This window comes from Triticum urartu, chromosome 5 (assembly GCF_003073215.2).
Source record: "Triticum urartu cultivar G1812 chromosome 5, Tu2.1, whole genome shotgun sequence".
NCBI classification, from domain to species: domain Eukaryota; kingdom Viridiplantae; phylum Streptophyta; class Magnoliopsida; order Poales; family Poaceae; genus Triticum; species Triticum urartu.
In genome coordinates, this window is record NC_053026.1 from 33,185,412 (window position 1) to 33,257,500 (window position 72,089).

Consider the following 72,089-nt stretch of genomic DNA (forward strand, 5'->3'; position numbering starts at 1 on the left):
GGCCTACCGGAAGTTTAGACAATCTGAGTGTGCCCTGAGAATGAGATATGTGCAGCTCCTATCGGGATTTGTCGGCACATTCAGACGGTGTTGCTGGATTTGTTTTAACTTGTCGAAGTTGTCTTGTAGAACCGGGACCGAGTCTGATCGGAATATCTCGGGAGAAGGTATATCCTTCGTTGACCGTGAGAGCTTGTCATGGGCTAAGTTGGGACTCCCCTGCAGGGATTTGAACTTTCGAAAGCCGTGCCCACGGTTATGGGCAGATGGGAATTTGTTAATGTCCGGTTGTAGATAACTTGAACCTTAACTTAATTAAAATGAATCAATTGTGTGTGTAACCGTGATGGTCTCTTCTCGGCAGAGTCCGGGAAGTGAACACGGTGTTGGACTAATGTTTGCTGTAGGTTGTTCTTTAGTTCTTCGTTCGCGCTTTGCCTTCTCTTCTCGCTCTCTTTTGCGAACAGGTTAGCCACCATATATGCTAGTCGCTTGCTGCAGCTCCACATATTACATTGCTTTACCTATAAGCTTAAATAGTGTTGATCGCGAGGGTGCGAGATTGCTGAGTCCCCGTGGCTCACAGATTACTTCCAAACCAGATGCACACTAGTAGAAAAAGGGTCAAATGTGAAGCACATTAGTGCCGGTTTGAATTTGAGCCGGCACTAATGTGACCATTAGTGCCGGTTCCAACGGCTAGGCGGGCGGGTATCATTAGTACCGGTTCGTGGGTAACCTTTAGTACCGGTTCATGCCACGAACCGGTACTAATGAGGCTGTGTCAGGCTATGGTCAGTCTGGGGCCCCCACGAAGACCTTTAGTACCGGTTCATGCCATGAACCGGTACTAGAGTTTCTTTGTAAGCTGATTTTTAGTCCCACCTCGCCAAGAGAGAGGCAGTATGAGCGGTTTATAAGCCGTGAGTGCACAGACAATGACGAAGAGTTGCAATGCTCACCTACATGTTGATTAGCTTCAAGCCTTGCGGAATAGCATAGATTGCACTGAGCTATGTGCAGTGCAGTCTACACTATTCCGAATGGCTTGAAGCAAATTAACCAGCATTGCACCTCTTTTTTATTTTTAATAACTTATTTGAACTCCGAACTTCTTTTGTGTTCAGTATGCAGCATTCAAAGCGATGTCATCAATTTCCAACATGTTCTGACATCATTTGTTGTTTTTCGGTCATTTACCTAATTGTTCAGTATGTAGCATTCAATTTCCAGAAGAAAATAAATAGAACAAAAGAAATAATGCAGAAAATAAAAAAACTATACAAAAAAATTACTCAAAAATAAATAATGCAGAAAAGAAAAAACTATATAAAAAACTACTCAAAAATAAATAGAAGAAAATAAATAATGCAGAAAAGAAAAAACTATATAAAAAATTTGTTGGTGCGCTGCCCAGTGGGCCTGCCAGACCTAGGGTGTGCAAATGCAGGCCCAGAAGGGCCAGCAGGCTCACAGGGCAACGCGCCCTAATTAATTAGGCCCAGAAGCCTGCTATATAGGGGAGTTCGAAGAGGTAGCCGCGACTGGGTTTATAAACCAGTGCGGCTGCCCTTCGCCCAGCGAGGTGGGACTAAACTTTGGGGTGGCAGCGCGAGGCATTTAGTACCGGTTGGTGGCTCCAACCGGTACTAAAGACCACCCTTTAGTACCGGTTGGAACCATCAACCGGTACTAAAGGCCTGCTCTTCCCACCTCTTGGCCTGGCTAAAGTTGGCCTTTAGTACCGGTTGGTGGCTCCAACTGGTACTAAAGGCCTCTCCTATATATACAACACTTACGAAAATTCAGTTAGATCTCCTCACTTCTTTCGTCTCCAACCTCTCGCGCGCCGCTCGAACCCGTCCTCGCCGCCCGTCGCCCGTCGTCCGTCGTCGTCGTCGCTGTCCCCGCCGCCGCCTGTCGTTGTCGCCGTCTCGCGCCGCCGCCCCGAACGCCGCGCGCCGCCGTCCGTCGTCGTCCCGCCACGGTCCCGTACGTCTCTCTCTCTCTCGCGTATACCCGCCGCGCCGCCGTCTGTCGTCGTCGCACCCGGCCCATACGACGGCGCCCCCGCCCGTACGTACGCCGCCGCCCCCGCCCCGTACGCCGGCGCCCCCGCTCGTACGTACGGGGCGGCGGCGTACGGGGCCGCACACATACACACATACACACACATGGATATATACGTACACACTACACACACATACACACACACACATTTTTTTTACTTATTTTCTACTTTTTTAGAAAAGTTAATTAGATGATCGAATGTTTGATTAATGTCGAATGTTAGATGAATTAGCTAGATAGAAAATTGTCGAACTAGAGATTTGAACTAGTTGAATAATTAATATAACTAGTTTATTTTTAGTAAGAAAATTATCGAACTAGTTTATTTAGGTATATGAGATTTGAACTAGTTCAATAATTAATATAACTAGTTTATTTTTAGTAAGAAAATTGTCGAACTAGTTTATTTAGGTATATGAGATTTGAACTAGTTCAATAATTAATATAACTAGTTTATTTAGGTATATGAGATTTGAACTAGTTCAATAATTAATATAACTAGTTTATTTTTAGTAAGAAAATTTAGGTATCTGAGATTTGATGATCTAATTAAAATATTATTTGTTAATGAGTTTTTCTGTTTATTTAATTTTTTATATATTTTGAGTTTATATAAATGTTAGATTAATGTCGAATGTTAGATGAATTAGATAGAAAAGTTTAATATATAGTAATGTCAATTGTTAGAGATGAATATAGTTAGATATATTAATGTCAAATGTTAGATGAATATATATTTGGCTAGATATTAATTAATGTTAGATAGTAATAGGTGTTTAATGTTTCACCTATATGAACATAGGAAATGTCATCTGACGACGAAAAAGATTTCATTATGTGCGAACACTGTGAAGACCAGCACGGCCTGTGCGACGGAAATTTCCTTGTTGATGGTAGGCGCTTCAACATCAAGCTGGATGAGACATTCGAAGTTGATACAGTAAGTCACTTTGTCAATTATTATTTGAATGCAAAACTTATGCTTTATTTGCTTCAACTTATAATTTTAAATTTTCACTATTCTACTAGCGCATCCCCTGCCATGCAAGAATTTTTGTCTTGGATAAGATAGGTTTTAGTGCTATAGATGATATGGAGGTAAAGAGAGTTTACTTGAAGACGGAGCATGGGTATACTTTCAACGTCAAATTATATAATGGAGACACATACACCCATTTTGAATGCAAAACTTGGCAAGGACTATGCAAGGCTTATGCATTTGAGCCTGCTATGGTTGTCACCTTTGATATTCGTCCGGAAGATGACATTGAAGGTAATATAGACATCTGGGTCGATGTGCAAACGCCTCCAGTTCTACCATTATGTGAGTTTTTCTCAACCATGCATGCATATGTTTATGTCTTTGATACAGTTTATTCAAAAATAGTTGACAACTAATTTGTATTGTCAGCTTATTTCAGTTCAAGCAAACATGTCCGACGCTTGGTAGACAGGACCAAATACTGCCCCGGGGCTCAACTAAACTGCGAGGAGATAAGTCATTATGTTTCATGGCTTGAGGATCTTAATACTGTCAAGACAAATTTTTTTTCCTGAACTTAGAAATGTTAGTACTCAAAACGTGCGACCAATGGTGATCGTATTGAACTACGGTCACATCTATAATCGAAAGATGGTAAGATTTTAACTATTTGTCCTTAATTAGTGCATCTTTTGCATACATTATTTTTTAAGCTAAACTTTCATTGCTTAGTATATTAATTACTATACGATGTTCTTCAACAGGGACTTCCGATGACAGTTGTGCCTCAGTGGATCGAGACTAAAGGTGACATGTCAATGGTTAGCTTACGACCAAGATATCCTACATTGCACATGAGTGCATTCAGGATTTCTGAAAGCGAAGAATGTTTAATAGTGAATGATTGGAGCAAAATTGTTAACGATCGCAGAGAAGTACTAGGGGGCAGCAAGGAGAAGCGCAACCCAAGATTAGGAGACAGATTCATCTGCATGCTCCAGTATGATGAATCAAGAGAGCTATACATGTTCTATGCTATTCTACCTGAGAGGGAGCAGCACTAGTTCATGCTCTTAATTAGTGTCTCATGTCCGTGTCCTGAACTTCGATGTTGGTGATGATTATGTTGAACTCGATGATATCTTTGCTTCTGTTACAAAGTGAATGTTTCCTCTTTAAGCTAGCAAGTGTTGGTGATGATTAGATAGCTAGCGGTAATGACTATGATGATTAAATAGTGGTAATTAGACGACTACGATGATTTTTAGCTAGCTAGAGTTTATTTATTTATTAATATGCGATGATGATGATGATGATGACGACTACAACTCATTATAACGTAAAACAATACTAAATTAAATTGATAACACAAATTTAATTGAAAAATACAAAATAAAACAAAAACCCACAAACATTTAGTACCGGTTGGTGTTACCAACCGGTACTAAAGGGCTCCCGGCCCCCGGAGCTGGCTCGTGCCACGTGGTTTCCCTTTAGCACCGGTTCGTGCTGAACCGGTACTAAAGGGGGGGCTTTAGTGCCCACAATTTAGTGCCGGTTATGGAACCGGCACTAAAGGGCCTTACGAACCGGTGCTATTGCCCGGTTCTGCACTAGTGGCAGGGCCCGATGACTCCGTTCCAGATGATGCGCTTGAGCTCAAGTGGGAGTTCGGCGAAGAATCACGCCGTTACTATGTGTCTTTCCCTGATGATCAGTAGTGGTGCCCAGTTGGGGCGATCGGGACCATGTCGCATGTTGGGGTTGATCTTTTATTTTGGTACCGTAGTCGGACCATGAGTGTATTGGTTGATGTAATGCTATTTATGTACTTTGTGTGACGTGGCGAGTGTAAGCCAACTATGTACCTTTCCCCTTATTATTTATCTATTTACATGGGTTGTTGTGAAGATTACCTTGCTTGCGACATTGCTTTCAATGCGGTTATGCCTCTAAGTCGTGCTTCGACACGTAGGAGATATAGCCGCATCGAGGGCGTTACAACCTGCTCCTGGAAACCTTTGTCAGATTGATGGGGATCTGTGTCCACTTGAAGAAAATATTTCCTCTGAAGACAATGAGGAACTGACTAAACCTTTTTGTATTGAAGAAATTAAAAAAGCTCTATTTGATATGAAATCTAATCGGGCACCTGGGCCTGATAATATCCCGGTTGAGTTTTATCAACATTGCTGGGAGGTCATAGCTCCAGATTTATTTGCTATGTTTGAATGATTCTATGAGGGAAAACTAGATGTACAAAGGCTGAACTATGGCATTATTACCCTACTGCCCAAATCAAATGATGCTAGTAGGATACAACAATATAGACCCATTTGTTTACTACACTGTCCATACAAACTTATTACCAAGGTCATGGACCTCAAGGCTGGAAAATATGCACATAAACTGTTTAGCATACAGCAAAATGCTTTTATCAAAGGGAGGCATATAGTAAACAACATTTTATCCTTGCATGAGATTATGCATTATACTCATGTCAAAAAACAAAAAGGGGTGATACTCAAACTTGACTTTGAGAAGGCATATGACAAAGTCAGTTGGGACTTCTTAGTAGAATGTCATGTTAAACGTGGTTTTAACCAAAAGTGGTGTGGTTGGGTAAACCAGATCCTGAGAAATGGGACGGTCAGTGTGAAAATCAACGACGAGATGGGACCTTATATACAAAGTGCTAAAGGGGTAAGGCAAGGCGATCCACATTCTCCGTTCCTGTTTAATCTTGCGGCAGAATGCCTAGCTAAGATGATGACCTCGGCCCAGAAAAATGGCCTCATCAAAGGGTTGGCGTCTGATCTTATAAAGGACGGAGTTGGGGTCTTGCAATATGCAGATGATACTGTCATTTGTTTCGAGCATGATATTGATAAAGCAGTTAATGTGAAACTACTGCTTTATTTGTTTGAACTCATGTCCGGATTGAAAATCAATTTCGACAAGAGCGAAATTATTATTATAGGAGGGGATAATGAGACTGATATAGCATATGCTGACATGTTTGGGTGTCAGGTGGGTTCTTTTGTTGGGGAACGTAGTAATTTCAAAAAAATTCCTACGCACACGCAAGATCATGGTGATGCATAGCAACGAGAGGGGAGAGTGTTGTCTACGTACCCTCGTAGACCGAAGCGGAAGCGTTGACACAACATAGAGGAAGTAGTCGTACGTCTTCCCGGTCCAACCGATCCAAGCACCGTTACTCCGGCACCTCCGAGTTCTTGACACACGTACAGCTCGATGACGCACCCCGGGCTCCGATCCAGCAAAGCTTCGGGGAGGATTTTCGTCAGCACGATGGCGTGGTGACGATCTTGATGTTCAACTGTCGCAGGGCTTCGCCTAAGCACCACTACAATATGATTGAGGTGTAATATCGTGGAGGGGGGCACCGTACACGGCTAAGGAACGATCACGAAGATCAACTTGTGTGTTCTAGGGTGCCCCCTGCCCCCGTATATAAAGGAGCAAGGGGGAGGCCGGCCGGCCCTTGGGTGCGCCAAGGAGAGGGGGGGAGTCCTTCTCCTAGTGGGAGTAGGACTCCCCTTTCCTAGTCGAACTAGGAATAGGGAGGGGGAAGGAAAGAGAGGGAGAGGGAAAGGGGGCCGCGCCCCCCTTCCTAGTCCTATTCGGAATCCCCATGAGGGGGAGGGGGGCGCCACCTCCTGGGCTGCTGCCCTCTCTCTCCCCTCAGGCCCAATAAGGCCCATTACTTCCCCGGGGGGTTCCGGTAACCCCTCCGGCACTCCGGTTTTATTCGAAATCACCCGGAACAATTCCGGTGTCTGAATATAGTCGTCCAATATATCGATCTTTATGTCTCGACCATTTTGAGACTCCTCGTCATGTCCGTGATCACATCCGGGACTCCGAACAACCTTCGGTACATCAAAATGCATAAACTCATAATGAAACTGTCATCGTAACTTTAAGCGTGCGGACCCTACGGTTCGAGAACAATGTAGACATGACCGAGACACGTCTCCGGTCAATAACCAATAGCGGGACCTGGATGCCCATATTGGCTCCTACATATTCTACGAAGATCTTTATCGGTCAGACTGCATAACTACATACGTTGTTCACTTTGTCATCGGTATGTTACTTGCCCGAGATTCGATCGTTGGTATCCAATACCTAGTTCAATCTCGTTATCGGCAAGTCTCTTTACTCGTTCCGTAATACATCATCTCACAACTAACACATTAGTTGCAATGCTTGCAAGGCTTATGTGATGTGTATTACCGAGAGGGCCTAGAGATACCTCTCCGTCAAACGGAGTGACAAATCCTAATCTCGAAATACGCCAACCCAACATGTACCTTTGGAGACACCTGTAGAGCTCCTTTATAATCAGCCAGTTACGTTGTGATGTTTGGTAGCACACAAAGTGTTCCTCCGGCAAACGGGAGTTGCATAATCTCATAGTCATAGGAACATGTATAAGTCATGAAGAAAGCAATAGCAACATACTAAACGATCGGGTGCTAAGCTAATGGAATGGGTCATGTCAATCACATCATTCAACTAATGATGTGATCCCGTTAATCAAATAACAACTCTTTGTCCATGGTTAGGAAACATAACCATCTTTGATTAACGAGCTAGTCAAGTAGAGGCATACTAGTGACACGCTGTTTGTCTATATATTCACACATGTATTATGTTTCCGGTTAATACAATTCTAGCATGAATAATAAACATTTATCATGATATAAGGAAATAAATAATAACTTTATTATTGCCTCTAGGGCATATTTCCTTCAGTCTCCCACTTGCACTAGAGTCAATAATCTAGTTCACATCGCCATGTGATTTAATAGCAATAGTTCACATCACCATGTGATTAACACCCATAATTCACATCGTCATGTGACCAACACTCAAAGGGTTTACTAGAGTCAGTAATCTAGTTCACATATCTATGTGATTAACACCCAAAGAGTACTAAGGTGTGATCATGTTTTGCTTGTGAGATAATTTTAGTCAACAGGTCTGTCACATTCAGATCCGTAAGTATTTTGCAAGTTCTATGTCTACAATGCTCTACACGAAGCTACTCTAGCTAATTGCTCCCACTTTCAATATGTATCCAGATTGAGACTTAGAATCATCTGGATCAGTGTCAAAACTTGCATCGACGTAACCCTTTACGATGAACCTTTTGTCACCTCCGTAATCGAGAAACATATCCTTATTCCACTAAGGATAATTTTGACCGCTGTCCAGTGATCTACTCCTAGATCACTATTGTACTCCCTTGCCAAACTTAGTGGTAGGGTATACAATAGATCTGGTACACAACATGACATACTTTATAGAACCTATGGCCAAGGCATAGGGAATGACATTCATTCGCTTTCTATCTTCTACCGTGGTCGGGCTTTGAGTCTTACTCAATTTCACACCTTGTAACATAGGCAAGAAACTCTTTCTTTGACTGTTCCATTTTGAACTACTTCAAAATCTTGTCAAGGTATGTATTTATTGAAAAAACTTATCAAGCGTCTTGATCTATCTCTATAGATCTTGATGCTCAATATGTAAGCAACTTCACCGAGGTCTTTCTTTGAAAAACTCCTTTCAAACACTCCTTTATGCTTTGCAGAATAATTCTACATTATTTCCGATCAACAATATGTCATACACATATACTTATCAGAAATGCTGTAGTGCTCCCACTCACTTTCTTGTAAATACAGGCTTCACCACAAGTCTGTATAAAACTATATGCTTTAATCAACTTATCAAAGCGTATATTCCAACTCTGAGATTCTTGCACCAGTCCATAGATGGATCGCTGGAGCTTGCATATTTTGTTAACACCTTTAGGATCGACAAAACCTTCTAGTTGCATCGTATACAACTCTTCTTTAGTAAATCCATTAAGGAATGCAGTTTTGTTTATCCATTTGCCAGATTTCATAAAATGCTGCAATTGCTAACATGATTCGGACAGACTTTAAGCATAGATACGAGTGAGAAAATCTCATCGTAGTCAACACCTTGAACTTGTCGAAAACCTTTTGTGACAATTCCAGCTTTGTAGATAGTAACACTACTATCAGCGTCCGTCTTCCTCTTGAAGATCCATTTATTTTCTATGGCTTGCCGATCATCGGGAAAATCCATCAAAGTCCATACTTTGTTCTCATACATGGATCAGATCTCAGATTTCATGGCCTCAAACCATTTCGCGGAATCTGGGCTCATCATCGCTTCCTCATAGTTCGCAAGTTCGTCATGGTCTAGTAACATGACTTCCAGAATAGGATTACCGTACCACTCTGGTGCGGATCTCACTCTGGTCTACCTACGAGATTTGGTAGTAACTTGATCTGAAGTTACATGATCATCATCATTAGCTTCCTCACTAATTGGTGTAGTAGTCACAGGAACAGATTTCTGTGACGAACTACTTTCCAATAAGGGAGCAGGTACAGTTACCTCATCAAGTTCTACTTTCCTCCCACTCACTTCTTTCGAGAGAAACTCCTTCTCTAGAAAAACTCCGAATTTAGCAACAAAAGTCTTGCCTTCGGATTTATGATAGAAGGTGTACCCAACAATCTCCTTTGGGTATCCTATGAAGACATATTTCTCCGATTTGGGTTTGAGCTTATTAGGATGAAACTTTTTCATATAAGCATCACAACCCCAAACTTTAAGAAACGACAACTTTGGTTTCTTGCCAAACCACAATTCAGATTGTGTCGTCTCAATGGACTTAGATGGTGCCCTATTTTACGTGAATGCAGCTGTCTCTAATGCATATCCCCAAAACGATAGTGGTAGATCGGTAAGAGACATCATAGATCGCACCATATCTAATAAAGTACGGTTATGACATTCGGACACACGATTATGCTGTGGTGTTCCAGGTGGCATGAGTTTGTGAAACTATTCCACATTGTTTTAATTGAAGACCAAACTCGTAACTCAAATATTTGTCTCCGCGATCAGATCGTAGAAACTTTATTTTCTTGTCACGATGATTTTCCACTTCACTCTGAAATTCTTTGAACTTTTCAAATGTTTCAGACTTATGTTTCATCAAGTAGATATACCCATATCTGCTCAAATCATCTGTGAAGTTCAGAAAATAACGATACTTGCCGTGAGCCTTAACACTCATCGGACCGCATACATCAGTATGTATTATTTCCAATAAGTCAGTTGCTCGCTCCGGAGAACGGAGTCTTAGTCATCTTGCCCATGAGGCATGGTTCGCAAGCATCAAGTGATTCATAATCAAGTGATTCCAAAATCCCATCAGCATGGAGTTTCTTCATGCGCTTTACACCAATATGACCTAAATGGCAGTGCCACAAATAAGTTGCACTATCATTATTAACTTTGCATCTTTTGGTTCAATATTATGATTATGTGTATCACTACGATCGAGATCCAATGAACTATTTTCATTGGGTGTGTAACCATATAAGGTTTTATTCATGTAAATAGAACAACAATTTATTCTCTTACTTAAATGAGTAACCGTATTACAATAAACATGATCAAATCATATTCATGCTCAACGCAAACACCAAATAACACTTATTTAGGTTCAACACTAATCCCGAAATTATAGGGAGTGTGCGATGATGATCATATCAATCTTGGAACCACTTCCAACACACATCGTCACTTCACCCTTAACTAGTCTCTGTTTATTCTGCAACTCCTGTTTCGAGTTACTAATCTTAGCAACTGAACTAGTAGCAAATGCCGAGGGGTTGCTATAAACACTAGTAAAGTACACATCAATAACACGTATATCCAATATACCTTTGTTTACCTTGCCATCCTTCTTATCTGCCAAATACTTGGGGCAGTTCCACTTCCAGTGACCAGTCCCTTTGCAGTAGAAGCACTTAGTCTCAGGCTTAGGACCAGACTTGGGCTTCTTCACTTGAGCAGCAACTTGCTTGCCGTTCTTCTTGAAGTTCCCCTTCTTCCCTTTGCCCTTTTTTGAAACTAGTGGTCTTGTTAACCATCAACACTTGATGTTTTTCTTGATTTCTACCTTCGTCGATTTCAGCATCACGAAGAGCTTGGGAATTACTTTCGTTATCCCTTGCATATTATAGTTCATCACGAAATTCTACTAACTTGGTGATGGTGACTAGAGAATTCTGTCAATCACTATTTTATCTGGAAGATTAACTCCCACTTGATTCAAGCGATTGTAGTACCCAGACAATCTAAGCACATGCTCACTAGTTGAGCGATTCTCCTCCATCTTTTAGCTATAGAACTTGTTGGAGACTCCATATCTCTCAACTCGGGTATTTGCTTGAAATATTAACTTCAACTCCTGGAACATCTCATATGGTCCATGATGTTCAAAACGTCTTTGAAGTCCCGATTCTAAGCCATTAAGCATGGTGCACTAAACTATCAAGTAGTCATCATATTGAGCTAGCCAAACGTTCATAACGTCTGCATCTGCTCCTGCAATAGGTCTGTCACCTAGCGGTGCATCAAGGACATAATTCTTCTGTGCAGCAATGAGGATAAACCTCAGATCACGGATCCAATCCGCATCATTGCTACTAACATCTTTCAACACAATTTTCTCTAGGAACATATCAAAATAAACACAGGGAAGCAACAACGCGAGCTATTGATCTACAACCTAATTTGCAAAATACTACCAGGACTAAGTTCATGATATATTTAAGTTCAATTAATCATATTACTTAAGAACTCCCACTTAGATAGACATCCCTCTAATCCTCTAAGTGATTACGTGATCCAAATCAACTAAACCATGTCCGATCATCACGTGAGATGGAGTAGTTTCATTGGTGAACATCGCTATGTTGATCATATCTACTATATGATTCACGCTCGACCTTTCGGTCTCCGTGTTCCGAGACCATATCTGTATATGCTTGGCTCGTCAAGTATAACCTGAGTATTCCGCGTGTGCAACTGTTTTGCACCTGTTGTATTTGAACGTAGAGCCTATCACACCCGATCATAACGTGGTGTCTCAGCATGAAGAACTTTCGCAACGGTGCATACTCAGGGAGAACACTTCTTGATAATTAGTGAGAGATCATCTTAAAATGCTACCGTCAATCAAAGCAAGATAATATGCATAAAAGATAAACATCACATGCAATCAATATAAGTGATATGATATGGCCATCATCATCTTGTGCCTGTGACCTCCATCTCCGAAGCACCGTCATGATCACCATCGTCACCGGCGCGACACCTTGATCTCCATCGTAGCATCGTTGTCGTCTCGCCAATCTTATGATTCCACGACTATCGCTACCGCTTAGTGATAAAGTAAAGCATTACAGCGCGATTGCATTGCATACAATAAAGCAACAACCATATGGCTCCTGCCAGTTGCCGATAACTTGGTTACAAAACATGATCATCTCATACAATAAAATTCAGCATCATGTCTTGACCATATCACATCACAACATGCCCTGCAAAAACAAGTTAGACGTCCTCTACTTTGTTGTTGCAAGTTTTACGTGGCTGCTACGGGCTTAAGCAAGAACCAATCTTACCTACGCATCAAAACCACAATGATAGTTTGTCAAGTTGGTGCTGTTTTAACCTTCGCAAGGACCGGGCGTAGCCACACTCAGTTCAACTAAAGTTGGAGAAACTGTCACCCGCAAACCACCTATGTGCAAAGCACGTCGGGAGAACCGGTCTCGCGTAAGCGTACGCGTAATGTCGGTCTGGGCCGCTTCGTCCAACAATACCGCCGAACCAAAGTATGACATGCTGGTAAGCAGCATCATTGAAGGAAATATGCCCTAGAGGCAATAATAAAGTTATTATTTATTTCCTTATATCATGATAAATGTTTATTATTCATGCTAGAGTTGTATTAACCGGAAACATAATACATGTGTGAATACATAGACAAACAGAGTGTCACTACTATGCCTCTACTTGACTAGCTCGTTAATCAAAGATGGTTATGTTTCCTAACCATGAACAAAGAGTTGTTATTTGATTAACGGGTCACATCACTAGTGAATGATCTGATTGACATGACCCATTCCATTAGCTTAGCACCTGATGTTTAGTATGTTGCTATTGCTTTCTTCATGACTTATACATGTTCCTATGACTATGAGATTATGCAACTCCCGTTTGCCGGAGGAACACTTTGTGTGCTACACCAAATGTCACAACGTAACTGGGTGATTATAAAGGAGCTCTACAGGTGTCTCCAATGGTAGATGTTGGGTTGGCGTATTTCGAGATTAGGATTTGTCACTCCGATTGTCGGAGAGGTATCTCTGGGCCCTCTCGGTAATGCACATCACATAAGCCTTGCAAGCAATGCAACTAATGAGTTAGTTGCGGGATGATGTATTACAGAACGAGTAAAGAGACTTGCCAGTAACGAGATTGAACTAGGTATTGGATACCGACGATCGAATCTCGGGCAAGTAACATACCGATGACAAAGGGAAAAACGTATGTTATTATGCGGTCTGACCGATAAAGATCTTCGTAGAATATGTAGGAGCCAATATGGGCATCCAGGTCCCGCTATTGGTTATTGACCGGAGATGTGTCTCAGTCATGTCTACATTGTTCTCGAACCGTAGGGTCCGCATGCTTAACGTTACGATGACAGTTATTATGAGTTTATGCATTTTGATGTACCGAAGGTTGTTCGGAGTCCCGGATGTGATCACGGACATGACGAGGAGTCTCGAAATGGTCGAGACATAAAGATTGATATATTGGAAGCCTATGTTTGGATATCGGAAGTGTTCCGGGTGAAATCAGGATTTTACCGGAGTACCGGGAGGTTACCGGAACCCCCCGGGAACCATATGGGCCTTAGTGGGCTTTAGTGGAAAGATGAAAGGGGCAGCACAAGGTGGGCTATGCGCCTCCCCCCTCCCCTAGTCCTATTAGGACTAGGAGAGTTGGCTGGCCCCCCTTCTCTCTCTCCCCACTCGAGGATTCCTATTCCAACTAGGATTGGGGGGGGAGTCCTACTCCTGGTAGGAGTAGGACTCCTCCTGCGCCTCCATAGGGCTGGCCGCACCCCTCCCCCTTGGCTCCTTTATATACTGAGGCAGGGGACACCCCTAAACACACAAGTTGATCCTTGAGATCGTTCCTTAGCCGTGTGCGGTGCCCCCTGCCACCATATTCCACCTCGATCATATTGTAGCGGTGCTTAGGCGAAGCCCTGCGACGGCATGTAGGATCGAAAGTATGTCTAGAGGGGGGGGGTGATTAGACTACTTGACCAAATAAAAACTTAGCCTTTTCCCAATTTTAGTTCTTGGCAGATTTTAGCTATCTTAGGACAAGTCAAGCAATCATCACACAATTCAAGCAAGCATGCAAAGAGTTTATTGGCAGCGGAAAGTAAAGCATGCAACTTGCAAGAATGTAAAGGGAAGGGTTTGGAGGATTCAAACGCAATTGGAGACACGGATGTTTTTCCCGTGGTTCGGATAGGTGGTGCTATCCTACATCCACGTTGATGGAGACTTCAACCCACGAAGGGTAACGGTTGCGCGAGTCCACGGAGGGCTCCACCCACGAAGGGTCCACGAAGAAGCAACCTTGTCTATCCCACCATGGCCATCGCCCACGAAGGACTTGCCTCACTAGCGGTAGATCTTCATGAAGTAGGCGATCTCCTTGCCCTTACAAACTCCTTGGTTCAACTCCACAATCTTGTCGGAGGCTCCCAAGTGACACCTAGCCAATCTAGGAGACACCACTCTCCAAGAAGTAACAAATGGTGTGTAGGTAATGAACTCCTTGCTCTTGTGCTTCAAATGATAGTCTCCCCAACACTCAACTCTCTCTCATAGGATTTGGATCTGATGGAAAGAAGATTTGAGTGGAAAGCAACTTGGGGAAGGCTAGAGATCAAGATTCATATGGTAGGAATGGAATGTCTTGGTCTCAACACACGAGTAGGTGGTTCTCTCTCAGAACATATGAGTTGGAATGATGTATGTGTTCTGATGGCTCTCTCCACGAACGAAGAGGAGGTGGAGGGGTATTTATAGCCTCCACACAAAATCCAACCGTTACACACAATCTACCAATCTCGGTGGGACCGAATCAGAAAACTCGGTCTGACTGAAATAGTAAACCTAGTGACCGTTAGGAATTTCGGTGGGACTGACATGCAACTCGGTAGGACCGATTCGGTTAGGGTTTGGGCATAACGTAATCTCGGTGAGACCGATTGCACAAACTCGGTGAGACCGAGTTTGGCAATTAGCTAACCAGAGAGTTGGTCAGGTAAACTCGGTGGGACCGACTCGCTCTTTCGGTGAGACCGAAAAGTTACAAGAAGGAAACAAAGAGTTTACATTGCAAACTCGGTGGGACCGATTTGCTCTTTCGGTGAGACCGAAAAGTTACGAAAGGGAAACAGAGAGTTTGCAACCCCATCTCGGTGAGACCGAGATCCTTATCGGTAGGACCGAATTGCTAGGGTTTGGCAGTGGCAAATGACAAGTGAAACTCGGTGGCGCCGGATTGGCAGAATCGGTATGACCGAGTTTGGCTTAGGGTTTAGGTCATTTGTGGCTATGGAAAAGTGGTTGAGGATTTTGGAGCATATCACTAAGCACATAAAGCAAGAGGCTCATTAAGCAACACCTCATCCCTCCTTGATAGTATTGGCTTTTCCTAAAGACTCAATGTGATCTTGGATCACTAAAATATAAAATGAAGAGTCTTGAACTTTTGAGCTTGAGCCAATTCTTTGTCCTTAGCATTTTGAGGGTTCCACTTTCACATCCATGCCATGCCAATCATTGAGCTTTCCTGAAATAATCATCTTGGAATAGCATTAGCTCAGTGAGCTATATGTTGTTATGAATTACCAAAACCACCTAGGGATAGTTGCACTTTCAATCTCCCCCTTTTTGGTAATTGATGACAACATATAGATCAAAGCTTCGACAAATTATAATAATCATGAAGTACATCGTCGCTTTGAGAAGTATGTGACAAGTAAGAGCTCCCCCTAAATTTGTGCATATTTAAAATTTGCTTTGGACTGCAAATGCACAAGGAGTTAGAATTATGGGTTACTCTTCCATGTCACATACATCTTGGTGGAGCGCTTAAAATGATAAGAATGAAATACATGCACCCATCACCAAGAATAGTGAATGATCACAAGAGATAGATGGAATGATAACATTAAGCAAGCATTAAGCAAACATTAAGTGTAGCTTATGATCAAACACATGATCATCGATGTCTCACAGGCATAAGGACGTAGTATCTCACAAACAAGCAAACAAAGTTCGAAGAACCACCAAATAAAACAAGAGAGAAAAAAAACAACACTCTCTCTCGAAGCCTATGATCTATACATTTTCTCCCCCTTTGGCAACAAGTTACCAAAAAGTTCCTAGAAAATGCATAGTGCTAAGTCGACGCTCAGGCTTGATCTTCAGGTGGTGGTGGAGTCCGGAGCACGCCAAGGACGAAGCCTTCAATAGATGTGGTAGGAGTTGAGGCTGAAGTGGATGCTGGAGCTGGTGGAACTGAGGCTGTAGCTGGTGCAGACGTTGTAGCTTTGGTGTCAGCAACTGGCAGTGCAGACGACCTCGGACCTCATGGCACCCTGGCAAAAGCATCAGTCGTGGTCCTGCCTCTCCTCTCGTTCATGTCATCCTGGAGCTGCTCCACGGCAGTCTGTATCTCAGTCACCTTGATGTCCAAGTCATAGAACCTCTGTTCCATGATTCTCTCCAAGCTTGCCTGGTTCTGAGTCAGGGTGGCTAGTCCTTGCTCAATCCGCAGGGTGGACGCAATCAGGTAACCAAGCTGCTCTTGTTTGGTTTTCAGAAAATATTCAGATGCCTCCTCTTGAGTAGGCATCCTGGCAGCTTTCTCCTTCTTCGCCTTCTCCTTCTTAGCTTGTGCATGGGCAGATGAGGGCTCATTCTCAGTCATAACCACTTGGTTATCTTCAAAATCTGGACGGATGGGCATGTGTTCCTTATCCAATAAATATACGCCCATGCCCATCTTTGAGTTGATGAGCTCCTGAATCTGAGGTGCATATCCACAGCTCCTCTTCTGGTCTGCTGCAGTCCTCTTGATTGTTTCCACTATAAGGCTCATGACCTTAAATTTCCGAGGCACGTCAAAGACATGAAGCAAGTTGATCGCGTGACCTCTGATCATCTTGTGATCTCCAGACTTAGGCAACAGAGTGTGCCTTAGTATCCAATTGATAGTGGGCAGTCCTGAGAGAAGGTAATGCACTAAGCCAAACTTGAACGTGTCGAGCACTTCATTCGGGATCTCCTTGTACATGTTGGACATTGAGTTATGATCCATCTTCTTCTTGGCATAAATTTCCAAGTCATCTGCTTGTTCCTCTGGGGCATTGATCAACTTCGCCCATTCCTCAACAGTGGATTGGTACCTTGTACCTTCAGACATCCATGTGATCCTCCCATCTGGGTAGAAGTGTGCTGTGGAGTAGAATTGCATGATTAGCTCCTCGTTCCACTTTGTGAGCTTCTGCCCAACAAAGTCTGCAACTCCACACGCACTAAAGCTGTCGTACACTTCGGGGAAGTACTCTTCATGTTCCTTCATGTAGGTCCATTCGACCCATCTCATGTCACAGACTATTGGCTTCTTGTCAAGCAAAACAGTCTCATAGAAATCTTGCTGCTCCTTGGTGTGAAATCTGTAATCCACGGCAGTCCTTCTCCTAGAAGCATACGGATCTGCTTCTCTCCACTTCCTCAGCCCTGAATCTCTCCTAAGCTTCATATCCTCAGCCACAGGATGAGCATCGTTGTGGTATGGGATCTTGGGCTTGAGCTTTCTAAGGACACTCTCTTCCTCTTCTTCAGTAGTTTCAGGCACTGGGGCCTTGTTCTTTTCTGCAGCAGGTATACTCCTTGTATTTCTCTTGGGTGCACTCTTTGGCTTAGATGCAGCCTTGGGTGCTTCCTTGGGCTTAGATGCAGCTGTTCCTGACCTTATGGCATCTCCCATAAGTTTGGCTGCCTTAGGTGCTGGTGCAGCAACCTCTTCTTCTTCCTCCTCATCTTCCATGATGGAGGCCTTGCCAAGGACTCTAGCCACAGTCTTCTTCACCCTCTCTTTCCTCTTTTTGCCTTCAGCAGCAATGGGCTCAATGGGAGCAGGTGCAGGCTTCTCAGTTGAAACCCTTGCCTTTGACATGGGCTGCCTGCCTGCTGGCCTTTTGACTTTTAGCCCTGGCTTTGTGCCTTGAGCTGGCTCAACTCTTTTTGATGTGGCCTCTTCCTCTGCCACATAGTCCTCATCTTCAGAATCAGAAGTTCTTTTCTTCCTTTGACGTGTGGCAGCCTTAGGCAGATTGCTAGGGGTACTCCTGCTGCCATCATCTGAAGAACTTGAGGGACTAGTGCCCTCACTCATCACAACTTGCTGCTTAGACAAATTCTGGCTATCACTTTGATCAGACATGTTGCAAACTGACTGCTGACCCTGTGAATAGATTATAGATGAGATAGAGTGGATGAGCATCACAAAAAGCAGAGATTTTTGCAAAAGATTAATTCAAAAACTTAGTTTTAGTTTCCCACTGAAATCATCTCGGGTCTACCGATTTTCAAACTCGGTGACACCGAAGCAGTTTTGGCACCAGAACTAGTGAACTCGGTCAGACCGAGTTACAGTTCGGTGGCACCGAGACTGCTAGGGTTTCACAGAATTCCAAAATCGGTCGCACCGATAAGTGACTCTCGGTCAGATCGAGTTTCACTTGTGCAATGGCATAAGCCAGATTGGTGGGACCGAGTTTTTCAACTCGGTGGGTCCGAGATGGTTTCGGCGGAAACCTAACCCTAAAATTTTCGAATTAAACCTAATCTACGAGTTCATTGAATGGATAGGAGTTTATCAAACGTGGCAAGAATCATGATGATCACAATGTGCTAGGAATCGGATTGGAGAATAGCACAAAGATCGAGTCCATACCCTAGTTCGGCGGAGACTCGCTACGGCGGCAACGGCGGGGCAGAATTCCCGTTGACGGCGACGGAGACCAGCGACTAGAGGCTGCTGGCGGCGAGAAGACGATCCGGAGACCCAGGAGGCAGAGCGAGCTATGCGCGGGCGAAGAGGTTTCGGAGAAATTTCCAAAATTTTGCCCGTCACTATATATAGCCTGACCCTGTCGGTGTGACCGAGTGGAACAACTCGGTGGCACCGAGATGCAAAACTGTGTGCAGTTATTGCAACTCGGTGTGACCGAAAAGTTCAAATCGGTTGCACCGAGATCGAAAACCTAGATCAGCTTAATGAACTCGGTAGGACCGAAAGTGGAGTATCGGTCAGACCGAGATTCATAAAGAGGTTTTGGAAGTTTAAGTCTATGACGAATCGGGGACTCCGAGCGCTCCTCACACAGAGTGGTTCGAATCTGACTTGATCAAATTTTGTGATGCAGCATGAATAGAGTTTGAGACGAGAAAAGCATAGATAGCTAGAGGAGGTACTTAGGCATTCTTGTCCATCCACTTGGTGAAAGAAGGAAGCCAAACAATCAAAACAACAAGTGGATGTCCTAGAATGAGTAAAATATGCAACCAACATGCTCACACAATAAGATGGCAAATGAAATATGTGGCAAAGCATGCACAACCAATTCTAGCATCTATCAAGCAATTTGCGATGACTAGGTCATCTATATATGAGTATATTGACTTAGGAGTCAAGTGAGAACACTTGATCGTAGGTCATACTCATCGTTTAAGCTCGAGTGGGGTTACCACTTTTACATAAAGCATTGTTGTATTCACATCTTTTAGAGTTGCTTTAGCTCAAGTCTTAGAGTAAAGCTCCCCCTAGATGTGATATCCCCCCTAAGAGGGATGAACTAACCTTGGGTTTTGTCGATGATGACTTCATGTAGATGTTGAAGATGTGGATGCTCAATGTTGATGTAGATCACTTGGAGCTATCCATTTGAGTGAATTGCACTTTCAATACCTACATGGGTTAGTCCCACAAGGAACAAACAAGGATATCCATAGACATAGAGTGATGCACACACAAGATGATGTCCATGAAAACTTTAGGTTACCTTGTCCCTTGTCTTACCAACAAGAGGGTTTGTGACTCCTTGAACTAGTGCAAGATGTGGAAGTTGATTGCACTTGTTCTTGCCAAAATGATAAGAGTGAGGTATGTTGGCGGAGTCACCCTCGAGAACTCTCTAGTTCTTCTTCTTTTGGATCCACACCATCTTGATGGGAATCCTTGGAGTTGTAGTCGTACTTGATGTAGTGGAACTTGAAGTAGTCTTGGGAATCCACTTGACTAAGGTCTTAGGAGCTTCTTCAAATGCATCAATCTCCTCTTGAAGCTTGTCCTTGCCTTTTTGCTTGTAGTCTTGTGGTGGAAGATCATCTTGGGCTTGTGTTCCTTTGAAGGAAGGGTCATACTTCTCTTGTTGAGGAACAAACTTTGTCTTGGGGTATTGATCTTCTTCCCATTCAACTCCATTGGCATTGAACTTTCGTTCAAAACCAACACCTTGATTCTTCCGGTGCATTCCTTGCTTGCGCACAATTTCCTCGAATTGCTTACTCCCGGCAAGGCTTTTGTACACTCCTTTCTCTATAATTCCCTTCAATAAGCTATTTTCTTGCTCAAGTGTAACTTGGCTAAGAGAATCATTAGTGGAATCAAGAGAACTACTAGAAGCAACAACATTGGATTTAGCATGATCATTGTTACTACTAGAGGAAGAATCTGTCTTATTCTTGTTACTAGTCTTGACTTGAGGCATGTAAGTGGATAAAAGTAAATGCTTGGCAATGTGAGAAGAACTTTTCTTGCGGAGATCATCATTGATTGCTTTTAAGAACTCATGCTCTTGCTCAAGATTAAGCTTTTCAAAGCGTAATTTCTCATGAGCTCTTAAAAGTTCTCGATGATCTTCGAAGATAGTTTCATGGGCTAACTTACGAATGTTTAGTTCTTTAGTTAGAGCCTCAATCTTCTCCTTATCATTGTCATTCGTTTTAGCATGATTAATTGATATTTCACCATAATATTCATCACTAGAGTTGTCAACAAGCAAATCATCATCACCTAACAAGTCATCTTCATCACTATTAAAGTCAACATACTCGGGGTGTGTTACCTTAGGACCTTTGGCCATGAAGCATCTTCCAATTCCTTCATTTGGTGAGTCAAATATGTCGTAGGAGTTGGTTGACACAAGTGCTAGACCGGCAACACCTTCATCTTGAGTATCTTCGGAGTCGGAGTGATAACTTCTCTCGGAGTGGCTGTCGGAGTCGGAGCCGGATACCCATTCACCAACATGAGCTTGATGTCTTCGCTTTGTGTAGCTCCTGGATGATTTTTCCTTCCTTTCCGAATCCTTGCTTCTCCGTGAGTATCTCCGTTCATAACGATCATCTCTACTCCTTCTCTCTCTTGGTGGTGATTCTTTGCTTCTTCTTTTTGGAGAATCTTCTCTTCTCTTGTAGGGAGCCGTACACTCATTGGAATAGTGTCCGGGTCTTCCACAATTGTAGCAGTTTCGCTCTCGACTAGAAGATCTTTTGTCATTGTAGGACCTTGACATGAAGCTTCTATCTTTGTTTCTACTCTTGTAGAACTTGTTGAAGTTCTTCACCATTAAGCTCAATTCTTCATTGAAGTTTTGTTTCTCACTTGATGATGTGGGGACTTCACATGAGGCTTTGTAGGCACCACTTGATTTGTTGTGAAGTTCCTCTTTATCCTTGAGTGACATCTCATGAGCAACAATCCTTCCAATCACTTCCGTTGGTTTGAGATCTTTGTAATTGGGAATCATTTGGATTAATGTGCACACGGTATCATATTTCCCATCCAAGGCTCTTAGGATCTTGATGATGAATCTATCGGTCATCTCTTCACTTCCTAAGCCGGCAATCTCATTTGTGATGAGAGCAAGCCTAGAGTACATTTCAGCGACACCTTCACCATCCTTCATCTTGAACTTGTCAAGTTGACTTTGGAGCACATCCAACTTGGATTTCTTGACGGAGTCGGTACCTTCGTGCATATCAATCAAAGTGTCCCAAATTTCCTTTGCATTATCAAGGCGGCTGATTTTGTTGAATTCTTCGGGGCACAATCCGTTGAAGAGAATATCACAAGCTTGAGCATTGTATTGCAACATCTTCAACTCATCCGCGGTAGCTTCACAGTTTGGTTCTCTCCCATCAAAGAACTCACCTTGCAAACCAACACAAACAATAGCCCATACGGCTGGGTTATGTCCAAGAATATGCATTTTCATTTTATGCTTCCAACTAGCAAAATTAGTGCCATCAAAGTAAGGACCTCTACGGTGATAATTTCCCTCGCTAGACGCCATACTCTCCTAGGTTGTGAAACCAAGGCTATGACCACCAAAAGCTATGGAGATCAAGGCAAATGGAGACCAAAGCTCTGATACCACTTGTAGGATCGAAAGTATGTCTAGAGGGGGGGTGATTAGACTACTTGACCAAATAAAAACTTAGCCTTTTCCCAATTTTAGTTCTTGGCAGATTTTAGCTATCTTAGGACAAGTCAAGCAATCATCACACAATTCAAGCAAGCATGCAAAGAGTTTATTGGAAGCGGAAAGTAAAGCATGCAACTTGCAAGAATGTAAAGGGAAGGGTTTGGAGGATTCAAACGCAATTGGAGACACGGATGTTTTTCCCGTGGTTCGGATAGGTGGTGCTATCCTACATCCACGTTGATGGAGACTTCAACCCACGAAGGGTAACGGTTGCGCGAGTCCACGGAGGGCTCCACCCACGAAGGGTCCACGAAGAAGCAACCTTGTCTATCCCACCATGGCCATCGCCCACGAAGGACTTGCCTCACTAGCGGTAGATCTTCACGAAGTAGGCGATCTCCTTGCCCTTACAAACTCCTTGGTTCAACTCCACAATCTTGTCGGAGGCTCCCAAGTGACACCTAGCCAATCTAGGAGACACCACTCTCCAAGAAGTAACAAATGGTGTGTAGGTAATGAACTCCTTGCTCTTGTGCTTCAAATGATAGTCTCCCCAACACTCAACTCTCTCTCACAGGATTTGGATTTGGTGGAAAGAAGATTTGAGTGGAAAGCAACTTGGGGAAGGCTAGAGATCAAGATTCATATGGTTGGAATGGATGTCTTGGTCTCAACACACGAGTAGGTGGTTCTCTCTCAGAACATATGAGTTGGAATGATGTATGTGTTCTGATGGCTCTCTCCACGAATGAAGAGAAGGTGGAGGGGTATTTATAGCCTCCACAAAAAATCCAACCGTTACACACAATTTACCAATCTCGGTGGGACCGAATCAGAAAACTCGGTCTGACCGAAATAGTAAACCTAGTGACCGTTAGGAATTTCGGTGGGACTGACATGCAACTCGGTAGGACCGATTCGGTTAGGGTTTGGGCATAACGTAATCTCGGTGAGACCGATTGCACAAACTCGGTGAGACCGAATTTGGCAATTTGCTAACCAGAGAGTTGGTCAGGTAAACTCGGTGGGACCGACTCGCTCTTTCGGTGAGACCGAAAAGTTACAAGAAGGAAACAGAGAGTTTACATTGCAAACTCGGTGGGACCGATTCGCCCTTTCGGTGAGACCGAAAAGTTACGAAAGGGAAACAGAGAGTTTGCAACCCCATCTCGGTGAGACCGAGATCCTTATCGGTAGGACCGAATTGCTAGGGTTTGGCAGTGGCAAATGACAAGTGAAACTCGGTGGCGCCGGATTGGCAGAATCGGTATGACCGAGTTGGGCTTAGGGTTTAGGTCATTTGTGGCTATGAAAAAGTGGTTGAGGATTTTGGAGCATATCACCAAGCACATAAAGCAAGAGGCTCATTAAGCAACACCTCATCCCTCCTTGATAGTATTGGCTTTTCCTAAAGACTCAATGTGATCTTGGATCACTAAAATATAAAATGAAGAGTCTTGAACTTTTGAGCTTGAGCCAATTCTTTGTCCTTAGCATTTTGAGGGTTCCACTTTCACATCCATGCCATGCCAATCATTGAGCTTTCCTGAAATAATCATCTTGGAATAGCATTAGCTCAATGAGCTATATGTTGTTATGAATTACCAAAACCACCTAGGGATAGTTGCACTTTCACGGCAGAACATCAAGATCGTCACCACGCCGTCGTGCTGACGGAACTCTTCCCCGACGCTTTGCTGGATCGGAGCCCGGGGATCGTCATCGAGCTGTACGTGTGCTAAGAACTCGGAGGTGCCGGAGTAACGGTGCTTGGGTCGGTCGGATCGGGAAGACGTACGACTACTTCCTCTACGTTGTGTGATCGCTTCCGCAGTCGGTCTGCGTGGGTACGTAGACAACACTCTCCCCTCTCGTTGCTGTGCATCACCATGATCTTGCGTGTGCGTAGGAAATTTTTTGAACCTACGAACCTGATAAGCTCGAACCCAAAAAGATACTACTGAACCTCGTAGATCAACCAGAGCGAGATCCGCACCAGAGTGGTACGGTAATCCTGTTCTGGAAATCATTCTACTAGATCATGATGAACCTACGAACTATGAAGAAGCGATGGTGAGCCCAGATTCCGCAAAATGGCTTGAAGCCATGAAATCTGAGATGGGATCCATGTATGAGAACAAAGTATGGACTTTGGTTGACTTGCCCGATGATCGGCAAGCAATTGAGAATAAATGGATCTTCAAGAAGAAGACTGACGCTGATGGTAATGTTATTGTCTACAAAGCTCGACTTGTCGCGAAAGGTTTTCGACAAGTTCAAGGGGTTGACTACGATGATACCTTCTCACCCATAGCGATGCTTAAGTCTGTCCGAATCATGTTAGCAATTGCCGCATTTTATGATTATGAAATTTGGCAGATGGATGTCAAAACTGCATTCCTGAATGGATTTCTGGAAGAAGAGTTGTATATGATGCAACCGGAAGGTTTTGTCGATCCAAAGGGAGCTAACAAAGTGTGCAAGCTCCAGCGATCCATTTATGGACTGGTGCAAGCATCTCGGAGTTGGAATAAACGCTTTGATAGTGTGATCAAAGCATTTGGTTTTATACAGACTTTCGGAGAAGCCTGTATTTACAAGAAAGTGAGTGGGAGCTCTGTAGCATTTCGGATATTATATGTGGATGACATATTACTGATTGGAAATGATATAGAATTTCTGGATAGCATAAAGGGATACTTGAATAAGAGTTTTTCAATGAAAGACCTCGGTGAAGCTGCTTACATATTAGGCATAAAGATATATAGAGATAGATCAAGACGCTTAATTGGACTTTCACAAAGCACATACCTTGACAAGATTTTGAAGAAGTTCAAAATGGATCAAGCAAAGAAAGGGTTCTTGTCTGTGTTACAAGGTGTGAAGTTGAGTCAGACTCAATGCCCGACCACTGCAGAAGATAGAGAGAAAATGAAAGATGTTCCCTATGCTTCAGCCATAGGCTCTATCATGTATGCAATGCTGTGTACCAGACCTGATGTGTGCCTTGCTATAAGTTTAGCAGGGAGGTACCAAAGTAATCCAGGAGTGGATCACTGGACAGCGGTCAAGAACATCCTGAAATACCTGAAAAGGACTAAGGATATGTTTCTCGTATATGGAGGTGACAAAGAGCTCACCGTAAGAGGTTACGTTGATGCAAGCTTTGATACTGATCCGGACGATTCTAAATCGCAAACCGGATACGTGTTTACATTAAACGGTGGAGCTGTCACTTGGTGCAGCTTTAAACAAAGCGTCGTAGCGGGATCTACATGTGAAGCGGAGTACATAGCTGCTTCGGAAGCAGCGAACGAAGGAGTCTGGATGAAGGAGTTCATATCCAATCTAGGTGTCATACCTAGTGCATCGGGTCCAATGAAAAATCTTTTGTGACAATACTGGTGCAATTGCCTTGGCAAAGGAATCTAGATTTCACAAAAGAACCAAACACATCAAGAGACGCTTCAATTCCATCCGGAATCTAGTCCAGGTGGGAGACATAGAGATTTGCAAGATACATACGGATCTGAATGTTGCAGACCCATTGACTAAGCCTCTTCCACGAGCAAAACATGATCAACACCAAGACTCCATGGGTGTTAGGATCATTACAGTGTAATCTAGATTATTGACTCTAGTGCAAGTGGGAGACTGAAGGAAATATGCCCTAGAGGCAATAATAAAGTTATTATTTATTTCCTTATATCATGATAAATGTTTATTATTCATGCTAGAATTGTATTAACCGGAAACATAATACATGTGTGAATACATAGACAAACAGAGTGTCACTAGTATGCCTCTACTTGACTAGCTCGTTAATCAAAGATGGTTATGTTTCCTAACCATGAACAAAGAGTTGTTATTTGATTAACGAGGTCACATCATTAGTTGAATGATCTGATTGACATGACCCATTCCATTAGCATAGCACCCGATCGTTTAGTATGTTGCTATTGCTTTCTTCATGACTTATACATGTTCCTATGACTATGAGATTATGCAACTCCCGTTTGCCGGAGGAACACTTTGTGTGCTACCAAACGTCACAACGTAACTGGGTGATTATAAAGGAGCTCTACAGGTGTCTTCAATGGTAGATGTTGGGTTGGCGTATTTCGAGATTAAGATTTGTCACTCCAATTGTCGGAGAGGTATCTCTGGGCCCTCTCGGTAATGCACATCACATAAGCGTTGCAAGCAATGCAACTAATGAGTTAGTTGTGGGATGATGTATTACATAACGAGTAAAGAGACTTGCCAGTAACGAGATTGAACTAGGTATTGCATACCGACGATCAAATCTCGGGCAAGTAACATACCGATGACAAAGGGAACAACGTATGTTGTTATGCGGTCTGACCGATAAAGATCTTTGTAGAATATGTAGGAGCCAATATGGGCATCCAGGTCCCGCTATTGGTTATTGACCGGAGATGTGTCTCAGTCATGTCTACATTGTTCTCCAACCGTAGGGTCCACACGCTTAACGTTACGATGATAGTTATTATGAGTTTATGCATTTTGATGTACCGAAGGTTGTTCGGAGTCCCGGATGTGATCACGGACATGACGAGGAGTCTCGAAATGGTCGAGACATAAAGATTGATATATTGGAAGCCTATGTTTGGATATCGGAAGTGTTCCGGGTGAAATCGGGAGTTTACCGGAGTACCGGGAGGTTACCGGAACCCTGCGGAAACCATATGGGCCTTAGTGGGCTTTAGTGGAAAGATGAAAGGGGCAGCCCAAGGTGGGCTATGCGCCTCCCCCCTCCCCTAGTCCTATTAGGACTAGGAGAGTTGGCCGGCCCCCCTTCTCTCTCTCCCCACTCGAGGATTCCTATTCCAACTAGGATTGGGGGGGGGGAGTCCTACTCCCGGTAGGAGTAGGACTCCTCCTGCGCCTCCATAGGGCTAGCCGCACCCCTCCCCCTTGGCTCCTTTATATACTGAGGCATGGGACACCCCTAAACACACAAGTTGATCCTTGAGATCGTTCCTTAGCCGTGTGCGGTGCCCCCTGCCACCATATTCTACCTCGATCATATTGTAGCGGTGCTTAGGCGAAGCCCTGCGACGGCAGAACATCAAGATCGTCACCACGCCGTCGTGCTGACGGAACTCTTCCCCGACGCTTTGCTGGATCGGAGCCCGGGGATCGTCATCGAGCTGTACGTGTGCTAAGAACTCGGAGGTGCCGGAGTAACGGTGCTTGGATCGGTCGGATCGGGAAGACGTACGACTACTTCCTCTACGTTGTGTGATCGCTTCCGCAGTCGGTCTGCGTGGGTACGTAGACAACACTCTCCCCTCTCGTTGCTGTGCATCACCATGATCTTGCGTGTGCGTAGGAAATTTTTTGAAATTACTACGTTCCCCAACAAGTATGACTTATATCGCCCACAACTCACTTGTGTTCTACTCGTGCATATAACATCAACACATAAAACCTAGGCTCGGATGCCACTATTGGGGAACGTAGTAATTTCAAAAAATTTCCTACGCACACGCAAGATCATGGTGATGCATAGCAACGAGAGGGGAGAGTGTTGTCTACGTACCCTCGTAGACCGAAGCGGAAGCATTGACGCAACGTAGAGGAAGTAGTCGTACGTCTTCCCGGTCCAACCGATCCAAGTACCGTTACTCCGGCACCTCCGAGTTCTTGACACACGTACAGCTCGATGACGCACCCCGGGCTCCGATCCAGCAAAGCTTCGGGGAGGAGTTTCGTCAGCACGACGGCGTGGTGACGATCTTGATGTTCAACTATCGCAGGGCTTCGCCTAAGCACCACTACAATATGATCGAGGTGTAATATCGTGGAGGGGGGCACCGCACACGGCTAAGGAATGATCATGAAGATCAACTTGTGTGTTCTAGGGTGCCCCCCTGCCCCGTATATAAAGGAGCAAGGGGGAGGCCGGCCGGCCCTTGGGTGCGCCAAGGAGAGGGGGGGGAGTCCTTCTCCTAGTGGGCTTTCCTAGTCCAACTAGGAATAGGGAGGGGGAAGGAAAGAGAGGGAGAGGGAGAGGGGGCCGCGCCCCCCTTCCTAGTCCTATTCGGACTCCCCATGAGGGGGGGGGGGCGCCACCTCCTGGGCTGCTGCCCTCTCTCTCCCCTCAGGCCCAATAAGGCCTATTACTTCCCCGGGGGGTTCCGGTAACCCCTCCGGCACTCCGGTTTTATCCGAAATCACCCGGAACAATTCCGGTGTTCGAATATAGTCGTCCAATATATCGATCTTTATGTCTCGACCATTTCGAGACTCCTCGTCATGTCCGTGATCACATCCGGGACTCTGAACAACCTTCGGTACATCAAAATGCATAAACTCATAATGAAACTGTCATCGTAACTTTAAGCGTGCGGACCCTACGGTTCGAGAACAATGTAGACATGACCGAGACACGTCTCCGGTCAATAACCAATAGCGGGACCTGGATGCCCATATTGGCTCCTACATATTCTACGATGATCTTTATCGGTCAGACCGCATAACTACATACGTTGTTCCCTTTGTCATCGGTATGTTACTTGCCCGAGATTCGATCGTCGGTATCCAATACCTAGTTCAATCTCGTTATCGGCAAGTCTCTTTACTCGTTCCGTAATACATCATCTCACAACTAACACATTAGTTGCAATGCTTGCAAGGCTTATGTGATGTGTATTACCGAGAGGGCCCAGAGATATCTCTCCGTCAAACGGAGTGACAAATCCTAATCTCGAAATACGCCAACCCAACATGTACCTTTGGAGACACCTGTAGAGCTCCTTTATAATCACCCAGTTACGTTGTGACGTTTGGTAGCACACAAAGTGTTCCTCCGGCAAACGGGAGTTGCATAATCTCATAGTCATAGGAACATGTATAAGTCATGAAGAAAGCAATAGCAACATACTAAACGATCGGGTGCTAAGCTAATGGAATGGGTCATGTCAATCACATCATTCAACTAATGATGTGATCCCTTTAATCAAATAACAACTCTTTGTCCATGGTTAGGAAACATAACCATCTTTGATTAACGAGCCAGTCAAGTAGAGGCATACTAGTGACACTCTGTTTGTCTATGTATTCACACATGTGTTATGTTTCCGGTTAATACAATTCTAGCATGAATAATAAACATTTATCATGATATAAGGAAATAAATAATAACTTTATTATTGCCTCTAGGGCATATTTCCTTCATCTTTACCTATGAAATATCTTGGTACACCGATATCTTATTCCACTTTAAAAAATGTTGAGTTGGAATTTCTGGATGCTAAGATGGTTAAAAAATTAGACGCCTGGATAGCCTATGCAGCCTCTTCTGGTGCTAGGCTTACCCTGTTAGGCTCGAGCCTAGATGGAATACCTTCTTATCTTATGTCTATGTTCCTATTCAACAAGACTTTTATTGAGAAAATGGATAAACACCGGAGAAGATTTTTCTGGAAAAGGAAGAACAATAAACGGGCGTATCATATGGTGAAATGGACTAGGGTTTGTAGGTCCAAAAGAATCGGTGGGCTGGGGATCAAAGACCTCCACAAGCAGAACATTAGTCTGTTAACCAAGTGGTGGTGGAAGCTTGAAACTAAAGATGGGTTGTGGCAACAAATTATTCGGGCCAGATATTTCAAGAATAAAACGGTGGCCAATATTCGTAGTCGTTTTTCAGACTCCCCTAGTTGGAAAGCGATTATGAAAGTTAAAGAGACATATATGGCTGGGAGGGCCGTTAAGGTTAATAGTGGTAACTTGGCTAGGGTCTGGCATGACCCATGGATAGCTGCTGTGCCACTATGCGAAAAATTCCCCATCCTGTTCAGTATTTGTCAGGATCAGGATGGGACTATTGCAGATTTTGTGGCGAAAAACTATAGCTTGGGTTTCAGGCGCAGGCTGTTTGGGGAGATCAATGATCAATGGGAGTGGGTAGTTTCTGAGGCAAGAAAATATGCTTTGAACAATATACCTGATACAGTGTCTTGGAAGCTGTGCAAGAACAAGAGACTTACCACTAAATCAGTGTATAAGTGGTTGGAGAGGGATTTAGCTGGTCCTAACTATAAGTGGATCTGGAAAGCTAGCATCCCATTGAAAATCAAAATATTCTTGTGGCAGCTATTCCAAAATGCGGTGCTTACCCGGGATAATTTGAGGAAGAGGAATTGGCCCGGGAATCCTGTTTGCTCTTTCTGCACGAACATGGAAACTGCGAACCATCTATTCTTTACATGTCCTCTTGCTCGAACAGTCTGGGGGACCCTGGGACTTACGGCTGGAGCGTCCTGTTGCCCGCGATCCCTCTGGCAAAGCTGGGCGTGGTTGTATAAGTTTTTCCCTGGTGGAAAACAATTTTACATGATGATCATTGCTGCTTTGTGTTGGGGGATATGGTGTCTTCGAAACAAAGTTATTTTTGACAATTATAATGCTCGTTCTCCGCTGGAGGCTGTTTCCAGTGCATATTCTTTTATGTTGTACTGGGCAGGACCACTGAAAGAAGAAGATAGGTCGAAGTTTCAGGCGGGTGTGAAGAGATTGGCGTATGTGGCAGCAGCTCTGGCGGACAGGACTCACTCGCGAGGTGTGATGCGACTGAAGGATGGAGAGGGGATCCAGATCGGCTAATCTGCTTGGTTTGCAGTCCACTGAGGTTTGATGCCCGTTCTGGAGTCTTATGTGCTTTTGGAGAGTTACTTCTTTCTACCCTGAGTAGACTATGTAGTCTATCAGGTTGTGCACTATTTTCGCTGATGGTTAGGGTAGTGGCTAGTCGGTGTCGTCAGGTTTTCGTTCCATGGCAGTTGATCTGTTTTAGGGTCCTCTTGCGGTGGGTTTCCTGTCGATGCTCCAGCTCGCTCCTTCTCTTTCAGTCTTATTTTGGGTGTGGTTGTCTTGATAAAACTACTGGAACATTGTATTTCTGTTGATTGTAAAATTAATGAAAAGGGGTGCGAGCCCGGTTGGAAAAAAAAAGCACGTCAAATGGCACCGGTTCCCGCCGCAGCAGCTCCTCCGAGGCGGCTGACTGGTCATCGATGAAGTCCAGCAACGGCACCGTCGCAGCGTCGCCATCTCCCTTCATTGTCTCCTCCACTTAAGTGTTTCACTCAGTCTAGTTCATTATGGACCAAGCCCTTGTGATGCTGATATATGCATAAACATGTGTACTGTTCAGTAGTTGCAGCTAACTAACCTTCAGGTTCCATACCTACCAGTCTATTGGCTGGCTGTGAATAAGTTGGTGACAGGTGCAGGGGTATGAGCATGAAGCAAACGTTACCAACTGAACACAAAACTAAAATCTGTCAGTTTTAGGTAGAAGAAAGTGAGTAAGCTTTCTAGTATGTAATGCATCTGTTTCTAACAATCAGATCAAATCTTAAACATTCTTGCCAATAAATACATGATACATCAACGTTTCAGAAGACCTCTTTCTACAAACTTAACTATAAGCTTCCCAGCAGCTGGTTGTTTCTCTAAGGTCAGCTGATTGTCAACTTTTCGACACAATTTAATATCAGGAATTAAATTTCTCTGAAACATCTGGCACGCCACATTGTATGACTGAACTGCGAGACCTCTATTAAGAAAACTCTCCATCAGAATGTGGCATGTCTGAGCGTCTCTCTGCGAGGCAGTTCTCAGTACCTTGCTGAGGAGACTGTAAGCTTCATTTATTTTACCTAATGCACATAGCTTCTGACCTGATTGTATACACTCTTAAGCTCTTGTCTCGCTAACATCTTATCCAGCAGATCGAGTAATTCTTCCACTGTACCCTTCTCACAGTATCTATGTATCACTGTCCTGTATGTAACGAGTGTAGGGACAATTCCTCTATTAAGCATTTTCTTCACAAGCTCTGTCGCTTCTTTCAGCCGACCTTTCTTTCCCAAAGCATTGACAACAACAGTATAAGTTACAACATCTGGATGCCTGTTACTGAGATACAAGTCATCCAACAAAGACAGCGCTGATTCCAAATCCCCCTGCCGTAATTACAGTAGTGAAGTTAATAACATTAATGGTACAACCTTTGCTTTGGCACTGCTCCATGAAGTCTTTGGCCTCTGCCGGCTTTCCTTCCTTACATAACGCATGGATCAGTAAGTTAATCTCCACAGTAGTGGGAAAGAAACCCTTCTGCAACATCTGGGCAACGACATCACATGATTCCTTTAGTTTCCCTTCTCTTCTAAACCCATGCATTACAACACTGTATGTGATATCACTTGGAGTCCACCATTCCTCTCCACTGTTGTTTAGCAATTCCAAAGCCTCTGAAGTTTTCCCAGCTTTGCAGAGACCATTTAACAGTGCAGTATGCGTGACTATGTTTGGCTTGCAGCCATTCTTATACATATGCTGTTGGAAATATGAGCAATTTACCAAATGATTTTATTAACAGAAATACTAGAGAAAGCATGACTAATATAGTAGAGATAAAACAAGTCATACGTTCTGACAGAGAGAAGGTAAATAGCTTCTGTATATATGAACCGTAGCCTATCATATCTATAGCAAACAGTAGAATTAGTTGCATATATGAGATAGAACCTAACATATTTAGGGCAAGTACTAGTACGAGAAACTGTGGCAGGATATCCAACAGAAAGAAGAACACATACTGGACAAAGCAGCAGTAGCACTGGACTTGGGGTCGGTGTCCTCGCCAGCCATGTCGTCGAGGAGGTTGTCGACGTCGGGGAAGAAGTCGTCGTCGGGGAAGTAGTCGTCGAAGTCCGGGGCGTCCGTGACGAAGGAGTCAGTCAGTAGTCACGCAGAGCGCTTCCCAAAAACCTTATCACCCTTCTCCCGTACAGGACTCAAAGAGGTGCGGTTTCGGAGGCCTACTGTCCCGACCTGCGGTGCACGCCGCAAGCCGGGATGAGGAAGATAGCAGCAGCTCAGAGATTGGAACCGGTGGCGAGAGGAAGGAGAAGTTCTGGTGCGTCTCTCTGAGAGGAGCGACCTCCCTTTTATAGGTGCAAGAGAATGAGGCGAGAGGCTGCGCCGGGAGCTGAAGGGAACGCGGGAGATGAAACGAACAGACAGCAGCCGAAGGGTGCAGCGTTCGTATTCAATATCCATTACAACAAAAACTTTCCAGCTCCTGAGTGACCTTTCGTATACCCGTAGTGCATGGCAAAAATTTAGACATCAGCTCGGCTCATTCCCGCAACCCGGTGCGGTGGGCGGCGGAGGAGGAGCGCGCGTGGATGTTCCTCTTGTTCTTATGCTCATACAAGTGGGGAAAGAACCTCCCTTATAAGGAGGTCCAACTCCCACTAAACTAGTAATATGGGACTAAACTTTAATAGTATCCCTTACTTTGCACAAATGAGCTAAGTGGGCCTCTAGGATTTATTAGAAATTTCTGAAATAGTTATTGGGCTGCCTTCAATATAGACTAAATTCCAGCATATGCTTCATCATCTTTCTTGCTTGATCAATTTCCTCGATCCGACAGAACCCATCCACCACTGCACTGTATGTCACAACATCAGGGTGACATTCTTTTGAAATCATCTCACCTACAATCTCCTTTGCCTCGGCCATCCTCCCATTCAAGCAGAAAGAGTGCACAACTGCACTATATCCAACCTCATCAACACGAAATCTTTTCCCCTCTAACTCCCTCAAGAACTCCAACGCCTCATCTGCATGCCCATGCTTTGCAAACACATGGATGAGCATGTTATAGGTGACCTGATCTGGAAATAGACCCGCATCATTCATCATCCTCCCAAGCAAACCCCGCACCTCTGCCACCCTCTTCTCCTTGCACAAGAAGCCCATCACTGTATAATAGGTAATCTTATCAGGTGGACACCCATTTTGCAGCATCACACCGATCATCTCTAGCGCCTCAACAACCCTCCGCACGCTACATAACCCCTTAATAAGGCAATTGTATGTGACTACATCCGGCTCGACCCCGACACGTCACATCCGGTCGCTAAACTCAAGCGCCTTGTCAATGCGCCCGGCAAAAACAAGCACATTCACTGCCACGTTACATATTGATATGTCAGGTGCGCACCCGTCCTTCTGCATGAGCTGGAGCACGCGCATGGCGGAGCGGAGCTTCCCCGCGCGGCTGTACGAGAGCATGAGATGCGCGAACTGCTGCGTCCCGCGCCTCATGCGGCGGTGGATCATGAGGCGCATGACGCGCCGGGCGGGGTCGTGGAGCCTGGTGCGGCCGAGGAGGCTCAGCATTTCGTCGAACACCTCCGGGGCGTGCCGGTAGCACCACTGGCGGTCGGCCCAGCGGAAGAACTCGAACGCGGCGCGGGCGTCCGTCTGCGCCTGCGCGCGGAGCACGGCGCGGACCTGCGGCGGGGAGATCACCCGGAGCAGGTTCCGGAGCTGCGCCTCCAGCTTCGGGGTCCACGAGCCGCGGAGCTCGAACAGCTTGCAGGTGTCGCGCACGAGGCGGCTGCGCGACTCCTCCACGAGGTCATCGTCGTGGGGTATCTCCTTGACGACGGGCGAGGGGGCGAGTTCTCCCGCGGCGGCCGAGGAGGATGCGGCGGCGGTGCAGAGGCGGCGGGGCTGGACGAGGAGGAGCAATGGGTTTTTGGTTAGGTGCCCAGCCATGGCGCCCGCTCGCGTGCGCGGGAGGAAATGCGTTTGGTGGTTAGGAAAGCGATCGGCAAATGGCCGGAGGGTGCCGCCGGCGGGCGGCGGCGGCGGGCGGCAGGTCACTGGTCGACGAGCCGGAGCAGGCTGTGTGGGGTCACAGCGTCAGGGCAGCGCATGTAAAACCCATTTGGGCTTCTCCATCTTTCAACTCTTGCCCCACCATCGTCTTGCTGTCTTTTTAAGAGCAACTCTAGAAAAGTCGTCATATTGATAGCCACCAAATACTTATAGAGTAAGATTGTCGAGATGATGCACAAACTCGAAGTCTTCATATTTGCTTACTCCATAATCGTGGTTGAGGAGCAGTGTGGTTCGTGTTCGAGGATGGCTGATGGATGCTGGCCATGGTGGTGTGATGTTGGCTCGTAGGATAAGATAGTTTGCATGAAGTTTGCGAAGAGGCGGGAGGACGGCATATCATGTGGTCTTTCTCAATTTTGTTGATGGGTGACGCTGGATATAAGGTCCGGATGGCATGAGGATGACCCTCGGCTGACATGACCTTTCTCCGACACGAGAGGACCGGAAAGGACGCACCTTTTGTGTATCAGTTATCGTGTCCTAGGTAAACGTTGGGTACCTAGGTGCGGAGTGGATAACTGTTGAAAGCATATAACTAGTTTATGTGTCCTGGCGCGTGCAACAGGCCTGGTCTTTGGTTCACAAAGCCCTGGCAGCGATGATACTCTCCCAGCTACGGCGACAGACGAGGCGCTTCTCCTCTCTCTTCGGCGATTGCCTCGACGGTGTTGGGGGTTCGAGACGGTCGACGGTTTTGGTTTGTGCAGAGGCTTAATGGATTTTTTAATAGTTTTATTCCTTCATGGGCTTCTTCACAAAGTTTTCAGGTCTGTCATGTCTCTCTATGTCTAGTAGTTTCTTTGTGTGTGTGCGCTCATGTAATGTTATTTTAGTTTAATGACATACATGATTACCCAAAAGACGTGGTACGCACTTGTCCATGGGGGCTTCCCTTTTCCTCAATCTCTCAGGCATCCCATGTGAGGTGGGGGAACACGTGAAGCTTCCTTCTCGCCCCATGCAACTGTCATATAAACTGTACTCCATAAGGGCGTGTATAATGCATAACCTTAAGGTGATGCCTCGCGTGCCATGTAGGATCGGATATGACGTAAAGTAGGTTCGGATAAGGAAGCTGGATCCTCTTCAGGAGACGGGTGCTTGAAGAGAAAACGTGTGGTCTAATGACAAAAGCTGAAAAGGTTGGAATGAAAAGTAGAGATGCATGTGTACTAAAGTCTTTATTTTTTATTTCTTAATGAGGCCCACTAGTGGTAGCTTGCATTGGGGAGAAAAAATAAATATGGATGCCTCAAATTACTTTTTATCATGGGGCATATGTATCCATATGCCACCATTGTACATGCCCTAAGTTAGCCTTGAGACGTTAAATATGAAGGCTGGGAGGCCAGATATGAAGGGCACTCCATAAATTACGACGATTCTGACATGTATGATGCTTGTGTCTTTTCGGTCAACACGGCGACTTTGCTCGAGTTTTTTTAGTGAAAACTATCATGAAAAGCTTTATTGATTAGATAAAAGAGTTACATCATTTACCAAACTCGCAAAAATAAAGTTAGGGGATCACCGTGCCAAATACAAGTTTTGGACATAGCCACGACATTCCTAGCTAGTTCATGAGCCCGTACATTGGTCTCCCTATTACAATATTCCACAAAAACATTATCAAAACCAATGAAAAGAATATTACAATCAGTGTAAATTGCACTTCTCATAGTAGCCGAGAAACCTCTATCATTAATGGTTAGAATGACCCGAACACAATCAGTGTGAATTATGGAAGAGTTGATATCTATTTGCCATGCAATTTGTAAACCCTCTCTGAAAGCAAATGCTTTGATGCAGAATTTACTTGTCGCGGATGCGACCACGGTGCGAAAGGAAATTCTCTTGGCCTCTTCCCCGAGCCGCTCCTGCGAGCGACCTCGGGGGCAACCCTAGCCGCCTCCTCCCCGTCCCCTCCTCCCGGCCTCCCTCCCCCGCCGCCACCGCGACAAGCCGCCGGGCAAAGCCCGGCCGGCGTGGGTGGCGGCGGGGAGTTTCTCCCCCTCGATGTGGTCGGCTGCTGCCGCGGGACAGTGCGTGGCGCGCGGGGGGGGGGGGGGGGGGGGGGGGGGGGGGGGGGGGGGGTCGGGTGGCCACGGGCCTATTGGCGCGGCGCTGGGAGCGCGGGACGGCGGCGGCGCACCGGCGACCTGGGGCCTGGACGGCGCGCGGCGGCTGTGGTGGGTCATCTTCTCCAAGTGGTGGCGCGTGGGGCGGCCCGGCCCAGATCCGGATTCGGTGCCGGCGGCTTGTCCTTCGGCGGGGGCTGTGGGCGGCTTTGGCCACGGCCGGCCTCTCCAGTCGCCGGTAGGGGTAAGTTGTGGTGGCGGTGGTGGTGGGGTGGACTGGGGCGGCAGCGGAAGGCGTTTCTTGCTGCAGGCTGAGTTCCCTGGTGCCACGGGCTGCGCTTGGCCTAGGCCACGGTCGGCTATTTCCTCCTCGCAGCTCAGTGGAGGTAGCAGCGGCGTGGTAGTGCGGCGGTGCGTGCCCGTCAGCTCCGATGTTTGGAGCTCGCCGGGTGGGCAGTGGCCCGGCGGGGCTGCTGCCCTTGGCGGGTCGGTTACGGCGACGGCTGGATCTCTGGTGTCGGCTCGTCTGTAGGCGGCCCGTTGCGACCTTCGAGCTCTCTCCTCGTCATCTGGGCGCAACCTTCGTCGAATGATTGGCCCTCCCCAGCTGCGATCCATCACTCGTCTCGCACCCGGCAGCAGGATCGAGCTCGTCTCGCGCCCGGCAGCAGGACCGACCTTGTCTCGCGCCCGGCAGCAGGACTGAGCTCGTCTCGCGCCCGACAGCAGGACCATGCTCATCTCATGCCCGGTAGCAGGACCGAGCTCGTCTCGCGCCCGGTGCCGCAGGACGAGGTGATGGAGGCCAGTTTCGGCCGGCCTATCGGGCCTCGGCACTGGGGGCAGCCTAGGGGTGCGAAAGACGGGTCCTTTCCACTCATGGCTTTGATTGGGGCAGCGGCGGATCTCGGATGAGGTGGTGTCAAGGTCTTGGATGCGGGGGCGGCGACCCTGGTGGTGGGTCCGCGGTGCTCATGGGCAGAGCCCGTGGCTTGGTGCTGCCCGGTTGCCATGGCCGTGTGGACGGCGTGTTAGTCGGGGTGTGGCGTTCGGTGGTGGTGAATGGTGGCCGGGGTAAAAACCTGCTTTATCTTCGGACGGACCGGCGGCGGCGAAACTCGTTCCCTTCCTGAAGGCGTCGCCGCCGCGGCCCTCATTGCCCATTGTGTTGCTCCATGGGAAACTCTGATCCTTGGATCGGGCGGTGGCGGCGCTCCGGTGTCGTCCCCTTCCTGAAGGCACCGCCTAGGAGCCCACGGTTCGTCATATATGGCTTCACCTCTTCACATAGTGCTAGTGTTGGTGTTGTTGCGCTCGGTGCCTATGTATCCTGCCTTGAGTGTGTGTGTTGTGGGGGCGTGCGTTGTACCAGGTGCTGTTGTTTGGTGCTTTATATATAAAGCGGGGCAAAAGCCTTTTTCAACGAAAGCAAATGCTTTAGCTATCACTGCATGGACAACATGCGAAAGATGGCATTGGGGCACAACTGATGCAATCACCTCTATGGTCTCTGATAACCACACCAACTCCACCGTCACCTGAATCCTCTCTTAGTAGCTTTCCTTCCATTGGCTTCTTCCGTCCTTCTCTTATAGCACCCCTAGCACCCCACCCTTCTGATTGCTCACATGCTTGTAGTTAGTCATCCTTCTGCTAGAGTTGTTCTAACACTCCATGACAGACTTTGTTTCTATGTAGCATATAAATTTTAGACACGACTATTTAGCGACCATTATAGTTTTAGGGATAGTGACCTGTTCCAGCATTAGCGTGTGTAGGCGTGCAAGGGCGAGCCATGTCCTCGACGTAACTACCTTTCCCACATGAGGTTGGGCGCGCGGTTGCACATGAGGCCAACACAATTAGCATGTGAGGTAACAATATATTCCTAAAAGCTCCTCCGAATGCAAAATCTACATCGCTTAGATTGATCATCTAGTCCTCCATAAAAGATATGTACTTCCAACCCAAGGTAAATTATGATGAGGATCCACCTGATCAATTGGGGGCCAAATGAGGCTTGAGGTTTAGGAAAATCATATTATTTTTGTAGTATATACTATCCTGTATAGAATTTTTAATTTTCAGTAACAGAATCAAATATTGTGTTGTCTTCTGATTTCACATGGAATCAAACATAATAACTTGGCAACGATCTTTCATGGTGTTATGGAGAGTCACCTTTGTATGGTTTTGCATCAACTCTAAATAGGATTACCTTTGGTGGTTTGGTGTTACGCATATTAAAAAAGTAGCAATAAGAAAAGTATATGGCATGTTGAAATCTTATAATAACTAACACAAAAACATTTGGTGGGACTACAAGAGTTTCCATGAGGTTGGACTCATTGGAATTTTGCAATACAAAGTGCATTGTAAAAAGTATGATTCCAATCCTCCAAAATTCCTACAAATTCTCTTTCAACTACAAAACCTCTTGTTTCAGGTTATGTACGGCTACATCTAACAACTCCATTCAGACCAAAACATCAGGAATAAAATCCACTTTGTCATGGCATGGCTTGCTTCCCGGATGGATCAATGTCACTTGCCTTCCCCTCTTCATTCCTATGCCATGTGGCAGGAGGAGTTCCAAACTAGAAGAAGAGATGAAAGTATGGGACAGCTGATCACTTTGTGCGCCTTTCACCGGACGAAGCCATGAGCATGGCTACAGCCGGCGACCAACATGAGCAGCATGAACTCGACGAGCAGAGCGAACTTTCGCTACTTCATGATCCAGAATAGCAAGATGCCCAGAATGATTACTTTGTGCTCCTGCGACCTGCTGAAGCCATGAGCGTTGCTACAGCCGCGACGAACATGAGCAGCATCAAAATGAGCAGAGCGTACGTATTCTTGGACGACTTGCGGTACTCGCTGAATAGCACGATTCCCCAGAATGTGCTCACAAGTGGCAATGCCTGATGAACAGCCAACAATGCAGAAACAGTTAGATTCATATTCATAGTGCCTCGTCTCTCTGAATTTCCTTCTTGTAAGTTGCTAACATCAATTAAAAGTTAAAAGTTATATCCACCACAGGATAAGATATTTTTTAGAGATTCAATAATATTAATTTAACATCTTGACTGAATCACACAGAATGCAAACATGTTTTTTTACGGTGCTGGATGCTAGCATGCATATAAGAAAGGGCTAGAGATTGATTCAGCAATCAAACCTCAACAGCATCAGCAGCAGCATAACCAGCCACCCATGAACTGGAAGCCATTGCCGAAGCCACAAAGCAAGCCGGCGAGGAGAGCCCATTGCCTGCCTTCACAGTCACTCAGATAGGCCTTGAAGGACGACTTTGGTACGTCAAGGCAGGTAAATGTAGCCTTTTTGCTAGGATCTTCAGTAATCGTACGATTTTGCCATAAAACCCATGTTAAGGACAAACTATAACCGGCCTCTCCATCTCCACCGTCATATTGCGCTGTCTTTTAAGAGGAACTTTAGCAAATTCGTCATATTGATGGCCACAAAATGTTTATGAAACAAGGTTGTCAAGGTGATGCACAAACTCAAAGTCTTTATATTTGTTGCCTCCATAATCGTGGTTGATGAGCAGTGTGGTTTGTGTTCGGGGATGGCTGATGGTTGTTGCCCATGGTGGTGGTGTTGGCTCGTAGGATAGGATGGTTTGCATGAAGCTTGGGAATAGATGCGAGGACGGCAGATCATGTGGTCTTTCTCGATTTTGTCGATGGGTGACGTCGGATATGAGGTCCGAATGGCACGAGGATTACCCCCGACTAACATGACCTTTCCCTGGCACGAGATGACCGGGAAGGTCGCACCTCTAGTGCGCCAGTTATCATGCCTACGGTAGATGCTGAGTAGCCAGGTGTAAAGAGGACAACTACTTTAATAAAGAAACGAACATACTTTCAATTCATTGATGGAACTTGTTTTAGCCAACTGTACTAGATATTGACTAATGTGTTCCAAGTTATTTATACCCTCACCACTAAATTTATTAAAATCAAGGATTTTATAACCTTGAGGGTACAAAACTGCATTGAATCGTTCGGATAAAGCTTTTGATACACGTGATTCCTTACTTTCAGCTCGTTTCAAAAAGTTTCTCGAAACATTTTGTGCAAATTCTTCTTTAATTTGGCTAAAATTGAAAATGAGGTAGACAAAGATGCTTGGTGATGGCATAAGAGCGACATGAGTACTAGATAGGGTACACCTTATGGTGTGGACACCGATCCATAATTTGATAGATGACTAAACATGCTTGTGCTTATGGGTGGTGTGACAAATTAAGCACACTCATACTAGGACTAGGGAATGTAGGTGCAACCGTAACTTGATTGATCTGGTTAGGATTAAAATTGAACAACATGGGGACAGTGAAGAAATAGGTAAAGTTAGCTTAGTGTTTTCTACACAAGCAAATACACCAGCATTACCGCTAAATTTGAGGTCGTCCATGCCGAAAAATGCCCAATGATGGCAATGTAAATTTTTGGGACAAATTGGACAGAATCCCGGTTGAAACAGCCGATATATCGGCCACTCACGGGCTGGGCCCGGTTATTCTAGCTAACAGTCGGATCTTCTCCGGTCTGGCCCAGTTACAGTGGGCTAACATCTAGCTCTTCTCGGATTTGATCCAGTTATACTAGGAAAACGGATCCGGTTAGACTGGGTTGTTTTCTCTGCTCCACAACACTCTTTTGGCCTCCGAGGTTGCATATGATTTCGGATGGAGATGACCCAAATATCAAAGTTGTTCGTTTCGGCGATTTGAAGAACATCTTAGCTCCTTTTTTTCATGTCAAAATCTTGTGTCAACAAATGTACAATCCCATTCAAGCAACAGGGCCAACGAGTATCACATAATCACATTACAAGGTCACAAAAAAAACCAGGTGTGGCCTATGCCACCTGATCAATTGATGGGAGCCACATGAGGCTTAAGGTTTAGGAACATCAGATTATTTTTGTAGCATATGCTATCATGTATATAGATTGTTTAAATTCATAGTAACATATCATATATTGTGTTGTCTTCTGATTTCACATGGAATCAAACATAATAATTTGGCAACGGTCTTTCATGGTGTTATGGAAAGTTACCTTTGTATGGTTTTGCATCAACACCAAATAGGATTACCTTCGGCGGTTTGGTTGGCAGACGAGTTAAAAAGTAGCAATAAGAAAACTATATGGCATGCCGAAATCATATAATAACTCAAAACACAATATGGATTCATTGGACTCATTGGAATTTTGCAATACAAAATGGATTACAGAAAGTATTTCTATGATTCCAATGCTCCAAAATTCCTACAAATTCTCTTTGAACTGCAAAAACCTCTTGTTTCAGGTTATGTACGGCTACATCTAACAACTCCATTCAGACAAAAACATCAGGAATAAAATCCACTTTGTCATGGCAGGCCCTGCTGCTTCCCGGATGAATCAATTCCCTTGCCACCCCGTCTTCCTTCATTCCCATGCCTTGTGGCAGGAGGAGTACCAAACTAGAAGAACAGATAGCCGATCACTTTGTGCGCCTTTGACCAGATGAAGTCATGAGCGTGGCTACAGCCGGCGGCCAACATGAGCAGCATGAACTCGACGAGCAGAGCGAACTTTCACTACTCCATGATCCAAAATAGCAAGATGCCCCAGAATGATCACTTTGTGCTCCTGTGACCTGATGAAGCCATGAGCGTTGCTACAGCCGCGACGAACATGAGCAGCATCAACACGAGCAGAGTGTAGGTTTTCTTGGACGACCTGCGGTACTCCCCAAATAGCACGATGCCCCAGAATGTGCTCACAAGTGGCAATGCCTGATATTGAACAAATGCAGAAACAGTTAGATTCATATTCATAGTGCCCTCTTCTCTCTGAATATCCTTCTTGTAAGTTGCTAGCATCTTATTTAAAAGTTAAAACTATTATCTACCACAGGATAGTATTCTTTTTAACATCTTGAATCATATACAGAATGTAAACATGTTTTTTTTACGGTGCTGGATGCGAGCATGTGCATATAAGAAAGGAGTAGACATTGATTGAACAAACAAACCTCAACAGCATCAGCAGCAGCATAACCAGCAGCCTGACCACCCATGAACTGGAAGCCATTGCCAAAACCACAAAGCAAGCCGGCGAGGAGAGCCCATTGCCTGCCTTCCCAGTCACCCAGATAGGCCCTGAAGGACGACTTTGGCACGCCGGCCATTGGGCGGTAGAGGAACAAGATGTTGAGGCCGACACCGATGACGAAGCACGACATGGAGAAGTAGAAGAAGGCGGTGTACACAACCAGGTGCGGGACGCCGCCTTTCAGGGTGTGCCACTGGTCATTGGTGGCGAGGTTGAGTGCCGGGGAGAAGAGCGAGAGGCACACCCCGGCAAAGAAAACTAGCCCAAGCCCCTTGAGGGTGCTCGATCCAAACACCTGGAAAATGATGAACAAGTTTGATTAGATCACTTCACTTCACTTCATTGGTGTTGCAAAAATCCATCCAATACCATCTGATTTTTTTTGCTCTCTGAAATAAAATGACTTGCGACACCTAGTACGATTTTACCTTAACCGAACGCCGGCCTTCGAGCTCAATCAGGTACTCTGCAGTTCCTGCTTCAGCTCTGGTGACCTCTTCTGCACAAGCTCCATTCTCTATGTCCACCTCTAGTGCATCATGTATACCTTGTTTGCTTGGCTCCATACCTCCATTTGTCCTGTTGAATTAGACAATAATGGTCAGAGAAGCAACCATAAAGACGTAAAATGGTTTACCAAATATTGACGCCTAATGCATGTAGCTGATATAATTTGACTCGGTCTGACGGAAAAAATGTGCAAGAAAGTGAGATGTTACCCAAGGTTGTAGCCATTTGTGGATTCACTTAGTTTCTCTTCATTATCAGCTGCATTGGAAGCGTGTACAGCAGTCCCAAGGATGACTGCAACAAGGAAGCAAGCCACTCCAGTGAAAAGAATATCTGCCCTGTTGATGCGGTTGTCCAGGAAATAATTCAGTGTTGTGCCTGAAAATACAACACGCGTTAAAAATGAGCGGAATTCTTTGAGGATACAGGATGATTGCGCAGATAAATTGGTGCATCGGTTTAGTTAACCGTAAATGTTCTTTTTCAGATACCAGCTGTACTCATATCTTCAAGTCTGTTCACAAACTTACCTATTACAACAACCATGCTTGCGCAGATAACCTCAGTAACTGAGAGACCCACATATGCCCAAGCATATTGTGTAGAAAGGTTCCCAATACTGAGCACAAGGCCCCCTGCCATTGCAAACAGCACCGAAGGCCAGTTATCCTTCATAAAAAAACATTCAGAGTCAGCAAACCGAATGAAAAATTATCTGTATCATCAGGAAGTTGTTGCATAAATAAATAAATGCATGATTATTTATTTCCTGGAAATAAATGAAAGCTAAGCTAACCTGACTGAGCTGGGTGAAGAAATTGGGCATGTCTTGCTTGCTCTCCCCAAGCTGGCCCAAGGTGAGCGCAATGAGGACCGCGGCGAGGAGGTTGGTGATCGAGTAATCGAGGTACGTGTGCTGCGGCAGCCGCCCCCTGCGCTCCAAGAGGGTGAGCAATGCTGGCCATGTGCCCAAGAAGAGGAGGGCGGCACACATGAGAGCAATGGCACTGCCCTTGTCTTCTACGATGAACATCTTGAGAAGCCTTTTTTGATGGAGAGCACGCGATTCGGTTCAGAAGGGGGGCTGCCTTCAACCACCTGCAGGCATCAATCAGTTGAGAGGTTGGAATTTATTCTGGATACACATGCATGAAGCATGATCAATGAACACACTTATTTCTTCATCATCGATTGAGATTTGATTTTTCAAGTTGCGAATCTGGAATTAATTCTGGATATTCAATGAGCACACTGATTGTTTTCGCAAAAACACCGAAATAAATAAATGAACACACTGATTTCTTTTCGTAAAAAAAAAAACAAATTTGAACACACTGATTTCTTCATCCCTGCAAAGTTTGCAAGAAACTGAATGATTTGGAGCACTCGCTACAGGGAGTAAAAATGTCATAACAAAGCAAAACACAATAGATTACTACATGTCCATCAGATTAATCACCATGAAAGTGATTCGGTTTTTTTTTTCTAAACCCAAACTGAATATCATCAGATTCACTCGAAGTCCAACTCGGTGTGCACGAGTTTGGCATGCTCTCTCTGCTCGCCCAGAATACCAGCCAGTCCATGTGTTCCTCAGCGGATTTATCGGAGAGCATATGCATATGTGAGTACAAGGAGAGGAGCGGGGTAAGTAGGAAGAGATACGTACCCGCCGCCGCCGCCGGAGATGGAGAAGACGAAGATCCTGAAGAAGTTGTGTGCTACTCCGTATGTTGCTTCCCTGCCTGCGGACCTGCGTTGCTATGTATGTATGCCCTATCCCTATATATATGTTGAGACCGGTGGCGGTTGTCTTCCTTGGCGATTACGGTTTGTCTGTGATTCTCCCTGTTGCCAAGTTTGCGAGGGAGGGCGACGGTGGCGGCGGCGCCACGCTATCTCCATGTCCTCTGCACTCACCTTGGTAGCAGCGATATCAGCCATCCAAGTTCAATCTCACGGCTGTCATCCCCCCAGTATCAGCCATCCAATTTCAATCTCACGGCTGTCATCCCCCCCACTCAATTTATGTTAATAAATAGTATATTTCTGTATTATTTATTTACATTTACATTTATACTTATTGTTGCTTATAAAAGCGCCGGTTGTAATTCTATTAAGCCATTAAATTTAGTGTGCACAAGACAACCATCGCCCTACGATCTAATGCATTTAATCGTATCGAAGAGTCCATTTGACTTTCGTGGTCTGTCACCAAATCCAACGGCCCAAATTCAAGCGACATCAATTGCATTTGATCTCTTGAATTAATTGCTCCTAATTTATTGCACGCATCCATGACATCGATTTACTCTTCTTAGACCAACTCTAGCCGATCCCCTATAACCGGTTAGAGGAGTAAAAATCTGATTATACTCCTCTAATCAGGACCTAGCCGAACCCCTAAAACCCATAGAGGATAATTTTTTCTCCATCGCTTATCCGCGTCTATATTAACTCCACCGCTAGTCGGCGGAGTAAATACCCCCACCCTCCTCTGCCTCTCCTCCTCCCTCCTCCATGCTGTCGGCAACAACCTCCCCCCCCCCCTCGATGTTCCTTGCCGCTCCCCTCCTCCAAAATGGCCGGATCTCGTGGCCGTCGATCCCCGACGCCCATCCGCAGCGCGGATCCGTGCCGCCACGAGCGAACCGCTGGCGCATCCTCGACTCAACCTCCCATGGGGCAAGGGGCCGTCACCAGGGCTGGTGAGTGCGTCGTTGGCTAAGGAGGACCGGGAGGCGAGGGAGCGGAACGCGACAGAGCCGCCGACGAGGAGTACATGGCAGACCTTCGCCACCAGTACCCGAGCTCGCGGTGGCGGAGCGCAAGATCTTCAGGGAGCATGCAACAGAGGTAGGGGGGGGGGGGTCATCGACGTCTCAAGCGGCAAGGAGGACGGCGGCGCCGACGAGGATCTTCCCCGACTATGGCGACGGCGACACAAGGCCAGACCCCATGGACGATGGGATTTCGCGGGTGGAGTAACTCGCCCTCTAAGTGGTTTAAGGTTTTAGACTATGCTTCGGTGGTTTAAGATGTAAATTATGTGTCGAATTAGACTATGCTTCCGTGATCATTAAACTATGCTTGAGTGGTTTATCAAATCTTTGTTCATTTACATTTAAATTTGCTTTTTACTCAATGACCATATCTAGCGGAGTTAATATACTCTGATAAAGTTTACTCCGCTGTTTCCTTCTCTATTTTTAGGGGATCGGCTAGAGTTGTTCTTAGTTTTATTGCACGCATGCATGGCAAAAAATGAGAAAATACATTGGCTCTTTCAATGGATTCCAAGCCGCGTAGATTTCTACAACAAGAGCCTTTCTGTCCATGATGCAAGTGCGTTCATCTCATTCCACCACTGTTTGATAGAGATAGCCTCTTGTGCGTGAGCCGCCAGTGCAGCTGGTGAAGAAATATTCCCTAGAGGCAATAATAAAGTTATTATTTATTTCCTTATATCATGATAAATGTTTATTATTCGTGCTAGAATTGTATTAACCGGAAACATAATACATGTGTGAATACATAAGACAAACAGAGTGTCACTAGTATGCCTCTACTTGACTAGCTCGTTGATCAAAGATGGTTAAGTTTCCTAACCATTGACATGAGTTGTCATTTGATTAACGGGATCACATCATTAGGAGAATGATGTGATTGACTTGACCCATTCCGTTAGCTTAACACTTGATCGTTTAGTTTGTTGCTATTGCTTTCTTCATGACTTATACATGTTCCTATGACTATGAGATTATGCAACTCCCGTTTATCGGAGGAACACTTTGTGTGCTACCAAACGTCACAACGTAACTGGGTGATTATAAAGGTGCTCTACAGGTGTCTCCAAAGGTACTTGTTGGGTTGGCGTATTTCGAGATTAGGATTTGTCACTCCGATTGTCGGAGAGGTATCTCTGGGCCCTCTCGGTAATGCACATCACTTAAGCCTTGCAAGCATTGCAACTAATGAGTTAGTTGCGAGATGATTTATTACGGAATGAGTAAAGAGACTTGCCGGTAACGAGATTTAACTAGGTATTGAGATACCTACGATCGAATCTCGGGCAAGTAACATACTGATGACAAAGGGAACAACGTATGTTGTTATGCGGTTTGACCGATAAAGATCTTCGTAGAATATGTAGGAGCCAATATGAGCATCCAGGTTCCGCTATTGGTTATTGACCGGAGACGTGTCTCAGTTATGTCTACATAGTTCTCGAACCCGTAGGGTGCGCACGCTTAACGTTACGATGACAATTATATTATGAGTTTATATGTTTTGATGTACCGGAGGTTGTTCGAAGTCCAGGATGTGATCAAGGACATGACGAGGAGTCACGAAATGGTCGAGACATAAAAATTGATATATTGGAAGCCTATATTTGGATGTCGGAAGTGTTCCGGGTGAAATCGGGATTTTACCGGAGTACCGGGAGGTTACCGGAACCCCCCGGGGACTTAATGGGCCTACATGGGCCTTAGTGGAAATAGAGGGAAGAAAGGGGAGTGTGGGGCGCGCCCCCCAAGGCCCAAACCGAATTGGTTTAGGGCAAGGGGGGCCGGCCCCTCTTTCCTTCTTCCCATCTCTCTTTCCTTCTCCCGAATCTTATTCCAACTAGGAAAGGGGGGAAGTCCTACTCCCGGTGGGAGTAGGACTCCTCCTGGCACGCCCTCTCCCTGGCCGGCCGCACCCCCCCTTGCTCCTTTATATACGGGGGCAGGGGGCACCCCATAGACACAACAATTGATCGTTTTGATCTTTTAGCCGTTTGCGTTGCCCCCTCCACCATAGTCCACCTCGATAATACTGTAGCGGTGCTTAGGCGAAGCCCTGCGTCGGTAGAACATCATCATCGTCACCACGCCGTCGTGCTGACGAAACTCTCCCCCAACACTCGGCTGGATCGGAGTTCAAGGGACGTCACCGGGCTGAACATGTGCTGAACTCGGAGGTGCCGTACGTTCGGTACTTGATCAGTCGGATCGTGAGGACGTGCGACTACATCAACCGCGTTGTGCTAATGCTTCCGCTTTCGGTCTCCCCTCTCATTGCTATGCATCACCATGATCTTGCGTGTGCGTAGGAATTTTTTTGAAATTACTACGTTCCCAACAGTGGCATCCGAGCCAGGTTTTATGTGTAGATGTCATATGCACGAGTAGAACACAAGTGAGTTGTGGGCGATATAAGTCATACTGCTTACCAGCATGTCATACTTTGGTTCGGCGGTATTGTTGGATGAAGCGGCCCGGACCGACATTACGCGTACGCTTACGCGAGACTGGTTCTACCGACGTGCTTTGCACACAGGTGGTTGGCGGGTGTCAGTTTCTCCAACTCTAGTTGAACCAAGTGTGGCTACGCCCGGTCCTTGCGAAGGTTAAAACAGCACCAACTTGACAAACTATCGTTGTGGTTTTGATGCGTAGGTAAGAACGGTTCTTGCTAAGCCCGTAGCAGCCACGTAAAACTTGCAACAACAAAGTAGAGGACGTCTAACTTGTTTTTGCAGGGCATGTTGTGATGTGATATGGTCAAGACATGATGCTAAATTTTATTGTATGAGATGATCATGTTTTGTAACCGAGTTATCGGCAACTGGCAGGAGCCATATGGTTGTCGCTTTATTGTAAGCAATGCGAGCGCCCTGTAATGCTTTACATTATCACTAAGCGGTAGCGATAGTCGTGGAAGCATAAGATTGGCGAGACGACAACGATGCTACGATGGAGATCAAGGTGTCGCGCCGGTGACGATGATGATCATGACGGTGCTTCGAAGATGGAGATCACAAGCACAAGATGATGATGTCCATATCATATCACTTATATTGATTGCATGTGATGTTTATCTTTTATGCATCTTATCTTGCTTTGATTGACGGTAGCATTATAAGATGATCTCTCACTAAATTATCAAGGTAGAAGTGTTCTCCCTGAGTATGCACCGTTGCGAAAGTTCTTCGTGCTAAGACACCACGTGATGATCGGGTGTGATAGGCTCTACGTACAAATACAACGGGTGCAAAACAGTTGCACACACGGAATACTCAGGTTAAACTTGACGAGCCTACCATATAACAGATATGGCCTCGGAACATGGAGACCGAAAGGTCGAGCGTGAATCATATAGTAGATATGATCAACATAGTGATGTTCACCATTGAAACTACTCCATCTCACGTGATGATCGGACATGGTTGAGTTGATTTGGATCACGTGATCACTTAGAGGATTAGAGGGATGTCTATCTAAGTGGGAGTTCTTAGGTAATATGATTAATTGAACTTAAATTTATCATGAACTTAGTACCTGATAGTATCTTGCTTGTCTATGTTGATTGTAGATAGATGGCCAGTGATGTTGTTCAATTGAATTTTAATGCGTTCCATGAGAAAGCAAAGTTGAAAGATGATGGTAGCAATTACACGGACTGGGTCCGTAACTTGAGGATTATCCTCATTGCTGCATAGAAGAATTACGTCCTGGAAGCACCGCTAAGTGCCAAGCCTGCTGCAGGAGCAACACCAGATGTTATGAACGTCTGGCAGAGCAAAGCTGATGACTACTCGATAGTTCAGTGTGCCATGCTTTACGGCTTAGAACCGGGTCTTCAACGACGTTTTGAACGTCATGGAGCATATGAGATGTTCCAGGAGTTGAAGTTAATATTTCAAGCAAACGCCCGGATTGAGAGATATGAAGTCTCCAATAAGTTCTATAGCTGCAAGATGGAGGATAATAGTTCTGTCAGTGAACATATACTCAAAATGTCTGGGTATCATAATCACTTGACTCAACTGGGAGTTAATCTTCCTGTTGATAGTGTCATTGAAAGAGTTCTTGAATCACTGCCACCAAGCTACAAAAGCTTCGTGATGAACTATAACATGCAAGGGATGAATAAGACTATTCCCGAGCTCTTCGCGATGCTAAAGGCCGCGGAGGTAGACATCAAGAAGGAGCATCAAGTGTTGATGGTCAAAACACCACTAGTTTGAAGAAAAAGGGCAAAGGGAAGAAGAAGGGGAACTTCAAGAAGAATAGCAAACAAGTTGCTGCTCAGGAGAAGAAACCCAAGTCTAGACCTAAGCCTGAGACTGAGTGCTTCTACTGCAAACAGACTGGTCACTGGAAGCGGAATGTAACATCCCAAATTTCCAATTTGGAATGTTATACACTAGATCATCATGCATAGCATATTTTCTTGCATTTTGGTTGATCCTAGAAATTTCACGCAACTCAAGGACCTCCGGAGAGAGTTGGAGATTTCGTTATTTTCATATTTGAGAGTTTCTCAAATTTTGAAAAGAGGATCGTTTGATTTATTTGTTTTATCTTCAATAAATTTTCCGGTGTCAAAATATGAGAGAGGGAATAATATGACTTTCCCAAAATTTAGGAAAATGAAGATTTAATAAATAGATCAATTTTTGTTTGCCGAAGTTTTATTTGCATTTTATTTGGATAGGGAAAAATGCGCGTTTTCGAAAATTGCATTTTAGGTCCGGAGAAAAGTTCATTTTGTTCGGCTCATTTTTAGGAGTCGGGAAAAATTTACGTTAGATTTTTCGGAGTTCGTTTAGATCTCTTTTTTTTTCTCTGCGCGCTGAACCGTTAAAAAAAAACTATTCACGGGCCAGCCGGGCCAAAGGCCGAAGCCGCCGCAAGCCAAGCAGCCAGCCAAGGCCATCGCTAGCCGCGCGCCAGGCGCAGGCGCAGGAGGCCGCCGCCGCCTCTCTCCTGTACCGAATCCTAGTAGGACTTTGGTCCTACTTCCGTATATTCCTTTTCTATTTCTAGATCTTTTCCTTCCCTCTTTTCTATTCCTATTCCTTGTCTAACTCCTTGCCCTCTACCCCAAGTAAACCCCTCCCCTCCCCAATATAAATACCCAAGCACCCCCCCTCTAAACACATCAAATTCCAAGCCTCTCTCAACCCCAAGCACTCCACCGCACCCCGCGCCCTAAGCCGCCGCCCGCGCCCTACGCCGCCGCCGCCGCCTTAGCCGCCGCCGCCGCCGCACCTAGCCGCCGCCGCACCTTGCCGCGCCGCCCCACGCCCACGCCGCTGGAGCCCCTCGCCGGAGACCTCGCCGGAGGTAGCCCCGCGCTACATCTATTCTTTTCATCGGATCGTTTTCTTCTAATCGTTCCGATTCTTCTTTTCCGATTCGTTTTCTTTCCGGTTCTTCGCCAAACCGTTCCGGTGTTCTAGATCGGTTTTTCGTTTCGGTTTTCTTCTCCGAAACCCTAGATCGGATTCGTTTTCTTCTCCGATTTAGTTGCCTTTGGACCGTTCGTCTTAACGAACGTGATCACCGGATTCTTCTAGGTTAACGAACGTCCGTTCGTTTAACCGTTCTTCTTTTTCTTCTCGTCAGATTTATTCCGCGTCTTTTCCGCGATCGCGATCTCATATCCGATCTTCTTTCTAGTGTTTCTTTTCGCTCGTTTATCGGAATCAGGTGATTCAAGCGCCTGGAGTTTCGTTTCAAAACCGCCGTTCCGTCTAATCAACTTAAACAAGTTTTTGCCCCGGTAAAATTTGACCTAGTTTCAACTTGCTAGAACCGAGTTGTTTTCTTCCGCCGTTTGTTTTCCGTTTCTTTGTTCGGTTCGTTCTTTCTTTTCAACCGGAGTTCTTAAATTGAACTTTCTGGTTCGTTCTCTTGTTCGAGTTTTACCTGTGCATTAGATGAGTACTTATTGTATGCTTGTTGTTTGTCTGCGATAGATTACCCGGATTGCGCCGCTTGTTACTTCGAAACCCTAGGACTCGCGGATCATCAGCAAGGCAAGTAACACTTTGATCATACCTTTTCTACAACCCATGTTTTATTGCATCAGATCAATCCTCTCACATTGCATGATTAGGATCTAATTAAATTGTGGGATGGGAAGTAGATGAGGTAGTACCTATCACCTGTATTACTATGAAACCTTTGGGAGTTACTTCTACGTTTGCTTATTATGCCATGCTATGCTAGTAGACGTGGATTGGGTGAGTGATATCCATGACAGATGTGAGTTGATAATTTTAATGGTTTATCTAAGGTGGCAACTTAAACACACATCTGGGTGGATTGAGGCACCTGATGTCTATCAGGACTTGCCTGTTTTTTTTGGACCGCCACCCAGGCTCAAAGGGATCATAAGATCTTTCATGCTAGAAACTTCCGTGTGCAGCCACAAGCCATTATGGGCTCTGGCATAGTTGACTAAGTTGTGCGAACTCTTACGGGGTGGATTAGCAGATGTAGGGGTTGTAGGTGGTACGGTCTACCCCACATGTAAGGTGCCAGCGCTTCTGAAAGACTGTGTCTCGGTCATCCGTGTTCTCAAACACCGTGTAGTGCGAGAAACCAAACGGAGGCGATCAAGTCTTCTGGGGAAAAGTGCGCAAACCTCTGCAGAGTGTACAAACTAATCATGATTAGCCGTGTCCCCAGTTATGGACAACTTGAGTATCTAGTACTTGAATATCATTGTGAATCTCAACATGTTACTTCTAATTAATGTTGTTGGGTTTTAATTATTCTTAATTGGGATTGAGAATGCTATCAACCATTCTCAATGTTTCACAACCACCATAATAGTTAAATAAATTTATTCCTTTGCAGTAGGGAAAAATTGGCTTTACGCAAAATTGTAACCATAGAGCTTTCCACCAGCCATATATGCATATAGTATAGCTGTTTCATTCCATTACTCTCTATGTGTTACTTTGCCAGCATATTCCATGTGCTGACCCGTTTTCGGGCTGCAACGTTAATGTTGCAGACTTTTCAGACGACGATTGAGGTGCGTTTAGGTCGTGGCCCTATACTCAGTGATGCCGCTGGAGTTGATGGACCCATTTATCTTCCAAGTCTTCCGCTGTTATCATTATTAGATGGCCTTCAGCCATATTTATTGTAATAAGTTCTTTTTGAGCCATCGATGTAATAAGTGTGTGATTGCAACTCTGTTATAAAACCTCGATGTACTGTGTGGTGTCAGCATTACTGATCCAGGGATGACACCGTAGCACAGCAGACGTGATCCATTCGGGTCAGGTCGCTACAGAGATGGTATCAGAGCACACGCTGACTGTAGGACACGATCACTAAGTTAAAGCCATAGATTTCCATTCTCTTCTCATTTTCTAACTCCTCATCTTTTCTACTCTATTAGGATGACGAACGTAAAGATTAAGTACGCTCAACCGGATGAAGGCACACCATTTGGATTTCACCTGAAGGAAGTCACCAAGTACCTGAACATTGGATTACCAAGCTTCACGGGAACCTTCAACACCACTCTGCCTGAAGAGGAGCGCTGGAAGATTCAAGCTCACGTTCCGGGAAGAACATTCGCGCCAATCACGAAGCCCATAGATAGTGTTTTCAATGCACCAACCTGGAGTCTGGGAAGGAGCATGGCAGCTCATATCACCATAGGACGCATTGGAGAAGTTTATCAAGAAGACCTCAAGGACACTATCTACCAGATTTGCGGACACCGAGATGAACAATGGGAGTTAGTCAGCACCAAGAAGGATAGATCCATTGCATCTTTCATCCAGGAGTTAAATCAGCACATTCGACGCCACGAGAACCAGATGTGCAATGATATGATGGAGTTGAAGAATGCGAAGGCAAGGATCATCGAGCTAGAAGGAGAACTGAAGTCTACACGCAAGGACTACATGGACGAGATCGTAGCTCTAGCAAGGCACAATAACGATCTTAAGCAGGAGATTGAAGAACTCAAGAGGAAGTTAGCATCCCAGGAGGAAGATGAGTACGTCGCATGTCCGGACAACTACATCATCATCGACGACACCAATTCGGATCCAAGTGAACCCGACTTTGAAGACGAAGCTGGAGCAGATATCATGGAGTCTTCCACCGGTTCAAATTTCTAGATGACCACCAGATAATAGTAGTATTTCCCCATGTAAACAATAGTCGAGCACTTTTGCGATAGTTAGACCGTTTGTAAGCCCTTGCTTGATTGATTGAAGTGATTTTGTGTGCATTTGCTCATGTGCATTGGGGTAGTGTTTTCCCTTTAGACCTCATTCTATTCTCAATTCTCGTCTTTTCTAAACCCTTAGATGCCTCCGAGACGTGACAATGGATTTCCACCGGAGCTCACTCAGTTGATCCAACAGCAGAATCAGTTGATGCAGATGTTAGTTCAGAATCAGCAGAACAACAATAACAACCCACCACCACCACCACCTATTGACCACTTAGCCCGTTTTCTTAGGCTGAATCCGCCGGTGTTTTCTAGTAGCACCGAGCCGATAGTAGCAGACGATTGGCTCCGCAAGATAGGAAGGGAGTTGACCACTGCAGGATGCACGGATGGTGAGAAAGTGAAGTTTGCCGCTCACCAGCTTGACGGACGTGCGGCAGCATGGTGGGAGAATTTCACAGCCACTTACCCAGTTGACACGGTCACATGGGATCAGTTTCAGCAAGCTTTCCGCACTGCCCATGTTTCAGCAGGAGCTATGGCCATAAAGAAGCGTGAGTTTCGCAACTTACGCCAAGGAGGAAGGACTGTTGGCCAGTATGTGGAGGAGTTTAGTAAGCTAGCCCGTTATGCCCCAGATGACGTTGCTACGGATGCAGCTAAGCAGGAGAAGTTTTTGGAAGGACTGAATGATGAACTAAGTATGAAGTTGATGGTAGCAAGTTTCAACAACTACCAGGAGTTGGTAGATCGTGCCATCATGATAGAAGGGAAGCAACAGCAGATGGAGAACCGTAAGAGGAAGTATGGACAGGGGAAGTATAACTCTGGAGCCCAGCAGAAGCCCCGTTTTACCCCTAAACCGGGATTTCAGTTTCAGCATACCCATGGAGGAGGTAGCTCGCACAACCATAATGGCCACAAGAATGGTAATGGGAATGGAGGAAGCAACGGCCAGAACCGGACAACCCCATCGACCCCAACCAAGAGAGACCTGAGTCAAGTCACCTGTTTCAAGTGTTCGAAGACCGGACATTATGCCAATGAATGTCCTGAAGGCCAGATTGGAAATGGCAATGGAAGCTCTGGAAAGAAGCCGAACCCTTTCAATAGGGGACAGGTGAACCACGTTAATGTGGAGGAGGTTGAAGATCAGCCCGATGCAGTAATCGGTAAGTTTTTGGTTAAGTCATTTACTGCACTCGTTCTTTTTGATACTGGTGCATCGCATTCATACATATCAAGGGGATTTGTGGAAAAGTATAACCTGCCAACCCAAGCCCTTAGGTCACCCATGTTAGTAAGCTCACCAGGAGCGGAGTTTATGGCTAGACGATGGTGTGATCGGTTACCATTAAGGATTAACTATGTGTTTCCCTCAGACCTAATAGTATTGGAATCTCAAGGATTGGATGTGATATTAGGCATGGATTGGTTATCAAAGTATGAAGGGAATATTGAGTGTGCTAGTAAGTCAATTTTGCTTACTACACCAGAAGGGAGAAGGATCAAGTATGTATCCCGGCATGTACCAAAAAGGACACAAGTGAATTGCCTAACAGGAGTCGTGCAGGAGGAAGTACCAGTGGTAAAGGATTTTCCTGATGTATTTCCTGAGGAATTGCCAGGCATGCCACCGGATAGAGACATTGAGTTTTTGATTGAGTTATTGCCAGGTACAGGCCCAATATTGAAGCGACCATATAGGATGCCAATAAAGGATTTGGTGGAAATAAAGAATCAGATTAAGGAGTTATTGGATAAAGGTTACATTCGCCCAAGTTCTTCACCTTGGGGATCACCCGTACTCCTAGTGGAAAAGAAGGATGGATCATTAAGGATGGTTGTAGATTATCGGGGATTGAATGAAGTAACCATCAAGAATAAGTACCCACTGCCAATGATCAACGATCTGTTTGATCGGTTGCAAGGAGCTAAAGTGTTTTCCAAGATCGATTTGCGATCAGGGTACCACCAATTGAAGATTCGAGAGCAGGACATACCTAAGACAGCATTCACCACGAGATATGGATTGTATGAGTATACCGTTATGTCATTTGGATTGACTAACGCGCCTGCCTATTTTATGAACCTGATGAACAAAGTGTTTATGGAGTTTTTGGATAAGTTCGTCGTAGTGTTCATTGATGATATTTTGGTTTATTCAAAGAATGAAGAAGAGCATAACGAACATTTGCGTTTGGTTTTGGAGAAACTAAGGGAACATCAGTTATACGCCAAATTCAGCAAATGTGAGTTTTGGTTGAAGGAAGTAGGATTCCTCGGACATGTTATATCCGGAGAAGGTATAGCAGTTGACCCCACAAAGGTTGAGACCGTAACCTAATGGGAAGCACCAACAACAGTTGGAGAGATCCGGAGTTTTCTTGGACTCGCAGGATACTACCGGAGATTCATTGAGAACTTTTCAAGGATTGCGAAGCCTATGACGGAGTTGTTGAAGAAGGATACTAAATTCAATTGGACTGAGGAGTGTGAGGCTAGTTTCCAGGAGTTGAAGAAACGTTTGGTTACCTCACCAGTATTGATTTTGCCAGATCAGACCAAGGATTATGAGGTGTATTGCGACGCTTCACGTCGAGGACTTGGAGCAGTGCTTATGCAGGAAGGGGGAGTTGTTTCGTATGCTTCACGACAACTGAAGCCTCATGAGTTGAATTATGCCACGCATGATTTGGAGTTAGCAGCCGTAGTGCATGCATTGAAGACGTGGAGACATTTCCTCATTGGAAATCATTGTGAGGTGTACACGGATCACAAGAGTTTGAAGTACATTTTCACGCAGAAGGAGTTGAACCTCAGACAGAGGAGATGGTTGGAGCTCATCAAGGATTATGACATGAGATTGCATTACCATCCCGGAAAAGCTAATGTAGTAGCTGACGCATTGAGCCGTAAGAGCCATGTCAATACGATAATGACGGGGAGTATACCAAAGGAGTTAGCAGAAAACCTTCGTGAGCTATGTTTGGAAATAGTTCCGAGAGGCTATGTAGCAGCATTAGAGATTCAGTCAACATTGATGGATAAAATCAGAGAACCTCAGAAATCTGACAAGGAGATTGCCGCTATAAAGGAGAAACTTAGCAAAGGAAAAGCTAAGGGATTTCGTGAGGATGAGCACGATACCTTATGGTTTGAGGACCGTGTTTATGTTCCCAATGACCCGGAGATCAGGAAGTTGATTTTGCAGGAGGCACATGATTCACCGTATTCGATTCACCCAGGGAATACCAAGATGTATTTGGATTTGAAGGAAACATTCTGGTGGACCGGAATGAAGAAGGATATTGCAGCATATGTAGCAGTTTGTGACATATGTTAGAGAGTAAAGGCAGAGCATCAGAAGCCAGCAGGATTGTTACAACCATTGCCAATACCCGAATGGAAGTGGGATAAGATAGGCATGGATTTTATCACAGGACTACCCAGGACGAAAGCAGGTTATGATTTGATATGGGTAGTAGTTGATCGTTTGACGAAGGTAGCACATTTCATTCCAGTTAAGACCACTTACACCAGTGCTAAGTTGGCAAAGATATACATGACTAGGATCATTTGTTTGCATGGAGTCCCGAGGAGTATCGTATTAGATACCAGTTTCGTTCCATGACAACAGTTACGAAGTTGGAGACCGACAATTCTTTGGACCAGATTTGATTAAGGAGTCTGAACGGAAGGTTAAGTTGATTCGCGATAGGCTCAAGGTAGCCCAGTCCAGGCAGAAGAGCTACGCAGATTCTAAACGCAAGGAGATAGTTTACGAAACTGGAGACAGAGTTTATCTTCGAGTATCCCCACTTCGAGGAGTTAAGTGCTTTGGAGTTAAGGGAAAGTTAGCACCGCGTTTCGTTGGACCGTTTAAGATCTTGAAACGTATGGGAGAAGTCGCGTATAAGTTGGAATTACTAGAGGGACTGTCAGGAGTTCATGATGTATTTCATGTTTCTCAGTTGAAGAAATGTCATGCCGAGATGGCGGAGGTACCGCTAAGAGATACCGTGCCGCTTGAAGCGATTCAGTTGAAGGACGACTTAACATATGAGGAGAAGCCAGTCAAGATTCTCGATTATGCCAGCAGAGTTACTCGCAGCAAGGTTATCAAGTTTTGCAAAGTTTAGTGGAACCACCACTCAGAGGATGAAGCCACCTGGGAGAGAGAAGAAGATTTGCTCAAGGACCACCCTCACCTATTTTCTAGCCAACCAGAATCTCGAGGGCGAGATTCATCTTAAGGGGGGTAGGTTTGTAACATCCCAAATTTCCAATTTGGAATGTTATACACTAGATCATCATGCATAGCATATTTTCTTGCATTTTGGTTGATCCTAGAAATTTCACGCAACTCAAGGACCTCCGGAGAGAGTTGGAGATTTTGTTATTTTCATATTTGAGAGTTTCTCAAATTTTGAAAAGAGGATCGTTTGTTTTATTTGTTTTATCTTCAATAAATTTTCCGGTGTCAAAATATGAGAGAGGGAATAATATGACTTTCCCAAAATTTAGGAAAATGAAGATTTAATAAATAGATCAATTTTTGTTTGCCGGAGTTTTATTTGCATTTTATTTGGATAGGGAAAAATGCGCGTTTTCGAAAATTGCATTTTAGGTCCGGAGAAAAGTTCATTTTGTTCGGCTCATTTTTAGGAGTCGGGAAAAATTTACTTTAGATTTTTCGGAGTTCGTTTAGATCTCTTTTTGTTTTTCTCTCTGCGCGCTGAACCGTTAAAAAAAAACTATTCGTAGGCCAGCCGGGCCAAAGGCCCAAGCCGCCGCAAGCCAAGCAGCCGGCCAAGGCCATCGCTAGCCGCGCGCCAGGCGCAGGCGCAGGAGGCCGCCGCCGCCTCTCTCCTGTACCGAATCCTAGTAGGACTTTGGTCCTACTTCCGTATATTCCTTTTCTATTTCTAGATCTTTTCCTTCCCTCTTTTCTATTCCTATTCCTAGTCTAATTCCTTGCCCTCTACCCCAAGTAAACCCCTCCCCTCCCCAATATAAATACCCAAGCACCCCCCCTCTAAACACATCAAATTCCAAGCCTCAACCCCAAGCACTCCACCGCACCCCGCGCCCTAAGCCGCCGCCCGCGCCCTACGCCGCCGCCGCCGCCTTAGCCGCCGCCGCCGCACCTAGCCGCCGCCGCACCTTGCCGCGCCGCCCCACGCCCACGCCGCCGGAGCCCCTCGCCGGAGACCTCGCCGGAGGTAGCCCCGCGCTACATCTATTCTTTTCATCGGATCGTTTTCTTCTAATCGTTCTGATTCTTCTTTTCCGATTCGTTTTCTTTCCGGTTCCTCGCCAAACCGTTCCGGTGTTCTAGATCGGTTTTTCGTTTCGGTTTTCTTCTCCGAAACCCTAGATCGGATTCGTTTTCTTCTCCGATTTAGTTGCTTTTGGACCGTTCGCCGGACCGTTCGTCTTAACGAACGTGATCACCGGATTCTTCTAGGTTAACGAACGTCTGTTCGTTTAACCGTTCTTCTTTTTCTTCTCGTCGGATTTATTGCGCGTCTTTTCCGCGATCGCGATCTCAGATCCGATCTTCTTTCTAGTCTTTCTTATCGCTCGTTTATCGGAATCATGTGATTCAAGCGCCTGGAGTTTCGTTTCGAAACCGCCGTTCCGTCTAATCAACTTAAACAAGTTTTTGCCCCGGTAAAATTTGACCTAGTTTCAACTTGCTAGAACCGAGTTGTTTTCTTCCGCCGTTTGTTTTCCGTTTCTTTGTTCGGTTCGTTCTTTCTTTGCAACCGGAGTTCTTAAATTGAACTTTCTGGTTCGTTCTCTTGTTCGAGTTTTACCTGTGCATTAGATGAGTACTTATTGTATGCTTGTTGTTTGTCTGCGATAGATTACCCGGATTGCACCGCTTGTTACTTCGAAACCCTAGGACTCGCGGATCATCAGCAAGGCAAGTAACACTTTGATCATACCTTTTCTACAACCCATGTTTTATTGCATTAGATCAATCCTCTCAAATTGCATGATTAGGATCTAATTAAATTGTGGGATGGGAAGTAGATGAGGTAGTACCTATCACCTGTATTACTATGAAACCTTTGGGAGTTACTTCTACGTTTTGCTTATTATGCCATGCTATGCTAGTAGACGTGGATTGGGTGAGTGATATCCATGACAGATGTGAGTTGATAATTTTAATGGTTTATCTAAGGTGGCAACTTAAACACACATCTGGGTGGATTGAGGCACCTGATGTCTATCAGGACTTGCCTGTTTTTTTTTGGACCGCCACCCAGGCTCAAAGGGATCATAAGATCTTTCATGCTAGAAACTTCCGTGTGCAGCCACAAGCCATTATGGGCTCTGGCATAGTTGACTAAGTTGTCGAACTCTTACGGGGTGGACTAGCAGATGTAGGGGTTGTAGGTGGTACGGTCTACCCCACATGTAAGGTGCTAGCGCTTCTGAAAGACTATGTCTCGGTCATCCGTTTCTCAAACACCGTGTAGTGCGAGAACAAACGGAGGCGATCGAGTCATGTGGGGAAAAGTGCGCAAACCTCTGCAGAGTGTACAAACTAATCATGATTAGCCGTGTCCCCGGTTATGGACAACTTGAGTATCTAGTACTTGAATATCATTGTGAATCTCAACATGTTACTTCTAATTAATGTTGTTGGGTTTTAATTACTTTTAATTGGGATTGAGAATGCTGTCAACCATTCTCAATGTTTCACAACCACCATAATAGTTAAATAAATTTATTCCTTTGCAGTAGGGAAAAATTGGCTTTACGCAAAATTGTAACCATAGAGCTTTCCACCAGCCATATATGCATATAGTATAGCTGTTTCATTCCATTACTCTCTATGTGTTACTTTGCCAGCATATTCCATGTGCTGACCCGTTTTCGGGCTGCAACGTTAATGTTGCAGACTTTTCAGACGACGATTGAGGTGCGTTTAGGTCGTGGCCCTATACTCAGTGATGCCGCTGGAGTTGATGGACCCATTTATCTTCCAAGTCTTCCGCTGTTATCATTATTAGATGGCCTTCAGCCATATTTATTGTAATAAGTTCTTTTTGAGCCATCGATGTAATAAGTGTGTGATTGCAACTCCGTTATAAAACCTCGATGTACTGTGTGGTGTCAGCATTACTGATCCAGGGATGACACCGTAGCACAGTAGACGTGATCCATTCGGGTCAGGTCGCTACACGGAACTGGCCCAAGTATTTGGCGGATAAGAAGGATGGCAACGTGAACAAAGGTATATGTGATATATATGTTATTGATGTGTACCTTACTAATGCTCGCAGTAGCACCTGAGTATTTGATATTGGTTCTGTTGCTAATATTTGCAACTCAAAACAGGGGCTACGGATTAAGCGAAGATTGGCTAAGGACGAGGTGACGATGCGCGTGGGAAATGGTTCCAAAGTCGATGTGATCGCGGTCGACACGCTACCTCTACATCTACCTTGGGATTAGTATTGGACCTAAATAATTGTTATTTGGTGCCAGCGTTGAGCATGAACATTATATCTGGATCTTGTTTGATGCGAGACGGTTATTCATTTAAATCAGAGAATAATGGTTGTCCTATTTATATGAGTAATATCTTTTATGGTCATGCACCCTTGAATAGTGGTCTATTTTTTCTAAATCTCGATAGTGGTGATACACATATTCAAAATATTGAAACCAAAAGATGCAGAGTTGATAATGATAGTGCAACTTATTTGTGGCACTGCCGTTTAGGTCAGATCGGTGTAAAGCGCATGAAGAAACTCCATACTGATGGACTTTTGGAACCACTTGATTATGAATCACTTGGTACTTGCGAACTGTGCCTCATGGGCAAGATGACTGAAGCACCGTTCTCTGGAACTATGGAGAGAGCAACAGATTTGTCGGAGATCATACATACAGATGTATGTGGTCCGATGAATATTAAAGCTCGTGGCAGATATCGTTATTTTCTCACCTTCACAGATGATTTAAGCAGATATGGGTATATCTACTTAATGAAATATAAGTCTGAAACATTTGAAAAGTTCAAAGAATTTCAGAGTGAAGTTGAAAATCATCGTAACAAGAAAATAAAGTTTCTACGATCAGATCGTGGAGGAGAATATTTGAGTTATGAGTTTGGTCTTCATTTGAAACAATGCGGAATAGTTTCGCAACTCACGCCACCCAGAACACCACAACGTAATGGTGTGTCCGAACGTCGTAATTGTACTTTACTAGATATGGTGCGATCTATGATGTCTCTTACTGATTTACCGCTATCGTTTTGGGGTTATGCTTTAGAGACGGCCGCATTCACGTTAAATAGGGCACCATCGAAATCCGTTGAGACGACGCCTTATGAACTGTGGTTTGGCAAGAAACCAAAGTTGTCGTTTCTTAAAGTTTGGGGCTGCGATGCTTGTGTGAAAAAGCTTCAACCTGATAAGCTCGAACCTAAATCGGAGAAATGTGTCTTCATAGGATACCCAAAGAAGACTATTGGGTACACCTTCTATCATAGATCCAAAGGCAAGACTTTTTTCGCTAAATTCGGAACATTTCTGGAGATGGAGTTTCTCTTGAAAGAAGTGAGTGGGAGGAAAGTAGAACTTGATGAGGTAACCGTACCTGCTCCCTTATTAGAAAGTATTTCATCACAGAAAACAGTTTCTACGACACCTACACCAATTAGTGAGGAAGTTAATGATGATGATCATGAAACTTCAGATCAAGTTGTTATTGAACCTCATAGATCAACCAGAGTAAGATCCGCACCAGTGTGGTACGGTAATCCTGTTCTGGAAGTCATGCTATTAGATCATGATGAACCTATGAACTATGAAGAAGTGATGGTGAGCCCAAATTCCGCAAAATGGCTTGAGGCCATGAAATCTGAGATGGGATCCATGTATGAGAACAAAGTATGGACTTTGGTTGACTTGCTCGATGATCGGCAAGCAATTGAGAATAAATGGATCTTCAAGAAGAAGATTAACGCTGACGGTAATGTTACTGTCTACAAAGCTCGACTTGTTGCGAAAGGTTTTCGACAAGTTCAAGGGATTGACTACGATGAGACTTTCTCACCCGTAGCGATGCTTAAGTCTGTCTGAATCATGTTATCAATTGCCGCATTTTATGATTATGAAATTTGGCAAATGGATGTCAAAACTGCATCCCTAAATGGATTTCTGGAAGAAGAGTTGTATATGATGCAACCGGAAGGTTTTGTCGATCCAAAGGGAGCTAACAAAGTGTGCAAGCTCTAGCGATCCATTTATGGACTGGTGCAAGCCTCTCGGAGTTGGAATAAACGCTTTGATAGTGTGATCAAAGCATTTGGTTTTGTACAGACTTTTGGAGAAGCCTGTATTTACAAGAAAGTGAGTGGGAGCTCTGTAGCATTTCTAATATTATATGTGGATGACATATTGTTGATTGGAAATGATATAGAATTTCTGGATAGCACAAAGGGATACTTGAATAAGAGTTTTTCAACGAAAGACCTCGGTGAAGCTGCTTACATATTGGGCATCAAGATCTATAGAGATAGATCAAGATGCTTAATTGGACTTCCACAAAGCACATACCTTGACAAAGTTTTGAAGAAGTTCAAAATGGATCAAGCAAAGAAAGGGTTCTTGCCTGTGTTATAAGGTGTGAAGTTGAGTAAGACTCAATGCCCGACCACTGCAGAAGATAGAGAGAAAATGAAAGATGTTCCCTATGCTTCAACCATAGGCTCTATCATGTATGCAGTGTTGTGTACCAGACCTGATGTGTGCCTTGCGATAAGTCTAGCAGGGAGGTACCAAAGTAATCCAGGAGTGGATCACTGGACAGCGGTCAAAAACATCCTGAAACAACTGAAAAGGACTAAGGATATGTTTCTCATTTATGGAGGTGACAAAGAGATCATTGTAAACGGTTACGTTGATGCAAGCTTTGACACTGATCCGGATGATTCTAAATCGCAAACCGGATACGTGTTTACATTGAACGGTGGAGCTGTCAGTTGGTGCAGTTCTAAATAAAGCGTTGTGGCGGGATCTACATGTGAAGTAGAGTACATAGATGCTTCAGAAGCAGCAAATGAAGGAGTCTGGATGAAGGAGTTCATATCCGATCTAGGTGTCATAACTAGTGCATCGGGTCCAATGAAAATCTTTTGTGACAATACTGGAGCTATTGCCTTGGCGAAGGAATCCAGATTTCACAAGAGAACCAAGCACATCAAGAGACACTTGAATTCCATCCGGGGATTTAGTCCAGGTGGGAGACATAGAAATTTGCAAGATACATACGGATCTGAATGTTGCAGACCCATTGACTAAGCCTCTTCCATGAGCAAAACATGATCAGCACCAAGGCTCCATGGGTGTTAGAATCATCACTGTGTAATCTAGATTATTGACTCTAGTGCAAGTGGGAGACTGAAGGAAATATGCTCTAGAGACAATAATAAAGTTATTATTTATTTCCTTATATCATGATAAATGTTTATTGTTCATGCTAGAATTGTATTAACCGGAAACATAATACATGTGTGAATACATAAGACAAACAGAGTGTCACTAGTATGCCTCTACTTGACTAGCTCGTTGATCAAAGATGGTTAAGTTTCCTAACCATTGACATGGGTTGTCATTTGATTAACGGGATCACATCATTAGGAGAATGATGTGATTGACTTGACCCATTTCGTTAGCTTAGCAATTGATCGTTTAGTTTGTTGCTATTGCTTTCTTCATGACTTATACATGTTCCTATGACTATGAGATTATGCAACTCCCGTTTATCGGAGGAACACTTTGTGTGCTACCAAACGTCACAACATAATTGGGTGATTATAATGGTGCTCTACAGGTGTCTCCAAAGGTACTTGTTGGGTTGGCGTATTTCGAGATTAGGATTTGTCACTCCGATTGTCGGAGAGGTATCTCTGGGCCCACTCGGTAATGCACATCACTATAAGCCTTGCAAGGGTTGCAACTAATGAGTTAGTTGCAGGATGATGTATTACGGAACGAGTAAAGAGACTTGCCGGTAACGAGATTGAACTAGGTATTGAGATACCGACATCGAATCTCGGGCAAGTAACATACCGATGACAAAGGGAACAACGTATGTTGTTATGCGGTTTGATCGATAAAGATCTTCATAGAATATGTAGGAGCCAATATGAGCATCCAGGTTCCGCTATTGGTTATTGACCGGAGACGTGTCTCGGTCATGTCTACATAGTTCTCGAACTCGTAGGGTCCGCACGCTTACGATGACAGTTATATTATGAGTTTATATGTTTAGATGTACCGAAGGTTGTTCGGAGACCCGGATGTGATCAAGGACATGACGAGGATTCTCGAAATGGTCGAGACATAAAGATTGATATATTGAAAGCCTATATTTGGATGTCTGAAGTGTTCCGGGTGAAATCGGGATTTTACCGGAGTACCGGGAGGTTACCGGAACCCCCGGGGGCTTAATGGGCCTACATGGGCCTTAGTGGAAATAGAGGGAAGCAAGGGGAGTGTGGGGCACCCCCCAAGGCCCAAGCCGATTTGGTTTAGGGCAAGGGGGGCCGACCCCTCTTTCCTTCTTCCCATCTCTCTTTCCTTCTCCCGAATCCTATTCCAACTAGGAAAGGGGGGAAGTCCTACTCCCGGTGGGAGTAGGACTCCTCCTGGCACCCCCTCTCCCTGGCCGACCGCACCCCCTTGCTCCTTTATATACGGGGGCAGGGGGCACCCCATAGACACAACAATTGATCGTTTTGATCTTTTAGCCGTGTGTGTTGCCCCCCTCCACCATAGTCCACCTCGATAATACTGTAGCGGTGCTTAGGCGAAGCCCCGCGTTGGTAGAACATCATCATCGTCACCACGCCGACGTGCTGACGGAACTCTCCCCCAACACTCGGCTGGATCGGAGTTCAAGGGACGTCATCGGGCTGAACATGTGCTGAACTCGGAGGTGCCGTACGTTCGGTACTTGATCAGTCGGATCGTGAGGACGTGCGACTACATCAACCTAGTTGTGCTAACGCTTCCGCTTTCAGTCTACGAGGGTACATGGACAACACTCTCCCCTCTTGTTGCTATGCATCACCATGATCTTGCGTGTGCGTAGGAATTTTTTTGAAATTACTACGTTCCCCAACAGCTGGATTATTTGACTAATCTGCAACAAGTAGCCACATAGAGATAGTACAGAGGTTGCGGGCGCCATTTTGGGAAATTCCACGCACTGCCAACTGTTGCATGAAGCTAAAGCCACATGAAGAAGTGGCACTTAGCTCGACCTAGGCTTGTCAAATCTGAAGAGGGCGACAGAACCAATGAGTTTGGAGCGGTACGCAGATACAGAAGTGTACACCTGAGAGTTGTTCCAAACCCAGCAGAAGTGTAATATCTAACGAGATTTGGGGTGTAGCAAGATGCATGCATGAATTGTTTCTCTATGCAGAATGATTTTTAACCATTTATAGTAGATCTAGGTGCTTGACACATTTAATGAAAAATTTGATCCATTTACTATCAATCTGTAATCTTTGCTTGACTGCAGATTCACCCAATATCTAGAGCATTTTTAAAACGAGAAACAGAGAAATTAGAAGACACGGCAGATCCTCAGTCTATCCTGGAAAGCATTCGCAGCAAGGTTGCCCTGATTGAACGTGCGTCATTTTGGGATTTGGGGTGGAGTAATATGCATGCATGGATGCTCTTTATTTCTCTGTGTAGATAGATTTGTACCAGGCCAAATGTTAAGCAACATCAAACCATGCAAAACTTGGATTTTCTTTACTCTCTTTCCTCTGCACAACACCATAATAATCTAAGTGGTGTAGCCTGATCAAACACCAGACAAAGATTGTTGGGGAACATAGTAATTTCAATCCTACCGACACGCAAGATCATGGTGATGCATAGCAACGAGAGGGGAGAGTGTTGTCTACGTACCCTCGTAGAGCGTTCGCGGAAGCATTATATCAACGCGGTTGATGTAGTCGTACGTCTTCACGATCTGACCGATCCAAGTACCGAAAGCACAACACCTCCGAGTTCTGCACACGTTCGGCTCGGTGACGTCCTCTCGATCCAGCAAGAGGGGCGAAGTAGTAGATGAGTTCCGGCAGCACGATGGCGTGGTGACGGTGTTGGTGAAGAACAATCTCCGCAGGGCTTCGCCTAAGCACTACGAAAACTTGGACGGAGGATAAACTAGAGGGGCCGGGGTTGCCGGCACACGGCTTGGTGTTTCTTGATGTCTCTTGGGTGCTAGCCCTACCCCTCTATTTATATGTTGAGCCTTGGGGTCGAAAATTGGAGTAAAAGCCTCCACAAAGTCGGTTTCACCCGAAAGGCAAGAGTCCTTCTCGGACTCCAGGGCCAGACGCCAGGGTTCCCGGCGTCTGGACCTAGACGCTAGGGACCCTGGCGTCTGGCCCCTAGACTCCGCAAAACTTCCTTTCGCACTTTCCAGAAACCTTGTGGGCTTTCCCCTTTGGCCCAAATAAAGTGTTCTCGTACCCAAACATTTCGGGAAACATCCGGAACCCCTTCCGGTAAATTCCGGAACCCTTCCGGTGACCAAACACTATTATACCATATATCAAACTTTATCTTCGGACCATTCCGGAGTTCCTCGTCATGTCCGTGATCTCATCCCGGACTCCGAACAACATTCGGTCACCAACATACATAACTCATATAGTACTATATCGTCAACGAACGTTAAGCGTGCGGACCCTACGGGGTCGAGAACTATGTAGACATGACCGAGACACCTCTCTGGTCAATAACCAATAGCAGGACCTGGATGCCCATATTGGCTCCTACATATTCTACGAAGATCTTTATCGGTCAGACCGCATAACAACAGACGTTGTTCCCTTTGTCATCGGTATGTTACTTGCCCGAGATTCGATCGTCGGTATCTCAATACCTAGTTCAATCTCGTTACCGGCAAGTCTCTTTACTCGTTCCGTAATACATCATCCCGCAACTAACTCATTAGTTGCAATCCTTGCAAGGCCTATAGTGATGTGCATTACCGAGTGGGCCCAGAGATACCTCTCCGACAATCGGAGTGACAAATCCTAATCTCGAAATACGCCAACCCAACAAGTACCTTTGGACACACCTGTAGAGCACCTTTATAATCACCCAGTTACGTTGTGACGTTTGGTGGCACACAAAGTGTTCCTCCGGTAAACGGGAGTTGCATAATCTCATAGTCATAGGAACATGTATAAGTCATGAAGAAAGCAATAGCAACAAACTAAACGATCAAGTGCTAAGCTAACAGAATGGGTCAAGTCAATCACATCATTCTCCTAATGATGTGATCCCGTTAATCAAATGACAACTCATGTCTATGGTTAGGAAACTTAACCATCTTTGATCAACGAGCTAGTCAAGTAGAGGCATACTAGTGACACTCTGTTTGTCTATGTATTCACACATGTATTATGTTTCCGGTTCATACAATTCTAGCATGAATAATAAACATTTATCATGAAATAAGGAAATAAATAATAACTTTATTATTGCCTCTAGGGCATATTTCCTTCAGTCTCCCACTTGCACTAGAGTCAACAATCTAGATTACACAGTAATGATTCTAACACCCATGGAGCCTTGGTGTTGATCATGTTTTGCTTGTGGAAGAGGCTTAGTCAATGGGTCTACAACATTCAGATCTGTATGTATCTTGCAAATTTCTATGTCTCCCACCTGGACTAAATCCCGGATGGAATTGAAGCGTCTCTTGATGTGCTTGGTTCTCTTGTGAAATCTGGATTCCTTCGCCAAGGCAATTGCACCAGTATTGTCACAAAAGATTTTCATTGGAACCGATGCACTAGGTATGGCACCTAGATTGGATATGAACTCCTTCATCCAGACTCCTTCATTTGTTGCTTCCGAAGCAGCTATGTACTCCGCTTCACACGTAGATCCCGCCACGACGCTTTGTTTAGAACTGCACCAACTGACAGCTCCACCGTTTAATATAAACATGTATCTGGTTTGCGATTTAAAATCGTCTATGTCAGTGTCAAAGCTTGCGTCAAAGTAACCATTTACGATGAGCTCTTTGTCACCTCCATAAACGAGAAACATATCATTAGTCCTTTTCAGGTATTACATGATGTTCTTGACCGCTGTCCAGTGATCCACTCCTGGATTACTTTGGTACCTCCTTGCTAGACTTATAGCAAGGCACACATCAGGTCTGGTACACAGCATTGCATACATGATAGAGCCTATGGCTAAAGCATAGGGAACATCTTTCATATTCTATCTATCTTTTGCAGTGGTCGGGCATTGAGTCTTACTCAACTTCACACCTTGTAACACAGGCAAGAACCCTTTCTTTGCTTGATCCATTTTGAACTTTTTCAAAACTTTGTCAAGGTATATGCTTTGTGAAAGTCCAATTAAGTGTCTTGATCTATTTCTATAGATCTTGGTGCCCAATATGTAAGAAGCTTCACCGAGGTCTTTCATAGAAAAACTTTTATTCAAGTATCCCTTTATGCTATCCAGAAATTCTATATCATTTCCAATTAGCAATATGTCATCCACATATAATATCAGAAATGCTACAGAGCTCCCACTCACTTTCTTGTAAATACAGGCTTCTCCAAAAGTCTGTATAAAACCAAATGCTTTGATCACACTATCAAAGCATTTATTCCAACTCCGAGAGGCTTGCACCAGTTCATAAATGGATCGCTGGAGCTTGCACAGTTTGTTAGCTCCCTTTGGATCGACAAAACCTTCCGGTTACATCATATACAACTCTTCTTCTAGAAATCCATTCAGGAATGCAGTTTTGACATCCATTTGCCAAATTTCATAATCATAAAATGTGGCAATTGCTAACATGATTCGGACAGACTTAAGCATCGCTACGGGTGAGAAGGTCTCATCGTAGTCAATCCCTTGAACTTGTGCAAAAACCTTTTGCAACAAGTCGAGCTTTATAGATAGTAACATTACCGTCAGCGTCAGTCTTCTTCTTGAAGATCCATTTATTCTCAATTGCTTGCTGATCAACGGGCAAGTCAACCAAAGTCCACACTTTGTACTCATACATGGATCCCATCTCAGATTTCATGGCCTCAAGCCATTTTGTGGAATCTGGGCTCACCATCGCTTCTTCATAGTTCGTAGGTTCGTCATGGTCTAGTAACATAACTTCCAGAACAGGATTACCGTACCACTCTGGTGCGGATCTTACTCTGGTTGACCTACGAGGTTCAGTAACAACTTGATCTAAAGTTTCATGATCATCATCATTAACTTCCTCACTAATTGGTGTAGGTGTCGCAGAAACCATTTTCTGTGATGAACCACTTTCCAATAAGGGAGAAGGTACAGTTATCTCATCAAGTTCTACTTTCCTCCCACTCACTTATTTCGAGAGAAACTCCTTCTCTAGAAAAACTCCAAATTTAGCAACAAAAGTCTTGCCTTCGGATCTGTGATAGAAGGTGCACCCAACAGTCTCCTTTGGGTATCCTATGAAGACACATTTCTTCGATTTGGGTTCGAGCTTATCAGGTTGAAGCTTTTTCACATAAGCATCGCAGCCCCAAACTTTCAGAAATGACAACTTTGGTTTCTTACCAAACCATAGTTCATAAGGCGTCGTCTCAACGGATTTCGATGGTGCCCTATTTAAGGTGAATGCGGTCGTCTCTAAAGCATATCCCCAAAATGATAGCGGTAAATTAGTAAGAGACATCATAGATCGCACCATATCTAGTAAAGTACGATTACGACGTTCGGACACACCATTACGCTGTGGTGTTCCGGGTGGCGTGAGTTGTGAAACTATTCCGCATTGTTTCAAGTGAAGACCAAACTCATAACTCAAATATTCTCCTCTATGATTAGATCGTAGATACTTTATTTTCTTGTTACGATGATTTTCAACTTCACTCTGAAATTCTTTGAACTTTTCAAATGTTTCATACTTATGTTTCATTAAGTACATATACCCACATCTGCTTAAATCATCTGTGAAGGTGAGAAAATAACGATATCCGCCACGAGCATCA

General features: G+C 44.9%; 1 protein-coding gene and 2 pseudogenes across 1 annotated transcript; all 3 read right to left on the reverse strand.

The window, feature by feature from the left end:
• Positions 1–32,000: 32,000 nt before the first annotated feature.
• On the reverse strand, positions 32,001–35,370 carry LOC125506694 (annotated as a pseudogene).
• A 4,150-nt stretch (positions 35,371–39,520) lies between these two features.
• LOC125506695 lies at positions 39,521–41,845 on the reverse strand (annotated as a pseudogene).
• A 770-nt stretch (positions 41,846–42,615) lies between these two features.
• Positions 42,616–45,910, reverse strand: LOC125555529 (ureide permease 1-like). The gene is made up of 7 exons (XM_048718443.1): positions 45,714–45,910; positions 44,841–45,142; positions 44,575–44,713; positions 44,254–44,422; positions 43,963–44,113; positions 43,455–43,829; positions 42,616–43,215 (listed from the first exon to the last, which is right to left on the reverse strand). Exons 2-7 carry the CDS (start codon positions 45,075–45,077, stop codon positions 43,057–43,059), a joined length of 1,230 nt encoding a protein of 409 aa, XP_048574400.1. The 5' UTR covers positions 45,078–45,142; positions 45,714–45,910; the 3' UTR covers positions 42,616–43,056.
• Positions 45,911–72,089: the final 26,179 nt, after the last annotated feature.

Excerpts from the sequence above, each read along its gene's own strand:
- LOC125555529 (XM_048718443.1), bottom strand. The coding sequence starts at position 45,077 with ATGTTCATCGTAGAAGACAAGGGCAGTGCCATTGCTCTCATGTGTGCC. Across the intron at positions 44,114-44,253 it reads ACAAATGGCTACAACCTTGG|GACAAATGGAGGTATGGAGC; the intron begins GTAACATCTCAC and ends CTAATTCAACAG. Across the intron at positions 43,216-43,454 it reads CTGCTGCTGATGCTGTTGAG|GCATTGCCACTTGTGAGCAC; the intron begins GTTTGTTTGTTC and ends GTTCAATATCAG.